The 72089-nt window shown below is 41.1% G+C and overlaps 3 protein-coding genes across 3 annotated transcripts; 1 reads left to right on the top strand and 2 right to left on the bottom strand.

Moving 5' to 3' along the window:
• The first annotated feature begins 46438 nt into the window (after nt 1–46438).
• Nucleotides 46439–56626, top strand: LOC110684812 (serine/threonine-protein phosphatase 5-like). The gene is made up of 8 exons (XM_021861243.1): nt 46439–46897; nt 49962–50055; nt 50130–50180; nt 50268–50441; nt 52150–52329; nt 52610–52729; nt 53622–53755; nt 55888–56626. The coding sequence occupies exons 1-8, from the start codon at nt 46749–46751 to the stop codon at nt 55946–55948; spliced, it is 963 nt and encodes a 320-aa protein (XP_021716935.1). The 5' UTR covers nt 46439–46748; the 3' UTR covers nt 55949–56626.
• Nucleotides 56627–57329: 703 nt separating this feature from the next.
• LOC110684891 (sulfate transporter 3.1-like) lies at nt 57330–65977 on the bottom strand. Its single transcript, XM_021861328.1, has 12 exons — nt 65656–65977; nt 63474–63681; nt 61705–61876; nt 61008–61073; nt 60110–60223; nt 59909–60025; nt 59356–59482; nt 58985–59271; nt 58650–58840; nt 58385–58470; nt 58144–58220; nt 57330–58067 (listed from the first exon to the last, which is right to left on the bottom strand). Exons 1-12 carry the CDS (start codon nt 65975–65977, stop codon nt 57879–57881), a joined length of 1956 nt encoding a protein of 651 aa, XP_021717020.1. The 3' UTR covers nt 57330–57878.
• Nucleotides 65978–70875: 4898 nt separating this feature from the next.
• Nucleotides 70876–71727, bottom strand: LOC110684889. Its single transcript, XM_021861327.1, has one exon. It carries the CDS (start codon nt 71725–71727, stop codon nt 70876–70878), a length of 852 nt encoding a protein of 283 aa, XP_021717019.1.
• Nucleotides 71728–72089: the final 362 nt, after the last annotated feature.

Genomic DNA, 72089 nt, shown 5'->3' with positions numbered 1-72089 from the left:
TTGACAACTGATATTCTTTATTATCAGGCGCAGGCTACTTCTGCTATCCGGACTCAGTTGGAGGCGGCCCAGAAGAGGAACAATGAGCTGGAGGCGACCATCAACAGCCTCAAGACCGAGCTGAGACCTCTTCGCCAAAAAATGAGCTCATACGACACCTTGGAGAAATCCTTGGCAAGCGTTAAGGAGCGCATGGCGAACCAAGAGAAGAGCCTTACTCAGGAGCTCTCGGCTAAGGCCAAGCAGGAAAAGAAGGAGCTAGTCCGAGAGATGATGGAAGACTCTGCTCAGATCCAACGCTTGATCTGGGGCCGCCTCTTCCCCAATGCCGACTTTTCCTCATGGGAGAAAACGTACCGCTAGTGTTCTGATAGATATAATCAAGAGATCCTGGCGGCTGCTGAGGACGAGGCGTTGGAGGAGGAGGATCTGGTAGTGGCGCTTGTGCCGCTTGGGGTGGATGCATCGAAGAAGGATGCAGCTGAAGCCGAGTCCAGCAAAAAGAATGCTGACCAGGCGGCAGCTGCTATTATTGAAGATCTGCCCCCTTCTTAAGATTTTTGTCTTCTTTCTACGGCCTGCGTGCCGTTTGTTTCTGTTTACACGGCCAGGGGGCCGGGGTTTTGAATATTTTGCCGGTCTTAATGACCGGCTTCTTTTTGTATCTTTTACCCGGCCAAGGGGCCGGGGGTATGAATATTTATGCCGGTCTTTATGGCCGGCTGTTAATATAACTCAGGCGACCATTATTTTAGGTCGCCTTTTTGCCGAAATGTTTCGAATTTGTGCTTTTATTTTACTAAGTATCAAAACTTCGATATCCAATTGCATACTATACCGACTGTTTTACTATACCGACTGTTTAGCATGGCCGATAGTTGCAAACAGGTACAAGGTAGTCACGCCGCCTATGCCCCTGGACGACTGGTTGTCTGTTTCCAGGCTAAGCGATCAGTCAGCCATTTTAAAGACTGGATCCCCTTTAGGCAGGCGGTCCTGTCATTTGTAAAATTAACCAAGTAGGAAGGTGGTTTCCTACCTGCCTTGTTTTTAGGCTAGAGACTCTAGGCGGTCTAGGCCGACTGGTCCCTGCTATATTTAACTTAGTGTGAACAGGTGCTATATGAACACTTTTTTAGTTTCATACCAAGTTTTAAGGAGTGACCAAGTAAACATGGTTGTTACTTAGTCGCCGAGTGACTGAGTAGTAGAGGTTTCAAGCGGTGGGTACCGGTTGTTACCCTTTATTCGCCAATGTTTGTTGGCTATTAACTCATAAGGTACCGACTGTTCTTATCCCAAGTAGTTTAGTCGGTTAATTGACACGGATGGTTACTGCAAACACTTGTTTGACCTGATTAGTCGGTTAAGTGAGAGGTATCCTTGCCTGAGAAACGGCTACGCGGTTGTCTTGGTTAGACAGTCGTATAGGTGCCGTGTAATGATTTTATAGAACAATGTTCCACCCAAAAGGGAGCTGCTCTCTGCGACGAATTTCATCCGGATGGATGCCGCCGGACGCCTGCTATAATGTTGGGACAAGTCGAATTAATTTAATATTTGGATCAATTGGCCTGGCGCCTGGTCTGATCATTTCGGCCATGAGCCTTTGATAGTTCTTGGTGAACTGTGTTATGGGAGAGTAGCCGGTTGTGTGGAACAAGCGGCGTGCCCCTCTTAAGTAAGAATGAAAATTAAACATGGAGAGTAGCCGACTGTTTGTCAGTAGGCATGCCCCTCTTAGTACAAAATTGAATGAAACAACAAACTTTTATTAAGTAGCCCTCGGCTATTTACATCATTCAAAAGTAATATTTCTTAAGATTATCTACATTCCCGGTTTGAGGCAACGGTTGGCCGTCTGGTGTTTCCAGATGGTAGGTACCGTCCCTGACCTCTTCATAGATTCGGTAGGGTCCTTCCCAGTTGGGAGTTAATTTGCCAGACTCATTAGCTCTACCGACTGCTTCCATTTTTCTAAGTACAAAGTCCCCCACTTTGAGTGGGCGCCTGTGTACTTTTTTGTTGTATGATCTGGTCATTCTCAGGCGGTAAATTTCATGGCGCAAGACAGCATTGCCCCTCCTTTCTGGGAGTGAGTCTAATTCCAGGCGCATGGACTCCCAGTTTGCCTCTTCGTCGTATAACATTACTCGAAGAGTCGGCTCGTAGTGTTCAATTGGAAGAACAACTTCTGCACCATAGGTTAGGAGGAATGAAGTTTCTCCAGTCGCCCCTTTTTCAGTCGCCCTAATGGCCCAGAGAACATGTGGTAGTTCATCCGCCCATAGGTCGCCTGCTCGTTCAATCTTTTTCTTGAGACCGTCTGAGATGATTTTATTAAAGGCTTCTACCTGGCCGTTTGCTTGTGGACGGCCGACTGATGCAAAGTGGTGTGCAATACCTTGGTCACCCAACCAGCTTTTGAGAACAGGCGTCTCAAATTGGGGACCATTATCAAAAACCATAGACATGGGAACCCCGAACCAAGTGATGACATTTTTCCAGATGAATGAAATTACATCCTTCGTCTTGATTCCCTTTACAGCCTCCGCCTCCACCCATTTAGTGAAGTAGTCGACTGCAACAAGTATGTACTTCCTACCGCCTGTAGCAGGCGTATAGGGACCCAGAATATCCATGCCCCACTTAGCAAACGGTAGTGGGCTATGAATGGTAGTGAGGTCAGTTGCCGGACGGTGAATTAGTTTGCCAAACCTTTGGCACTTGTCACATTTTTTCACCATCTCCATTGCATCTGCTTCTAAAGTAGGCCAAAAGTAGCCCTGCCGCCTTGTCCGTTGGGCAAGCGACCTGCCGCCTATATGGGAAGAGCAGTAACCAGAGTGAAGATCGTCCAGTATCTCTCGCCCCTTTTCTGGAGTAACACACTTTAAAAAGGGTTGAAGGTACCCTCTTTTGTGAAGTTCTCCCCTTATCATTTCAAAACTGGCTGCCCGTTTTTTCAACGCAGCCGCCTGGTGATGATCATCCGGCAAGATACCGTCTATCAGATATGCCTTGATTGGATCCATCCAGGTTGAGCTTCTGTCTAGGATTCCAACGGGGTCTTCCTCGATGCTTCTCTTCTCCATTACTTCCCAAAAAACAGTTCGAGGAGTATCACAAGAGGCGGATGATGCTAATTTTGAAAGTGCATCAGCCTGGTTGTTTTCTAATCTCGGCACTTGAGTCAGATGAAAATCTTCAAGGGATCCGACTGCTTGTCGTACCGCCTGTAAATACTTGATCATGGCCGGATGGGTTGCTTCGTATTCACCATTATACTGACTCACTATCAATTGTGAATCGGAACAGGCGTCTATCTTTCTTGCCCCTGCCGCCTTGCACATGCGGATTCCGGCTAGTAAAGCCTCATATTCTGCCTCATTGTTTGAGGCCTGAAAACTGAAGCGTAGAGCATACTCGTACCTGTCACCCTCTGGCAACTGACATATGACGCCTGCTCCACAACCATTTGAAGTAGAGCTTCCGTCCACATATACCTTCCAGACTTGGTCTGGAACTTGAGAGTCAGGGGGACGAGTCATCTCAACAATAAAGTCAGCAAAGGCTTGCCCCTTTACTGCTTTTCTAGGCTCAAAAGTAACTTCGAGGCTCTGAATTTCTATGGCCCATTTGATCATCCGGCCTGACGACTCCATGGTGGTCAGTGGCCGCTTGATAGGTTGATCTGTATACACGACAACTGCATGTGCCAAAAAGTAGGGCTTCAATTTTTTAACAGCCATGATGAGTGCAAGACCAAATTTCTCCACTAAGGGATACCTTAACTCGGCATTTTTCAGTACATGACTGACAAAGTAGACCGGGAGCTGACAACCGTCTCTTTCAGCAAGAAGAACATCGCTTAACGCATGATCAGAGATGGCCAGGTACATGTAGAGTACTTCTTTGGGCAAAGGGCTGACTAGCCTCGGCAAGTAATGCAGGTGAACTTTCAATTTCTGGAAGGCCGCCTCAGCATCCGGCCCCCATTCAAACCTTGCCTTTTTCTTAATGGCCTGGAAGAAGTATAAGCATTTGTCGCCTGATCGGCTTAGAAATCTTCCCAAGGCCGCCAGACAACCTGTTAACTTCTGAACCTCTCGGACGGTACGAGGCGACTGCATGTCTATGACCGCCTGCACCTTCTCAGGGTTCGCCTCTATTCCTCTCTGATTGATAAGGAATCCGAGAAATTTCCCAGACTCAACTCCAAATACACATTTCTTGGGATTGAGCATGACATGGTGCCGCCTGAGTGTGGCGAAAGTTTCTCGGAGGTCCGACAGATGATCCATCTGAAGCTTAGACTTAACAATCATATCATCAATATATGCCTCGACGTTCCTCCCAATCTGATCAAAGAACACAGTGTTTATCATTCGCTGGAAGGTGGCCGGGGCATTCTTCAGTCCAAACGGCATGACCGTGTAACAGTATAACCCTCGATTAGTGACGAAGGCCGTCTTCTCCTGATATTTCTTCCATAGAGGAATTTGATGGAAACCAGAGTAGGCGTCCATAAAGCTCATTAGAGCATGGCCGGCTGTTGAGTCGACCAGATTATCAATTTTAGGCAGGGGATAACTGTCTTTGGGGCACGCCTTGTTCAAGTCTGTGTAGTATACACACATTCGCTAGGTACCATTCGTCTTTTTAACAAGCACTACATTTGCAACCCAGTCTGGGAAGTAACATTGCCAAATGAACCCTGCATCAAGTAATTTCTTAACCTCGGCGGCTGCCGCCTGACTTCTCTCTTCGCCATTGTTCCGTTTCTTCTGCCTTACCGGCTTCTTTTTCGGATCCACAGCCAATTTATGTACCGCCAGGTCAGGACTAATGCCTGGCATTTCATGGACTTCGAATGCAAAGACGTCTTTGTATTCTCTCAAGAGTTGGTGAAAGTCGTCACCCAGGATTCTTAGAGCAGTCGTCCCAACCTTGACTGTTCGATCAGGACACGAGTCGTCTAGGATTAGGTCCGTATGCTCACCAGCCGGCTGAGGGCGGAATTCATCCGACCGCTCCTCTTCCAATGATTGCTATTTTCTCTCTTTTCTTGCGGCCCCCATCTGGGCTGCCTTTCTCTTCTTGCCCCTTGCTTCTTGAACAGGCGCACTCTCCTTGACATTGTCAAGGTCTGTTTTTCCACCACTTGACCCAGCGGCCATAACAGTGGGCTTGATATCCGAGAGATAGCACTCTCGGGCCATCTTCTGATCTCCCCTTAGGGACCCGACTGTTCCATCATCCTTCTCAAACTTGAGCAACATAAGAGATGGGATTATAACAGCCTTGGAATTATTCAGGGTTGGTCGTCCCAGAATCATGTTGTAGGCCGAGAGTTCTTCTACTACCAGGAACCGGACTACCATGTGTCGTCCTTCCCCTTTTTCACCCGGGCGGATGGGTAAATCCACTCATCCCACTGGGTGGACGACTCCTCCTCCAAACCCTACTAGAGGGTGGGATACCGGATGTATGCAATCAGTCTGATATTTGATTTTTGACAGACATTTGCTACTGATAAGATTTGAGGAGCTGCCGGTATCTATAAGGATTCGGCCAACTCTCTGGTTGGCCACTTTACATTCAATAACGATGGGGTCGTCATGCGACCCCCTTACCCCTCCTAAGTCTTCTTCAGTGATGACAATCTCAAGAAAAGAATATTTAGAGGACCGTTCTTGGTGAACGGAATTGACGTCTAGCCGCCTGATATTGTCCTTGTTGCCCCTGATAGTGGGGCCGCCTCCTGAGAAGCCGCCTGCTATGGTGTAGACGACTGCATCATCTGTATCAGAGATGTCGGCCTGTCGATTCTTTTGGGCCGACTGCTTCTTCGAGGAAGAGCTCCCCTTAGATTTCTTGACATAAGAGTCAAGATCGCCTTGTTCAGCCAGGCGGTCCAGATACCGCATGAGGCTGATGCATTCGTTGGTTTGATGACCAACATCTTCATGATAATCACAAAATTTTTCTTGGTTCCGGTTGCTCGCAGAACCCTTCATGGGGGCCGGTTTCTCAATTCAGATCCGTCCCTTGATTTCTTTTAGGATAGCTTGGCTATCCTTGTTAAACGCATACTTCGGGGAGTATGGTTTGAACTCTTTCTTCTTTTTCTAGGCCGGTTGTTTAGAGGAATCAGCGGCCCAGACCTCTTTTCTCTTTTTCTCATCTTTATTGGACGACTGTTTCTGTCGTCCTTCTTTTTTGTCGAACCTTTTCCCGTCCGACTGTTTTCCCGTACTGCAAAGATCAGTCGCCTGTATATAGGCTTCCGCTTCAATCAAGGCTTCTTGAAGAGTCGCCACCCTCTTTCGAACTAAATCAAACTTGAAGGTCGACCCGTCCTTGAGGCCTTTGAAAAAGTCAGTGTAGGCCACCTCATCCGGTAGCCCCTGAATCTGTATACGCATCAGGTTAAACCGCCTGATGTAAGAACGAAGCCCCTCCTTCTCACCCTGCTGAATCATCCCTAAATCAAGGGTCGTCTTCTTCGCGGGTATGTTGATGGCAAAGTTGGAGGTGAACAAGTAAGCAAGCGTCCTGAAGTTATTCACACAACTAGTTGGCAGGTTGCCGAACCATTGTTGGGCGATTCCTTTGAGAGTCGCTGGAAAACACTTGCACCAAGTGGGATCATCCAACCCTTGAAGATACATCAGGTTGGTGAATGCCATCAAATGGTCTTCTGGGTTAGTAGTGCCATCATAGGCGCCTACTAACACATTTTTCACTTTGGCCGGCTGAGCGGCTTCTGTAATTTCCTTGGAGAAAGACGGCTGTTCCCCAAGTCTAAGTAACCGTAGCTGCCAGTCCATAGGTTGGACATTCTTTGCCGCATGTCCTCCAAACAGAGGTTGCTGCAAAAAATATTGTTGTTGCGGTACGAATGGCAAGTTTGGTGTCGCCTGGTCACTATGAAAGCCGGACTGACGGGAGGTACCGCCTGAATGACTCTCATGATGTGACTGAGTATACCTCATAGAGGTATTGCGCAGACTGTCTTGGAAGTCTGAAGTAGAGGCCGACTCTGACAGACGGTCATTCTTCTTCTGCTCGAGCAGAAGCCGAGCGTCTGTGTATGTTTTCTTCGACCCGTCCGCCTGAATATGACGAACAGGTTTCCTCTTTCCTGGAGTAGGAAAACGGTACTTTGTGAAATCAAGGGCAGGCGGTTCCCACTTCCTAGAGTTGGGATGAGGGGTCGCCTCTCGCCCTTGAACAGGCTTCCTCTTCCCTGAAGAGGAAGGTTTTTTAGCCGACTGCTCCTTTGCCAGAGCAGGCGTCTTTCTGTTGAGCAACTCTTGAATCTCTCCCTTGAAGCCCCTCATGAAGTTCATGAGTTCGTTCCTTGTAATGGGAGCAGACCCATCAGCCGGCTGCTGCTGAACAGGCGGTGCGCCGACTGGATTACTGAGTCCAGTTTGAATATCTTCCCGTTCTCTCCTTTCGGTATGACGGGTGCGCCGGGCCCTTAGGGTCCCGTCTGAAGCTGTATGGGCTTCAACTTCCAACGCTTCTTCATTATCATGGTCCGACTGAACTTGAGGGTCGTCCAGGGGACGCCTCTCTTCAGGAGTCGGTACAGACGTGGATGCCATCTCAAAAGTACTCTCCCCACAGACGGCGCCAAAATGTTTCGGGGTTTTTTGATGTCCTACGGGAGAGTTAAAATTCCGAGATTGGAACCGGACGCCTGTACCTGCAAAACAAACGGATGCTCCGGATGATTGGAGATCCGCCTCCAACGGTCAAGTTAGTACTTGATTAAAGAGTAATTAATGCGGGATTAAATGTAGTTTGGTCTCTCTAGGCGAGAGTGTTAAATGTGCGTAATCCCCCTTAATGAGGATTAATGGGCATATTTATATGCCTTGGGATGCGTGCCAGTACTAGGTTTAGGTTAAACCTAAGGCTGACTGGGCCTCCCACAAGGATTGGGCCTTGTTGGCCGGTTTTCCCATTTGGCTGGGTGGACACGTGTCGCGTCGCAATTGGTCCAAGGAGGACGAATCTCTTGATGACACGTGGCAGGCTCCTATTGGCCTACGTGAAGGACACGTGGCGAAACCAAGCTGGTCCACGTGTCGGATGCTGATTGGTGGATAAAAATCCCCTAATCAACACCAACAAAGATACCCAACTAGAAATGTCATCAGGCCTAGAGATCACCTTTTCAAGGGCACCTTTCAGAACCCGAGAAAACCCCAAACGACACTTGGGAGGTATAAACTTCACAGTACGGAACCCCTTGGAGAAACAAACAATCAAGAAGAGCCACATCAAAACCACAATGTTGATCTTGCACCAAACCACCTATGCGCCCAAGCTGAGCCGGAGAAGAGGGAGCTTGCGGCTTGGAGAAACCATGAAGCACAAAACGAACAATACCATCTCCTTCATCTGGAGGTTACACAATCTCACTCGGACTATGACGACACTTAGTACAATGCGTATGCATTTTGCAGCAAACCCCACATAACAAAATCCCCATACGCAAAAAAGTAACTTCAGCCTCAGTATAAATAGCCAAATTAGAAGTATGAGAATGCCTCGTGATATCCCGCGCAACAATACAAAAATGACGATCACAAAGATGCTTGATAAGAGAACTTTTAGTAAGACCATTGCCACTTCCATCTTGACAACCATGAAGATCCACAAAGGGGCAATGAAACTTCACCCAAGCAGCCGATATAGCTACACCCAACCAACCACAAAGCTGAATTAGTTTATAAAAGCAAATATTAATTTTACAAAAGGGTTAAATTTTTCATGCACAACTAGTTAGAATCGATATTGTGTGTCTTTAAGTTTTTTGTTGAAGAGTTCTTGAATAAGAGTTATTGGTTATTGTAGGAGGAATTTGAAGTTCGTAATTAGGAGTTCTGTACTTGTATGCAATGATCAAGGTACGTATTTGTGGCTAGATCTTTAACTATGTGATTTTATATACAAATGTGTTTTATGTTTTGAATGATGAACTATGTTTAAATGTTGAACAAAGATTTATGAAAGTTTATAAAATAAATTCTATAAGCATGTTTCAATAAAAATGATTGTTTGGGCTTAAATATTTAAACGCTTTATAAGCTTGTTTGTAAACTTACTTTTGTTTGGGGTAAAAATACCCTAAACACGTGGCCCAATGGCCTAGTGACACGTGGCATCCAGCCGTTGGTCAGCAGGGCTCCAATCCTCTGCTGACACGTGTCCTCTAAACCCTAAAAGGGAAACCATCCCTTCCCCACTATAAATAGTGGAAGGACCCTCATTAATGGGAGGCTGGAACATTTGTTGTACACATTGAATACTCCTCAAAAAGAAAAACACTTACCCCGAGCAATATTAATTGCAGAATTCTCCCATTACGCGAGAAGTAACTTCTACATTACGTGCATTCTACCTCCCGTATCTTTACTAACTTGATCGTCGGAGGCGGAGCTCCTACCCCCAGGAGTCTTCGTGATTTTGCAGGCACAGGCGTCGAAGGGCATTCTTGGAATTGTAACTCTCCCGCAGGACACATCAAAAAACCCCGAAACAACTTTGTTTAGCAAACTGTTTAAAAATGGAATGTTATCATTTTAATCATCACATACATGGGAATTGGAAGGTTGATTTATCAAAGATGTTTATCAGATTTTTCTTGACCCCCACTATGAAAAGATAAATGATAAGACTATGAACTTTGTATGATCTAGTCTTTCCTCAAGTATAGACTATGTAAAGGAGTTACTAGCTTAGGGGGTGTGCACACTTAGGTGGAAAAATGATTTACGAAAATATGGATTGATCCATCCTATTCGGAATTATCTTTTGAAAGTTGATTTCGGAAAGTTGATTCTTTAACATATTTTCGAAAGTGAGTGTCACCGAATCAGGGCAAACGGCCTGTGGTCGAGCCTGAGGTCCAGACGGACCATGAAAGTGGAGACGAAATTGAAACATATGTGGCCCCGGATGGGTGTTTCAGAACGAAGCACCCTCGTGCTAAAGATAGAAGAGAATGGGAAATCAGCCAAGCTGCTCCCAGCAACCCAGCCGGGCAACCGGCTGGAATTGCCCAAACGGTGGAGGGCTCAGCCCCCGTTACAAGAAACGAACTCATGTCTTTCATGAATAGTTTCAAGGGTGAGATCAAGAGCCTCATCCGGTCAGCTACTCCAAAGAAGGGTCAGCCGGCCAAGAAGCCTTCCGGAAAGAAGGCGGTCAAAGAACGAGTTCCTACCCCTCATCCCAAGCCAAAGGAGGGGGAGGGCTTAAGGTTTGATCCAAGCAGACTCCGTTTTCCTCAAGGGGAGCTGCGAAAGGCCATCCGACACGTACAGCCGGATGGCTCCAAGAAAACATTCTCAGACGCCCGCACATTTCTCAAAGAGAAGCGAGGTCAGGCGTCTGCGTCGGCCTCAACGTCGACCTTCCCGGACAGTTTCCATGACGTCTCACACAGGCGTACGGGAACGAACCTTGGGAGCCAGACGGGCGAAGCTTCTGCCCGGTCTGGACCCAAAGTGATCCAGCCTGGCCTATTCGGCACACCGAATGGGTTAGGTGGATCCCCTTTTATGTCAGCGGGTCTTTTCGGTGGGCAAGCGCAGCAGCCGTTCCAACCCACGGACTGGCAGCTGCGCCTGCTAAATTTGGGGGAACAGCCAACGTCGTTCTTACCAGAGATAACCCAGGCGGCACAGCCGCCTAAGATCAAGAATGTTTTGGTGGGGGCCTATGACGGCACCACCAACCCAGAAGACCATCTAATGGCCTACTCTAACCTCATGTACCTCCAGGGGTTAGATGATGCCGTCTGGTGTCGATGCTTCCCGGCTACCCTCAAGGGCATAGCCCAGCGGTGGTTTGGTAACCTACCAGCCGGTTGCATCAACAGCTTTCGAACTTTGGCGTACTTGTTTACGTCAAATTTCTCAATGAATATTCCTGCCAAAAAGAATAGCCTCGACCTAGGGGCAATACAGCAGGGCGACCGGGAGGGCCTCCGGTCATACGTCAGACGGTTCAATCTGATGAGAATTCAGATTCCAGGACTATCAGACGAAGTGGCCTATACAGACTTCTTTCGAGGTCTGAAGGATGGGTCGACCTTTAAGTTTGACCTCGTCCGGAAGAGGGTTGCTACCCTCCAAGAGGCGTTAATTGAAGCTGAAGCCTATATACAGGCGACGGAGCTTTGTGCTGTCAAGCAGCCGTCAGATTATAAAAAGTCTGACAAAAAAGAGAGCCGGCAACAGCATCAGCCGGCAAGAAAGGAAGAAAAGAGAAAAGGGGTCTGGGCAGCTGACCGATCAGGACAACCGGCCCAGAAGATCAGGCGGAAGTCAGAATCGTATGCTCCCAAATACGAGTTCGCAAAAGATTGCTCCACCATCCTCCTGGAAATCAAAGACCGGATGTCTCTCGACAAACCGGCTGAAATGAAAAGCCCCGTGAATAAACGGGACAAGAGAAAGTATTGCCAATACCACGAGGATGTCGGCCACGACACCGATGGCTGCTATAGCCTCAGGCGGCTATTGGACCGTCTGGCAGATGAGGGGGCCCTAAAATCCTACCTACCCAAGGCTAAGGGTAATACCCAGGCCAAGAAAGGGCAGGCGGCAAAAACCGGCCCAGCAAACTCCGAGACGGATGAAGAGACCATCTTCACAATAGCAGGCGGTTTTGCCGGAGGGGGTCCTACCATCCGGGGCACCAAAGAAAACATCAGGAAGCTGGTCAACTTAGTGGATGAGGGCCAGGCGTCGAAAGACATCTTTCCTGAGGTCCTTATTTCTGAAAAGGACCAGGGCAAGGTCAGGCGGCCTCATGATGACCCCATCGTCATCGAATGCAAGGTTGCCAACCAGAAGGTTGGCCGAATCCTAATAGACACCGGGAGCTCGTCTGACCTAATCAGTTATCAGTGCTTGACCAAGCTCAAGTACACATCCGGTAACATGCACCAGGCTCCTCACCCACTAGTCAGTTTTGGGGGTGGAGTAGTGCATCCGGTCGGAAGCATAGATCTTCCGATCCGGCTGGGTGAAAAGGGGCAAGGACGCCACATGATAGTCAAGTTTTTAGTTGTGGAGGAGATGTCCGCCTACAACATGATATTTGGCCGTCCTACCCTCAACGCATCTAAGGTTGTCATCATCCCGTCCCTCATGTTGGTCAAATTTCAAAAGGATGATGGTACAGTCGGTACCCTAAGCGGGGACCAGAAGACGGCAAGAGAGTGCTATCTCTCTGACGTCAAGACAACTATGGGTGCAGCCGGCCAGGGCGAGCCCATAGATATTGATAACTGCGACCCAGCAGTCCCGGCTCCAAGGGCAGCCGGTATGAAAAGAAAGGCGGACCAACTGGCACCCGTCAAAAAGGAGAAATAACAATCACTAGCCGGGGAAGGGTCAGATGACCAACGACCTCAGCCGGCTGGTGACTGCCTTGATGTCATCCTAGATGACAGCCGTCCTGAAAGAACAGTCAAGGTCAGGACGGTAGCCTTCGAACGGTTGGGAGAAGGCTTGCTCCAGCTGCTGAAGGAATTCAAAGACATCTTTGCCTTTGAAGTGGAAGAGATGCCAGGCGTCAGCCCGGATCTTGCTATCCACAAGCTAGCCGTAGATCCCAAAAAGCAGCCGGTTAGGCAGAAAAAGAGGGATCATGGTGGAGAAAGATCTCAAGCGGCAGCGGCTGAGGTCAAAAAGCTGTTGGATGCTGGGTTCATTAGGCAATGCTACTACCCGGATTGGGTGGCAAATGTCGTTCTAGTAAAGAAGCCGAACGGTACTTGGCGGATGTGTGTGGATTACACAGATCTGAACAAAGCATGCCCAAAAGATAGCTACCCGCTTCCAAAGATTGACAGCCTAGTCGACTCAACAGCCGGCCATGCGTTAATGAGCTTTATGGATGCTTATTCCGGCTTCCATCAAATACCTCTCTGGAAGAAAGATCAGGAGAAGACGGCTTTTGTCACTGATCAGGGGTTATTCTGCTATACGGTGATGCCGTTTGGGTTGAAGAATGCACCGGCTACATTCCAGCGCATGATAAACACCGTTTTTATCGACCAGATTGGCAGGAATGTAGAGGCGTATATCGATGACATGATAGTCAAATCCAAGCTACGGACGGATCACCTAGCAGACCTGCGAGAAACCTTCACCACACTCAGGCGGCACCGGGTCATGCTTAACCCAAAGAAATGCGTATTTGGTGTTGAGTCTGGGAAGTTTCTCGGATTCTTGATTGACCAAAGAGGCATCGAAGCTAATCCGGAAAAAATACAGGCGGTAATTGACATGAAGTCTCCCCGCACTGTAAAAGAGGTCCAGAAGTTGACCGGTTGTCTGGCGGCATTGGGGAGGTTCCTCAGCCGGTCAGGTGACAAGTGCCTCTATTTCTTCCAGGCAATCAGGAAGAGGTCAAGGTTTGAATGGGGTGAAGAAGCAGAGGCGGCATTCCAGAGGCTTAAGCAGCACTTGCATTCTTTGCCAAGGCTAGTGAGCCCCCTACCCCGGGAGGTTCTGTACATGTACCTAGCCGTCTCTGATCACGCCCTTAGTGTCGTTCTCCTCGCTGAGAGAGACGGCATTCAGCTGCCGGTGTACTTCATCAACCATGTCTTTAAAAATGCTGAGCTCCGGTACCCCATGATCGAAAAATTTAGGTTGGCCTTATTCGTAGCAGTCAAGCGGTTGAAGCCTTATTTTTTGGCACATCCGGTTGTGGTATACACAGATCAGCCGCTCAAGCGTACGATGACTGCTATAGAGTCATCCGGTAGAATGATCAAGTGGGCTGTTGAAATACAAGGCCTTGAGATAACTTTTGAACCCAGGCGGGCAGTGAAAGGTTAGGCGTTTGCCGACTTTATTGTCGAGATGACTAGGCCGGTGCACCCGGAAAACCCTGATCAGGTCTGGAAGTTATTTGTAGACGGCAGCTCTACGGTGAACGGCTGTGGTGCAGGTGTTATCTGTCATTCCCCGGAAGGGGATAAGTTTGAATATGCACTACGGTTTAAGTTCCAAGCCTCCAACAATGAGGCAGAGTATGAAGCCCTGCTAGCCGGATTGCGCATGTGTAAGGCAGCCGGTGCAAGAAAGGTCGACGCCTGCTCAGATTCACAGCTGATCGTTAGCCAATACCTTGGTGACTACGAAGCCACCCATCCGGCTATGATCAAATATTTGCAGGCAGTCAAAGAGGAGGCTGGGTCCTTCGATGAATTTCATCTGCGACAGGTGCCCCGGTCTGAAAACAATCAGGCGGATGCCCTCTCAAAGTTGGCATCATCAGCCTCCGGTGATGCTCCTAGGACGGTCTTTTGGGAAGTCATTGAAAAACGAAGTATTCAGAATGATCCCATTGGAGTCTTGGACAGAACTGCTACCTGGATGGATCCCATCCGGTCCTTTTTGACGGATGGTACCTTGCCGGATGACCCTTCAGAAGCATCAGCGCTTAAGAAGCGTGCTTCAAGTTTTGTTATGCATCAAGGGGAACTCCTCCGGAAGGGATACCTGCAGCCGTTTTTGAAATGTGTAACCCCGGATAGGGGGAGAGAAGTTTTGGAAGATCTTCACGCGGGGTTTTGTGCCTCGCATATTGGCGGCAGGTCCCTGGCCAGAAGAACCAGACGGCAAGGGTACTTCTGGCCCACTCTTGAAGCGGATGCCATGGATCTAGTAAAGAGATGCGACAAGTGCCAAAAATTCGCTAAGTTGATACATCAACCGGCAACAGAACTCACGACAATCCATAGTCCGGTTCCGTTTGCTAAATGGGGCATGGACATTTTGGGACCTTATACGCCTGCATCAGGCGGCCGCCCCTACATTCTTGTAGCAGTAGACTACTTCACCAAATGGGTTGAGGCAGAGGCGGTAAAAGGGATTAAAACGAAAGACGTGATTTCTTTCATCTGGAGAAACGTCATCACCCAGTTCGGGGTTCCAATGTCCATGGTTTTCTACAACGGACCGCAGTTCGAAACGCCTGTCCTGAAGACCTGGTTGGGAGACCAAGGAATTTCCCATTGTTTTGCATCCGTTGGCCGTCCTCAGGCAAACGGTCAAGTTGAGGCTTTTAACCAGTTGATCTCAGACGGGATAAAGAAGAAAGTAGAAAGAGCCGGTGGACTATGGGCAGAGGAATTACCTCATGTCCTTTGGGCTATCCGGACAACCGAAAAGGGGGCAACCGGTGAGACCCCATTTCTCATGACATACGGCACTGAAGCAGTTCTTCCCATTGAACATTATGAGCCTACTCTACGCATTATGTTATATGATGAGGAGGCTAACTGGGAAGCCATGCGGTTGGCATTAGACGCTCTTCCAGAGCGAAGGGGGAATGCTGCCTTGCGTCATGAGATCTACCGTCTGCGTATGACTAGAGCCTACAACAAGCGGGTTCGTAAAAGACCTTTGAAAGAAGGAGATTTTGTGCTTCGCAAAATGGAGGCAACCGGTAGGGCCAATGAACAAGGCAAATTAACCCCAAATTGGGAGGGACCTACCGGATCTTTGAAGAAGTACGAGACGGCACTTACCGCCTGGAAACTCCAGACGGAAGAAAGTTGCCAAGAACTTGGAATGTAGATAACCTCAAAAAATACTACTTCTAAGTATTGTACATCTTTTGAAAATTTTCAAATGATTAATGAGAATCATTCAATTTTGTATACAGCCGCCATGTCTTGTGCCTACCACAAGCGGCACCAGTAACTAATTTTTTCATCCGGTGACACCCATACGGGTGAATTCATCGAAGAGAACATCTCCCATTTGGGTGGTAAATTGTTCTAAGCGATGACACAGGCGGACAAATCCGCCTGACGATCCTTCGCACCAAAAAAGGGCAGGCTAGCAACCCCAAACTTGCAGCCGGCTCACTTTTTGGAAGGACAGCCGGTACTCAATACCGCCGCCTGACTCTCTAAGAGCAGGCCTAAAAACATTTGGTCTAGGCCATAATTCATTCAGGGGTATGCTTGCAAAAGCCCAACCGGTGAATGGACATCCTAATCTGGCGTGATTCTTTTGCGAAGTCCCGACCGGTAATTCAGTATAAACCGACTGGCTCCTGAATCTAATGTTGGCACTTAGTGTATATTCGAGCTATATCATATGCATAGTCGCCTTGCTTGCAAAGACCCAGAACGCTATCCAGGGGCAATTACCCAGACGCCATCCGGTTTGGGTTTGGGTCGAAATTTCTTCGCCTAGTTTGCGAAGACCCAGACGGCAGTGTTACCGGTGGGGTCTTCTTGGCAACCCTAGTAAATTTCTTCGCCTAGTTTGCGAAGACCCAGACGGCAGTGTTACCGGTGGGGTCTTCTTGGCAACCCTAGTAAATTTCTTCGCCTAGTTTGCGAAGACCCAGACGGCAGTGTTCCCGGTGGGGTCTTCTTGGCAACCCTAGTAAATTTCTTCGCCTAGTTTGCGAAGACCCAGACGGCAGTGTTACCGGTGGGGTCCTCTTGGCAACCTTTGCAAATTTCTTTGCTGTTTGCGAAGACCCAAGCGGTAGTGTTACCGGCGGGGTTCTTTTGGTTATCCTCGCAGAAATATGTATAAAAAAATAACAAGAATTCTAGTATTGAAGTGCAGAAACATAAAAAGCATTCAAAAGCCGGCTCAGCCGGTGAAAATGTTAATATTCAAAATAAAAATTATTACAGCTTAGCCCATCTCATCCGGTGCTATTACAAGATAATGCAAGGCGCGCAGGCCGGGAAGTAGTTGCTACTCCAGGCGAACAGTGAACCGGTCCTCTTCCGGTTGGTTCTGGGTTGGATCAGGGTGAGCGGCTGCGTCGGCTTCAGGAACAACTTCTTCCTCTTCAGCAGCCTCCGCCTGCCGTCGCGCAATCTCCTCCCTAACCCAAGCGTCATAGGGTCCGGGCCCCGGCTCATTCGCCTCCTCGGCCAGAATGGCAAGATCAGAATATTTGAAGGCGAGTTCCCAGACGGTGAAGTCCGCCTCCGGGTGGATGAGGGAAAACGCCCATTGCATCCGGTTTGCACAGTCATGCTCATTCTCTTCAATGAGTCTCTCCTGCTCCGACTCCAAGGTGGCCTTGAAGTTCTCATTGGCAGCAGCCGCCTCTTTGCGCAGGCGCTCATTCTCTTTGGCAAGGCGGCCATTTTCACTCTCCGCCTTGCTCAGCCGTTGGAGGGGCTCTTTCTGTTCCTCCAACTTTTTATTGGCATCATCCAGGGACGCCTACAGTTGGTCAACTTGGTTTTTCAGCTGATCAATCTGCTGTTGGAGGGCCTTGGTCTTCTCCGCCTGTTCCATGCGTATAGATTTAGATTCTAAGCCATGCATGTACAAAGAGTAGTCAGCAACATTATGGGCGTCATCAACAACCCGTTTGCTTCTCCTTACCTCTTCAGACTTGCGGGTATAAGCTCGTTTGAGCCCCTCTACGCGCAGCATAGCCTGCAAAAATACAGCCGGTTAATACTGCATATTTAAAAATGCACGTCAAGAAAATTACCGCATGGTTGTTGGAGCATACGTCGGCCAGGTCGACCAGCACCCGGTCAGCATTAAAGGAGTTGATCCCAGGGATCGCCTCCTTCTCGTCCCTGGGGACGGCTTTCAGCATGGCCCGGGCATATTGTGCCCCGTCCGGCCAGCGGGGAGAATTATCTGCACCAGAAACAGACGGTGAGAAACTCGCATATGCTCTGCCTATAGATTGCCGGCTGATTGGAGAATCCCCCAGCTGCGATCGAGACTGTGAATAAGACTTGACCCGCATGGGCAGGTCAAGCAGTGTAAGGTCGAAGTTACCTTGGCGGCCCGAACAGCCTTCAGAAGGACCGGTTGCAGCCCTCAATGGGATGGCAGAAAGCACATCCGCAGATCCAGGCCCGCCTGGGACCTTTATTGATTTGCCGCCGGTAGTTTGCCGGTTGGCTGTCTTCTGCACCTTGGATGCAGACTCTTGTTGGGTCGGCGGAGGCCTGACCTGTTTTTGAAGGGACCGGGGCATCTGCTTCCCGTCCTGTAAACGAGAAAAATATAAGTTATGGGATAAAAGGATTGAAATAAACGAGAAGGATAAGACGGTTATACCTTCCTCGCCGCCTGGGCAGCAAGTTTTTTCTCGAGATTGGCTTTCCGAATGTCGGCAGCCGACCTAGCCGGTGTCTTCTCGGTGGGCAGCATTTTTTTGGCTTCTTCTGCAGAGGAAGGCACACGGTTAGAATAATAAATAAGAAAGGAAATAAAAGCATCCGGTTCGAAAGAAACCGGCTGAGTTCCGAATACATACGTTTTTTAAACATGTTGCTTAGACCACAAGCAGACAAGAAGCATTCGTCCCTAAAAAATTCATATTTGGGCACCCAGTTTCTAGGTACCCTTACTATCTCTCCGGATGAGAGGGTGTCAGGAACTAACTCAAAAAACCCGGAGTCAAGGATGGTCTCTCTATCATCCTCCGGGACAGGGGGCAGGCAGCACTTGGTCCCCAAGAGTTTTGGTTTCCGGTTGTAGATCCGGAATTCTCTGTTCTCTGCCGTAGTTGGGGCCTTAACCAAGTAGAACCGGTGCTTCCAGTCCGACCATTTGGATGGCTTGTCCAAGGTCATAAGGTATTTGGGCTGGGTGGTCAAGGTATACCAGGCTCTCCAGCCGCCTGGGCTCCTACTCAAGTAATGCATGTGGGCAAACGCCTCCCAGCCGGGGTTGAGGCCCTGCATCTCGCAGGCGGCGATATACCCTAAAATATTTACCCATGAGTTGGGGGTTAATTGCCAGAGACCTAGGCCATACCCCCTAAGTATGGCTTTTATTGTGTCGTGGAGAGGGAAGCGGACTCCGGCCACGAAGGCCGCCTCGTAGCACCCGAACCAAGCGTTCGCGTTCTGTTGTCCATCCTCCCACCATATTGTTCCCAGAGCAGCCGGGATTTTTATTGTATAGTCACCCCCCAGCGGCCGCCGTTTGATAAAATCTGGCAGCGCAGCCCGCATGAGCTCGCGGTCCTTAGAGGAGACGGCGATCATGAGAGGATCGTTCCTATTATCCCAAGAAGGCCTCTCCGCCTCCTCGCTATCCTCAGATTCGGTTAAGTAGCTGCTACTGCTACTTTGAACGTGACCGGCATCAGAGCCGGCTGGGGAGTTGGAGACCTCCTTATCAGAGCCTACCTGCTCTCTGGTCTCCTGGAGGGGAGCAGTCTCTTCGTTTAAAATGCTATCACCCGGGGTGCTAGGAGCGCCCCCGGGTGAGCCTCTCTGCTCTACCTCTCCTTGCTCTACTTCACCGCCTGAAGCTGGGACCTCAGGCGGCTGCTCATCTGAGCTCCCACTTCTGTAGTTGGGATCTCTGGAAGTAGACCGGATTCTGGCCATTGTGTCCTGCACAGACACAGAGTCGGTCGATATGGGTGTTGAAAAAGGGTTGTCCCAAAGAACAGAGGCGGCAGACCCAGTTCTAGACTCAGCCGTACTAATAAACCGGCTGAGTTCACAGCTAGGTTCCGGGTATGGGTATAAGGGGTCCATCTACTTATGGGACCAATGAACAAAAATACGAGTAAAAGACTCAAACGGAAATACATGAAAAAGCTAGAAAGAATAGAGACGGTACCTAGAAGAAAATCTTGAAATTCTTTGGGATGCTTGCGAAGACGCAGGCGGTTCAAAATCCGGCTGGGTTTCTCTAATTACCCTCTCGAAAACCTTTGGCTAGCTTGCAACGACCCAGACGGTCTGTAGACCGGTTGCTCTCAACGAATCTCAACTCCGAATGCTCTCAACTCTCAAATTGCCGGCTGCTCTCAAATTTTCAGAAATTTGGCAAAGTTTGTAAATGAGAGCTCGGGGGACATCTTCTCCTATTTTTAGAATTTGTCCCAGAAGGTGAAAAGTCGTGACTCTTCGCCTTTTGCTTTTCCATCCTTCAAAAAGAATCTGAAGAGTTGTAAAAAAAAAAAAAAAAAAAAAAAAAAAAAAAAAACTTTCACCGGCGCCACGTGGCACCCTGCCACGTCAGCACCAGTGAGGGGCAAATGTTTGGGGTAAAAATACCCTAAACACGTGGCCCAATGGCCTAGTGACACGTGGCATCCAGCCGTTGGTCAGCAGGGCTCCAATCCTCTGCTGACACATGTCCTCTAAACCCTAAAAGGGAAACCATCCCTTCCCCACTATAAATAGTGGAAGGACCCTCATTAATGGGAGGCTGGAACATTTGTTGTACACATTGAATACTCCTCAAAAAGAAAAACACTTACCCCGAGCAATATTAATTGCAGAATTCTCCCATTACGCGAGAAGTAACTTCTACATTACGTGCATTCTACCTCCCGTATCTTTACTAACTTGATCGTCGGAGGCGGAGCTCCTACCCCCAGGAGTCTTCGTGATTTTGCAGGCACAGGCGTCGAAGGGCATTCTTGGAATTGTAACTCTCCCGCAGGACACATCAAAAAACCCCGAAACAACTTTGTTTAGCAAACTGTTTAAAAATGGAATGTTATCATTTTAATCATCACATACATGGGAATTGGAAGGTTGATTTATCAAAGATGTTTATCAGATTTTTCTTGACCCCCACTATGAAAAGATAAATGATAAGACTATGAACTTTGTATGATCTAGTCTTTCCTCAAGTATAGACTATGTAAAGGAGTTACTAGCTTAGGGGGTGTGCACACTTAGGTGGAAAAATGATTTACGAAAATATGGATTGATCCATCCTATTCGGAATTATCTTTTGAAAGTTGATTTCGGAAAGTTGATTCTTTAACATATTTTCGAAAGTGAGAATTTCTACTTATGAATGATCGAATAAATTATGATTTATGGAAGTTGGATATTTCGAAAGCATGTTTGATTAAATCAATAGATTTTACATGTTAGCATTTGTATGTACTTAGCATTTTGGCTAATACGTATTTGTTTTGTTTTGGCTTAGCCCTACTTATCATTAATGATGAGTAGTTAGGTGATGGTGACCGGACGACGTGAACTAAATGTTGCATTGCGGACGATGGGCGGTGATCACCTAGTTTATTTAATAATTGGAACTTAGTATAAGTAGTTTGTTATTCTGAAAATGTTTTGAACTACTATTATTATTAATAATAAATGATAAGTATTTGTCTTCCACTGTAAATATCTGTTAAGCCTTACGTAGTCACGTGACGGTAATACCCTCAAGTTACTCCCTAAAGTTGTATTATTATTATTAATAGTAGAGAGTAAGTTGGGGGTGTTTGGGGGGTAAAAATACCCCTGACAAATGGACCTATGCTAATGCGACCGTATCCCTAAGCTCAGCGCTCAATGAGCCAATTAGAGCATGACACGTGTCATCTCAAAGGGGAAAACGGGCTTAAAGCCCATAACCCTAGAAACCGTAAAACAGTAAAAGCCCATCAAATTAGGTTAAATAACCTAAGAGGCACCTCTCCCAAAATTTCTATAAATACTGATCATTTACATCAATTGAGGGGGGATTCATATTGAATACACATTCAATCCACACAAATCAGAGAGCGAAAGGCTCAAATATTGAGGCTGTCTCAGACAGCCGGAAATCACTCCTCTCCTAAGAGGAGCTTGATCCCCTTTACATTCCGCACTTTACTCCTCATACACGTTCTAACTTGATCGTCGGAGGCGAAACTCCCACCCTCGGGAGTCTCCGTTGTTTTGCAGGTACAGGCATCCGGAGGTCAATCTTGGTGTTGTAACTCTCCCGTAGGACAATAAAAAAAACCACGAAACATTTGGCGCCGTTTGTGGGAAGAGTACTACTAAGATGGCTTCACAGTACTCTGTACCACCTGCTACTAGGAAATGACCTACGGTCGAAGTCAAGGACCGAGTGCCTCCTCCCTATCCTAAATGTCTGAGTCGGCTTAAATGTCGACCTACCTAGACAACTTTCAAAATACCTCAATGGGGTATTCACATTCTAACCGAGAGGGTCAGTCAGGCGGCATGTCCGTCTAAACCGACTCTCAGATGATCCACTCGGCCCGTAGGTGCCTCAGCAGTCATACATGCCGTGTGGACAACCATGCATGCAGCCGGCCCCTTTTCAAGGGTCAGGCGGCAAAAATGTCCATTAGGACTAGCAGCTCCGCCTGCAAAAACCTTGGGGAACAACCTTTTGTGTTCTCAAAGAAATAACCTTCTGGTCAAAAGTGCTAGACCGCAAAGTAATACAGGCGTCATCAAGCCAACTGTCAAGCACGACAGGCACCATAAGGCCAAAGGTCAAGTGCTACAGGCATCATGAGGTCATACTTGTCCCATGCTTAGACAGGCGGCATCATGCCACGGAGCAGCCTCTTAATCAGCCGGCATGCTCAGGCATGTTGGCATACAAGCAGTAGCTAAGCCGACTAAAGGAAGTTCAAATACTTTTAAGCCTAGCTATATACAGGAGGCCTCAATGTTGAGTCTAATGGATCCGTCCATGTGTGTGAGTAGGAGCTGATTAATACACAATCGTCCACGAGCTCCCGTGTAAGCATACCATACAGCCGGCACTCCCCCTAACAAGAGCATGCAATTACACTCAGGAGAGACAGCCGGCATAGTCACGCATATAGTCATGCCCAAGTTTGAATGTCAGCTACAAGCAGCATAATGGAGGAAGCCCTGATCTGGTTGGCTTCTTATCTCGAGAGCACCCAGGCGGCACCTCTCTTGCTTCTTAAGCTAGCAAGCGGCTGTGTATATATGGGAAGGGCTACATGCAATTAGAATGACACTCAATGGGTACATCCGGTATCCAACTAATAAACCCAAATGAGCATCCAGCCGGCATAGGCGCATGAGCCTTGAATGCAAGAGCTAAATGGCTTACTTCGAACACATACAAGCGGCCTTGCTAAGTACTGCCTGGGGTAGATCACGACATGAGTGTTGTTAAAAAATGTACGCTTGTATAAATGTAAGTTATGGAATGCATGTAACAACCCAATCACGAGCATGGGTCCCCTCAATAAGCACACAAGTGGCATTATTGTAAGCTGATAATCATTTTTATGATTTTAATATTTAATCATTATTATGATATTGATATTGTAAAAAAAAAAAAAGAAAATGGGAAAGGCGCCTAGCTACATGATTATTTTGGTGGAAAAAGAAAAGCATGCAGCACTTAAGTATATATTATACATGTGCAGCATACTATTAAATTACTAGCCACACGGCACTTTGACAGCAAACTTGTTGTCATATGGCAAGCTCCATTTGAGAGCATTAGGTGGCAATCCACTACTATAACAAGTTTCACATATGCTATTCTCATGCATGAGAACAATATAACATGCATTTTTGAAAACTTGCTTGAGCTCTCATGAGACGGCAGCCGTATGGATATAGCAGGCGGCAGTCGTAATCAAGAATAGCCACAACCAAGAAGCTGTTGTGAGGGGCAAGATATACAAACGACTCTCATGCGTGACCAGGGGCTGCCTGGTATTCTTGGGTGTCCGAGAGCTCTATTACAAGCATAGGACACAAGCGGCCTTGATTTGAAAGCATGCAGCCGGTCAAATATTTTGGCTGAATCAATGGACTCATAAGGCACCACCCTTGCCGAGAGGGGTTCCAGCAATTTAGGCTCAGTATTAAATGGCGGAGTCGCTACAAAAGCCAAGCAAGATGCGCCTCTTGCATGAATGAAGGTGCGCTTGTGTGTGTGTTAGCATAAGTGGCAGAATTAAACCAAGCGGTGTGAAATGGAAAATGATGTAAAAAGAAGCCGGCAGTGAAGTGCTTGAGTTATGTGATGCGTCTAACCCAACCACCGAGCATCCGGCCGGCAAATAACCCCGCATCCGGCATGAATAAGTCCGGCTGTGTACATAACAAGAAACCGGATGGCTATCGTTACCAAACAGTTGTGACCATAAGAAACAACAGGCCTTGTCATCCTTGAGTGAGGGTCTTTATGTTGTGGTTATCAAGGGGGGCAGCCGGTCTTATCATGCGGCGGCCTCCGTATGTGGGCAAGCAAGCTCACACGCAGCCGAGAGATAATTTGGCTTCGTATACAACCGGCATTATCCCTGCCGGAGCATGCTATGACACTTAATGGAGTCAGCCGGCTGTGAGTGTGAGCAATGTGATGTAACTAGCAAGCCACTCATCAAAACACCCTGCCAGCTAATAGCCAGACATCCGGGACGGCTGCTTATCAAGTAAGCCCGGCTGTACATACGTGAGTAAAGCCATGAATAAAAGGCTGTACATACATGAGTACAGCCATGAATAAACGGCTGTATATGCGTAAGCGAAGTCTCGTGATTATAATTCTCAACAAGCGTCATGAGTGTTCAAGTATTAGCATAGCAGCCGGCCAATCCTAACCACACCTCCGTCTATGTACACATGTTTCAAAACCATGGCCAGCTCTAACCATACATCCAGCATTATTGTCGGTTGTGTATGCGATTGAATGCAAGCTGTGGGTGCATCCTTGCTAAGCCGGCTGTGGCGCGGCGCTATCAAGCCAATTCTCGTGAGTTTAAAACACAAGCGACATCACCTTGATCAAACATTCATTACCTCTTGTATACGAAAAACAGCTTGGGAAATCGTTTACCTACTTTGAAAGATGAGTTGCAAACATAGAAGACCAAGTTGGTAAATGCCAAAACGACTTGAAGTGCGGTTGTAAGCCAACTGGATGCTTGGTAATGAGAGGTCGGTACGATCAATCCGTTTGGCCGCATTACCCAGCTGCTATAAAAGAAAGCCGGTTGTATACGAAAGAAGACGTGACCGGATGTCTAGCAATCAAGCAAAGCCTCATGATTGCACCAACAACAAGCGGCATCAACACAAGCGTGACTCCGAACCTAAACGGATTGGCCGTGTGTATAGCTTGAGTCTTGCCGCACGTATACGGTCGAATGTAACCTCATGAAATACCATGGGTAATGACCAAGTGTGTGGATGCCTTGCCGAATGAATAGAGTTCGAGATTGAGTATAATCATGAGTATGGTTTGAGGCCGAATGAAAGCAATCGACATGGTTACGAGCTGCGTTTATAGCTTGGTTATCATGAGTGTTTAAGAATACTCATTAATATGATATCGTATTAAAATTATGGTTGGTGAAACTCATTATTATGATATCACATTGATTAAAATAATGGTCGGTGAAACTCATTATTGTGATTATTTTAATCGTTGATCAATCATTATTTAAAAAATGGCTAGTCATTATTATAATTATTTTAATCATTCATAAAAAAAATTAAAAAAAAAAAAATCGAGCAGCCAACCAGCTCTAACCACCATTGAAGCCGGTTGTGGGTGCATCCTTGCTAAGCTGGCTATATGTATGTGGTTTGAGCCATGAGCTGTCCGGTTGGGTGATACTTTTGCTACACTATTGAAGCCGGTCTTGGGTGCAATGATCAACGAGCAGCCGGCACTTAAAGGCATTATCAAGTCTTTGAAGCGAAACATTTGAAACACCCGGCCTTATCATGAGGCGGCCTCCGTGTGTTAGCACAAGCGTGGCTTCGAAGCTAATAGGTTGCCTTGCCAGATAAATACAGTTCGAGGTCGAGCTTGAAAGCAAGCGGTATGAATTGAAAAACGCATATTTTACTCCATTAAAGCCGGCTGTATGTATATGGGTTGGAGCCTAGCCAAATTGGATTAAGGCCTTGCCGCTTGAATCAACTGTCTAGGGTATCATCAAGCAAGGCTTCAAAGAAACGATTGGGTACCTAACAAGCAACTGATTGACTTCCGCCTGCTGTTTCGGCTAGCCAACCTCTTTCATTTCTAAAGCATCTTCAAGAAAAAGGTCCAGAGATGGTGTCGCCTGGGTACCTTAGCAATTTCTTGTTTTCTTTCCGTGTGTATGTTGTTTGAAGTCTTGCTGCATGTATACGGGTTGACAACCCCCCAACACTTGAATTTGAATCTGAATCCAAGCGGCATGGTAGAATCATCCGCCTGGTGTAGTTCGGTTGGCATGAGTATTGTTCAAGGCAGGAGGCATCTGAAAGGAATGGTGTCCTTCCAACAAGTGTATTATTCCGATAGAGGGTTCAGAATTATTACAGAGGTAATTCTTCAATAAGGTCAAGTGATCGGAATGCCTAGGTGGAGGCCGCTTCCGATCAGTAATATTGAGGTACAATTGATATTACAGCTTAATCTTAACCGAACCCTTCGGGTCGAACCCAATCGAATCTCCGATCCGAGACGTCGAATTAATCCGAAAGGATTTTATGAGTCGACAGAGTTTTACGAATACAGACGTCGGAAATCGAGCCTAGGGCGTCGATACCGAGCGTCGCAAAATCACAAGCAACAAGTATGAGCGTAGCCGTAGCTAGGCTAGGCTAGCTCGTAGCATGCCTAGGTGCACCATGTGTGTGCTAGGCGCACCATGGTGTGCTAGGCACCATCGCAGCCTAGGCGCACCCTAGCAGCCCATCGCAAGCTAGCATGGGTGCCTAGGTGTGCGGGGCAGCCATCGCAAGCCACACAAGCACCAGGCAGTCCATCGCAGCTAGCAGCGTGCTAGCGAGGGTGCCTGGGTGCTCATGGGTGCTATCGCTAGCCCATCGCACCATGCACAACCATCGCAGTGCTAGGCACTGGCGCATGGGCTTGTGCATGCATGCCTCGCACAATCGCAGCCCTATCGCACCAAGCACAGCATCCTCTTGTGCGTGTATGTGCATAGGCGCTCTCGCAACACCAAAGCATCACGCACAGCACCATCGCAGTGTTAGGCACATGCGTGTGTGCGTGTGCGTGTGCACCGTTGCCCAGCAGCCTCGCAATAAGGCACCTAGCTGTGTGCTTGCGTGCGTGCCTTCGCATGGCAGCACCAAGCGCAACATGCTAGCAAGGAGCACCAAGCCCAGCATGCGTGGCTCGCTAGCAGCACACATGCTAGGCCTTGCGTGCGTAGTGCGCTGGCTGGGTGTGCGCATGCTGACCTAGCTGGCTGGCAGTGCGAGAGGCCCTGTGTGAGGGGCCATGTGCGAGAGTGTGTGCGAGGGAGTGCTAGGCAGCAGCACTAGGCTAGCAGCACCAGCGCCCAGCAGCTCGCAGCGTGCTAGGGCTGTTGCGTGCTAAGCTAGTGTGTGTCAGCACAGCTTGCTAGCACAACAAGCTGGCTGGCTGCCCAGCCTTGGTGCTAGGCGCCAGCTGGCAGCCTTGGCAGCCAAGGCAGGCTGCCAGCCCAGCTGTGCATAGGGTGTCGGTTTTGGTGAGGGGTGGGGACCAAGCTTGGGCAAGGCCTCGAGGAACAAGGCAATGGTCCCCCCCACCCATTCATGGTCCTCACCTAACCTTCTCTCTCTATTTGACACTTGTTGCATTGTGATTAGTTTTGTTTAATAATTTATTTTAGAAATAAATTAATTAGCAAAAATACATTCTCCCACATTGGTGGAGGATGAAAGATCAAGGGATCATTTCCCTATAAATACCAAGCTTGGTATTGGGATTTGATACAACCTTGAGTGGAATTAAAAAGGCAACTCTAGAAAAGAGTAAACCTTTGATTCGTAAAACTCATAGTTATTTTGTCCGGGTCTTGACTAACCTTCAAGACTTAGGACGCTCGGGTCGGGTCGAGGGTACGATCCGTCGGAGATCTCGTCTTTTCGGGGTTTTGAAGTAAGAGCTCTTTGGGAGCGAAGCACGCGTCAAAGGTATAATTCTTGTGCTTAATCTTGTTTGATTAAATTTATTATGCTTGTTTAATTGCTTTAATTTAGGGGCGGGTCTTGGTGGGTTTCCTTCCGCGTAGTGTCGGGTCACTACGAAACCCTACAGCATCTCAATAGAGAGCCGCCTGTATAAGCCGAGAGCAAATTCGTTTCTCGAGCTCAGTTACTCGATGTCCCATGGCCACCTGTCTCCACTTGAAGAGCTCATGAATCAAGCAGGAGGCATCATGTCGTCTAGCATGTTGAGAAAATCCTCCATTGAAAAGTACCGTTCTAAATAACTCGGTATAAACATTATATTGTTATCATATTATTATTCTTATCATTATTGATTCAATACTAAAGTTTAATATTGGTTTAATTCTCCCTCAAGGGCAGCATACCGACCGAAGAAGGTCTTAAAGTATGCTGAACTAGCTTAAGTAGAACCACCGCCTGTACAATGTGCAGGCGGCAAAATTAAAAATCAACCATCTGCTCCAACATGAGTAGATATAAGCTAAGTCTAAACAACTTAGCGGCTGTGTTATTTCTTTTAGAAAAACCAAATTGAGGCCTATGGCCGGAATGATCAAATCAAGGCCAATGGCCGGATGATCAAAATTGAGGCCAATGGCCGGATGATCAAAATTGAGGCCAATGGCCGGAATGATCAAATCAAGGCCAATGGCCGGATGATCTTATTAAATTGAACAATTCGTCTGCTCCAACATGAGAAGGCGTCCGGCGACGCCCATTTGGGTGAATTCGTCGCAGAGAGCATCTCCCATTCGGGTGGCACATTGCTCTATAAACTTAAAACAAATAGCCCTACCGACAGTCAAAAAAGGCAAGTTCGCAGCCGTTTGAATTGATCAAATGAGACTAAGATAACAAAACTGTCGGCTGTTAAATACCAGCGGTACCCAGTTACTATCTTGGTCAGATGCCGCCTGCTGTTGCTCAAAAGCAATACCGTCGGTTAAATTTGAGGATATAAGCTAAGTCCAAAAACTTAGCGGCTAAGTGTTGTTCCCTTTAGAACAACTCTATGAGGCCAATGGCCGGATTATATTTAAAACCATCTGCTCCAAACATGAGCAGACATAAGCTAAGTGCAATAACTTAGCAGCTAAGTGTTGATTCCATTATGAACAACCTAAAGAAGCCAATGGCTGGATAATATTGAGCGCTTACCCCCTTCTCGATGGTCCACAGTCCGCCTGGTCTAGGGCTATCAGCATAGTGGGGCTAAAAGCAATAAGAGTCGACATCTGTCTAGTTCAGCGGGAATCATTATTATGATTTGATTAACTTTGAAAATGTCATACCGTTCAAGGTATCAAAATTTTCCAAGTTAATCAAATCCCTCTTTCATTGAACTAGACAAATGCCGACCAAAAAGGCTTAAGGGGTCTCATATTCGAAAGGAACAATCCCTCTTTAAAGAGAGATTACTCCTTCCGAGGGGCTAATGTTTGGGGGTAAAAATACCCCTGACAAATGGACCTATGCTAATACGACACGTGTCCTTAAGCTCAGCGCTCAATGAGCCAATAAGAGCATGATACGTGTCATCTCAAAGGGGAAAAAGGGCTTAAAGCCCATAACCCTAGAAACCGTAAAACGGTAGAAGCCCATCAAATTAGGTTAAATAACCTAAGAGGCACCTCTCCCAAAAATTCTATAAATACTGATCATTTACATCAGTTAAGGGGGATTTATATTGTATACACATTCAATCCACACAAATCAGAGAGCGAAAGGCTCAGATATTGAGGTTGTCTCAGACAACCGGAAGATCACTCATCTCCTAAGAGGAACCTGATTCCCTTTACATTCCGCACTTTACTCCTCACACACGTTCTAACTTGATCGTCAGAGGCGGAACTCCCACCCTCGGGATTCTCCGTTGTTTTGCAGGTACATGCACCCGGAGGTCAATCTTGGTGTTGTAACTCTCCCACAGGACACTAAAAAAAACCCCGAAACAGGGGGTGTTATAGAATTGATTAAATTTTAATTTCCGTATAATTGATTATTAAAATTTTAGTTTAATATAATTTCCTATTGTTTGTTCAAAAGATTTGTCGGGATTTTGCTCAAGGTAATTGATTTCCTTGTAAATTTATCCTTCATATTATTAATTTGTCTTTAATTTGAGCCTTTTGGATGTTTCCTCATAAAGGTAATTTATGGATTGTTTAGTTCGTTGTGTCCTAATGGTTACTAAATACTGTATATGGGAATCAATATCATTTTGGAACCTTATTTTCTTTTTCTTTAAGACATTTTTCTTATTATAGGTTACCATTGATTTGCTTTCAATACACCCACAGCCGGTCAATCGTCTGGGGCATCATCAACCAAAACTCTAGAGGAACGTCTTGGTTTTTTTAACAATTTTCAATTACTCTTCAAGTAGGTACATCCGGGCAACCGTTTGGGTATCTAGCAAGCAACCAAGAGATTTCCGGCTGCTGATCCAGATAGCCAACCTCCCCCACACTCAAAACATCTTCGAGGTACCGTCTTTACCCCTTGCAACTTTTTTGAGTTTTTCTGGTTGTATAGCCTGTAAAGAATAATGGAATCACCTAACACACACACATCACGGCCTAGGACAGTTGTCAGCCGGTCACCAGATACGGCTAAGTCTAGGACTGGGGATGCCATTTGGGGGTGTTTGGACCACCCTTACTCTTCTATGAATCCGACCGTCTCTGTTCATGTGCAGGACAGAATGGCTCGGACGAGACGGACGGCTGTAGATTACGACTACCGATCAACGGCTCAACCGAAGCTCCGGCTGACCTTGTACATCATGACCATCCAGGTGTACCTAGCACACCTAGTGATGACATTTTAGAGGAGTCCGAGGATATAGGCGGTGAGGAGACCGTCCAACAGTCAGACTCTGAAGAGTCTTCCTTAGAACCGGATGCCCCCCAAGGGGATGAGGAGGCGTATATATGGCCCTCAATCAATAATCCAACAGAGGCGCACATGTCCGCTAGGGATGTTGTCATTCTGAACGCCACCTTCCCCGGATTTATAAAGAAGTGCCAGTTGGGGATGGATGGGAGGTTGTAGTACCGCCTATGGAGGCAACTGTCGTCTGGGATACAACCTTGATCATGGCGATGACTATTTCGGCTGCTATGAGGCGACATTTAAAGCCGGCCTTTGGTTCCTCCTCCACAATGCGATAAAAGCCATTCTAAGAGGCTACGAGCTTGGCGTTTGGCAGTTAACACCCAATTCCTGGGTGAATATATTAGGATACATAGCCGCCTGCGAGATGCAGGACATCATGCCAAGCTGGGAGGCTTTTGTGCAAATGCACTTCCTTAGCCGTGCCCCAGGCGGCTGGAATGTGTGGTATACATTAACCACGCACCTGGAGTTCATGATGACGCTGGGCAAGCCGTCAAAGTGGAGCAGTTGGAAAAGCAAGTTTTACTTGGTTTCTTCTCCATCTTTGCATCTGAACCACCGGCTGCGTCGATACAATAGGCACTCGGCTCTCCTTGGGAAGAAATGCCCCCTTCCCCGCATCCCGGAAGAGTCCTGGATGCAAATAATGGAGACGGGGTTTTTCAAGAGAACCTCCATGCCTTTTAATGATGGGACTGAAATCATTGTCCCCAATCCCTCATCCGGATTGGCTAAAGGACGAGGTGTTCCTTTCCGCTTGTGGCCTTAGCACAATGTTTAGCAGACGTATATTGACTGATAACCAGCACTTTATGCCGTCTATATAATTCTTGAAAGGCATTTGACTTTTTGATTCTTTTTTGCAGAGAAAGGATTAAAGATGGTGCCTCCAGAGATGACGCCTGCTAAATCTGTTGCTCAGATCTGAAAGGATTAATTGGAGAAAAAGAGGGCCAAACTGGCGGCCTAGGATGATGGGGTAAGCTCCTGCTGGGCTCTTTTTACTGTCTGTATAGTTTGATGTCAATTCTAATATTAACCGGTTGTATTGTTTCTTTATCAGACGGGGAGCAAGAATGTTCCTCGCTTCCTTGCTAAAATTCTAAAAAGGCCGGTTGAGGAGCCTTCTCAACCTCCTTCCAAGACAAGGAGGGTTACGGCTGCCCCTACCTCTTCTAGAAGGCCGCCTGTGCCTGACAGGCCAACCTCAGCAGGCAAGAGCCTGAAGGACCTCAGTCTAAACACCAGGCCGGCTGAGGTTGAGACGAGGGAGCCTGAGACGCCCTCGAGCCGGCATCTTGCTGTAGCAACCAGCTCCAATGCGGCTGGGGGTGAGGTGACCCCTCAGCCTGAAAATCAAGGTATGGCCTTCACCTGTAATCCCCCCTGGCCGCTTGGGCCTATGCGAGTCAAGTCCCAAGCTACCCAATCAAGGGATTCTTTAGGCAGTCGGCAGAATATAGGTGCTGCCTATGCTCAATACTTAACAAATGAATCTCTTGGTGCAGATGCCTCTTCCCGTTGGCCTGACCTCCAACAATATGCAAAGAGGATGCTGAGGACCCTCACCCGGTCCGATAAGGAGGCGGTGCCGGGTGTGCATCAGGTCAACATTGACCGCATCAACTCGCTGCTTGCTAAGGTAATTTGCCGGTTGGGAAACTTTTGCATAATCTACTCTTTTTGCCGGGTGTACCATTATTAAGAGACTAACCCTTTTCCGGCTGATTTTGCAGGTGATGCTAAGGGTAGACGGCCTCAAGGTTCCCTTGAGAAATAAGTAAGAGGAGGTAAGAGACGCAAATAGGCGGGCGGCTGATCTCATTAATGTTACTCAATACAACACCTTAATGTATGTAATTAAAACTAAAAGCCGGGAGATGAAATAGGAGGAGCTTATCAAGGAGCTCACTGCGGTTGCAGACACGGCCAACAAGAAGGCGGCTGACTTTGAGCTGCAAGTGAAAAACCTTCAGGCCGATGTCAAGGCGCTGGGGGATGCCAACAAGGAGAACACCCAACTAAGGGCAGACGTCTCCCGGCTGAAGAACGAGCTGGCCCAGGCGCAGGCAGACCACAAGGCCGAGTTGGCGGCTAAGCAAGACCGGCTGATCACCGAGAACGAGCGTGACTGCGAGGAACGCATGAAGATGGCCTGGTCCCTTGTTCGCCCGGACACCGACTAGGCATTCTTTAACCTGCGGTACAAGTACGCCACAGAGGTGTTTGATGCCCAGGTGCTCGGTACTGAAAAGCCGGCTCCCTTCGAGGAGTCGGTCGATCTCCCACGCTGGGAGGAAGAGCAGGAGGAGCATGCGGAAGAAGAAGCGTCGGTTGATGCTAATTAGGCTCAACCCCAGCAAGTTCAAGACGCTCCCCTATCCAGCCAAGGCCAAACGTCTCTGCCTCCCCAGCAGCAGCAGTGATCTTAGCATTTTTATTTCCGGCCTGCATGCCGTATACTTTTTAATGTATCTGTTTTCCCCGAACGTAGGTCCGGATGACAATCATTTTTCTATTAACCACTTTTTATGAAATTTGTCAGCTGGGCCTGTTTAGCTTCTATTTGATATTTGTTTCAATTTTTGCAATATTCTAGTAGGCTCATACAAATCTTTTTCTTTTTGCCAAGTGACTTAGTACATGCGGTATGCCCCTAGATGGTTGTTTGATTGGTAGTTGCCCCACCCTAAGCGGGCAGCCGTCCAATCAAGCATCCGGAAAGGTAACAAACGATTATTGACCATATTTAAAGAAGTAGAATTATTTTCTAAGTTAGATTAGCATACGATGCCGGCTAGGGCCAACCTAGGTTATTCGTTTAACCGACTGTGAGTTACCCTTTGGGTAAGTTGTCGTCGCCGTTTGTTAGGAAGCAGGCGGCCATTGGCCAGGCGTAGGCACCATAACCAGGTTATGAGTTAGCTGCTAAGGTTTTGACCTTTCTTAATTTGGATTTGTAACCGACTGTAGTGCCTTTGGGCAAAGACCGGTTATATTTGACCAAGATATCAGTTACCGTTTGTGTTGCTTTGAAGCAACGACCGGTTGTATCTAGGTTTTGAATTAGTCAAACGGCCGTGAGTTATCTTTTACCTAGAAAGTCGGTTAAAGCCGCTTGAGTTATGATTTATAGAACAATGTACCACCCGAATGGGAGATGCTCTCTTCGATGAATTCACCCAAATGGGCGTCGCCGGTTGCCTGCTCATGTTGGAGCAGGCGGTTTTAAGGCTATCCGACCATTGGCCTTGTAAATAGCTTCTGAGTTTGGGACTCAGCTTATATCTACTCAAGTTAGAGTAGACGTATGCCCAGTTGTTCATTGCACAAATGGGACTTTGTACAAGAAAACATAAATAAAGCATCTTTTCATTAACATACTCTATTTACAAAGATTTACAAGTCTTTAGAAGTAGTACATTTTCAAGTTGTCTACATTCCAAGTTTTGGCTAGCAGTCTGCCGTCTGGAGTTTTCAGGCGGTAGGTGCTGCCTTTAACTTATTCAAAAATCCAATATGGGCCTTCCCAATTAGGGTTCAGCTTTCCTTGCTCATTGGCCCTACCGGTGGCCTCCATTTTTGTAACACAAAGTCCCCCACTTTTAAGGGTCGTTTGTGCACTCTACTGTTGTAGGCTCTCATCATTCTAAGACAGTATATCTCATGACGCAACGCGGCATTGCCCCTGCGCTCCGGGAGTGAATCCAATGCTAGACGCATGGCCTCCCAATTAGCCTCTTCATTATAGAGCATGATTTGAAGTGTTGGCTCGTAATGTTCAATAGGCAGGACGGCTTCAGTGCCATATGTCATGAGAAACGGGGTTTCACCGATTGCCCCCTTTTCAGTTGTTCTGATGGCCCAAAGGACATGAGGCAACTCATCTGCCCACAGACTGCCAGCCCTCTCAATTATATTTTTGATGCCGACTGAGATGAGCTTGTTGAAGGCTTCAACTTGGCCGTTTGCTTGGGGACGGTCGACTGATGCAAAACAATGTGAGATCCCTTAATCTCCCTACCAGCTCTTGAGGGTAGGCATTTCAAACTGAGGGCCATTGTCAAAGACCATTGACATAGGTATCCCAAACCGGCTGATGATGTTCCTCCAAATGAAGGAGATGTCATCCTTTGTCTTAATGCCCTTGACCGCCTCTGCCTCAACCCATTTGGTGAAGTAATCTACAGCAACTAGGATGTACCTCCGTCCGCCTATATCAGGCGTATATGGACCCAAGATGTCCATGCCCTATTTTGCAAATGGAACCGGGTTGTAGATAGCCGTTAGATCAGTAGCCGGACGGTGTATGAGTTTGCAAAAAATTTTAACACTTATCACACTTCTTCACCATTTCCATGGCGTCTGCCTCAAGAGTGGGCCAAAAGTAGCCTTGCCGCCTAGCCCTTTTTGCTTGAGTCCTGCCGCCTATATGTGATACATAAAAGCTCGAGTGCAGATCCTCTAGAACTTCTTTCGCCCTTTCAAAGATAACACATTTCAGCAGCGGCTGGAGGTAACCCTTCCTGAAGATTTCTCCATTATGGATCTCAAAACTTGTGGCCCGCTTCTTCAGTGTAACCGCTTCTGAAGGGGCATCCGGCAGAGTATCGTCTACCAGATAAGCCCGGATGGCATCCATCTAGATTGAGATTTGGTCAAGAACTCTAATGGGATCATGTTCAATACTTCTTTTTTCCATGACTTCCCAAAAGACTGACCTAGGCGTGTCACAGGAGGCGGATGATGCCAGCTTAGAGAGTGCATCCGCCTGATTGTTTTCTGACCTGGGCACCTGACTTAGATGAGTCTCGGCCTCGTCTTTGACCGCCTGATGTTATTTGATCATAGCTGGATGGGTGGCCTCGTAGTCACCATGGTATTGGCTAACGATAACTGAGAGTCATAACAGGCGTCAACCTTTCTTGCCCCTGCCGATTTACACATGCGGATACCAGCTAGCAGGGCCTCATACTCTGCCTCATTATTCGAGACCTGAAACTTGAACCGTAGTGCATATTCATATTTGTCCCCTTCCGGGGATTGGTATACTACCCCTGCACCACAGCCGTTCATAGTAGAGCTCCCGTCTACATACACCTTCCAAACCTGATCAAGATTTTTTGGTTGAGCCGGCCTTGTCATTTCGACAATGAAGTCGGCAGACGCCTGACCCTTCACTGCCTTTCAAGGCTCGAAAGTTATTTCCAGGCTTTGCATTTCAACAGCCCGTTTGAAAATTCTACTGGTTGACTCCAAGGTTGTCATTGGCCGCTTCAGGGGTTGGTCTGTGTAGACCACCACCGGATGAGCCAAGAAGTAGGGTTTCAACTTCTTGATTTCCATATAAAGGGCAAGGACAAATTTTTCAACCAAGGGGTACCGTAGCTCAGCATTATGAAGAACATGGCTAATGAAATAGACCGGGAGCTGAATGTCGTCCCTCTCAGCTAGAAGAACGACACTGAGGGCATGATTTGAGACGGCCAAGTACATATACAGGACCTCCTCGGCTAGGGGGCTAACCAACCTTGGCAACGAGTGCAAGTGCTCTTTTAATTTTTGAAATGCCGCCTTAGCATTTTCCTCCCATTCGAATCTAGTCTTCTTTTTGATTGCTTGGAAGAAGTAGAGACACTTGTCTCCTGATCGGCTGAGGAATCTCCCCAATGCCGCCAGACAACCGGTTAATTTTTGAACTTCTTTAACAGTGCGGGGTGACTTCATGTCAATTACCGCCTGTACCTTTTTCCGGATTGGCCTCTATCCCCCTTTAATCAATCAAAAATCCGAGAAACTTCCTAGACTCAACACCAAAGACACACTTCTTGGGATTAAGCATGATCTTGTGCCGCCTGAGGGTGGTGAATGTTTCTCGGAGGTCAGCAAGGTGATCCGTCTGTAGTTTAGATTTGACTATCATGTCATCAATGTACGCTTCTACGTTCTTCCCAATTTGATTGATGAAGACTGTATTAATAATTTGCTGGAAAGTAGCAGGCGCATCCTTTAGCCCAAACAGCATCACCGTATAACAGAATAACCCTTGATTAGTGACGAATGTCGTCTTCTCTTGATCTTTTTTCCACAAGGGTATCTGATGGAAGCCTAAGTAGGCGTCCATGAAGCTCATCAGGGTATGACCGGCTGTAGAGTCGACCAGACTGTCGATCTTTGGAAGTGGATAGCTATCCTTCGGACATGCCTTGTTCAGATCTGTGTAATCAACACACATCCGCCAGATACCATTCGGCTTTTTGACAAGGACAACGTTTGCTACCCAATCCGGGTAGTAACATTGCCGAATGAACCCGGCATCCATCAGCTTATTGACCTCGCCGGCAGCCACCTGAGATCTTTCCTCGCCGTTATTTCTCTTCTTTTGCCTAACCGGCTTTTTTTTTTGGATCCACGACGAGTTTGTAAACAGCAAGATCCGGGCTGACGCCTCGCATCTCTTCCACTACAAAGGCAAAAATGTCTTTGAATTCTTTCAGCAGTTGGTGCAAATCTGCACCCAACTTGGCAAAAGCAACCGCCCCTACCTTAACGGTTCGTTCCGGATGGCTGTCGTCAAGAACAATGTCGATATTATAACTAGCCGACTGGGGACGGAGATCATTTGACCGTTCCTCGATCAGTGATTGCTATTGCTTTTCTTTTTTTACGGCCACCAAGTGATCCACCTTTCTCTTTTTTCCGTCTGCTTTAGGAGCAGGCGCAACTTCCTTGAAGTCATCAAGGTCAATGGGTTCTTCGCCTTGGCCGGCTACGACCACAATAGGCTTGACGTCTGAGTGATAGCACTCCTTTGCCGTCTTCTGATCCCCATTCAAGGAACCCACTGTCCCATCATCTATCTCAAATTTCAGCAGCATGAGGGGTGGGATGATGACTGCCTTGGACTCATTGAGGGTTGGACGACCCAAAATCAGATTGTAGGCGGTTAATTCCTAACCACCAAGAACTTGACGACCATGTGCCGTCCCTCCCCCTTTTCTCCCAGCCGGATGGGTAGGTCAATCCTCCCCACCGGATTCACTACTCCTCCCTCAAAACCAACTAAAGTGTGAGAGACTTTGTGCATGCTGCTAGGCTTGTACTTTGAGCTCCGCCAAGCACTGATGGCTGATAAGGTCAGACAAACTCCCGGTATCAATAAGGATCTCGCCCACTCGTTGGTTGGCAACCTTGCATTCGATGACTATTGGGTCATCATGAGGCCGCCTGACCTTGCCCCGGTCCTTCTCAGAGATGATGACCTCAGGGAAGGTGTCTTTCGACGCCTGGCCCTCATCCACTGAGTTGACCTCCAGCTTTTGGATGTTGTCCTTGGTACCCCGGATGGTAGGAACCCCTCCCGTGAAACCGCCTGCTATAGTAAAGATTTACTCTTCATCAGTGTCAGAGCTTATAGCAAGGTTGTCGGGCTTCTTAGACGGTTGTCCACTGTTTGTTCTGGGGTTACCCTTGGACTTCAGAATGTAGGACTTCAAAGCCCCCTCGCCATCCAGACGATCCAGTAACCGCCTGAGGCTATAGTAGCCATTGGTGTCATGGCCTATATCCTCATGGAATGGCGGTACTTGCTCTTGTCCCAGCTTTTGATGGGACTTTTCATTGCAGCCAGTTTCTCAATGGTCAACCGGTCTTTAATCTCCATTAGGATGGAGGAGCAGTCCTTGTTGAACTCCTTCTTGGGGACGTACGACTTCAATTCTTTCTTTTTCTTTTGGGGCGGTTGACCAGAATTGTCCGCCACCCAGGCTTCTTTTCTTTTCTTGTTTTCCTCTTTTTTAACCGGCTGAGCTGACCGGTTTTCTTTTTTGTCGGACTTTTTAGGGTCCGACGGCTGCTTGATGGCACAGAGTTCCGTCGCCTGTATGTAGGCTTCGGCTTCCATCAAAGCTTCTTGGAGGGTTGCAACCCTCTTTCTGACCAAGTCGAATTTGAAAGTCGACCCGTCTTTCAGACCCTTGAAGAAATCTGTGTAGGCGACTTCGTCAGACAACCCTTGAATCTGAATTCTCATCAGCTTGAACCACCTGACATAGGACTGTAGCCCTTCTCTATCTCCCTGCTGAATAGCCCCCAAATCAAGACTTGTCTTTTTGGCTAGGATGTTCATAGAGAAGTTGGACACGAACAAGTATGCAAGCGGCTTGAAGTTGTTGATGCATCCGGCTGGCAGATTTCCAAACCATCGTTGGGCTATACCCTTCAATGTCGCTGGGAAGCATCAACAGCGGCGTCATCCAACCCCTGTAAGTACATGAGGTTGGTGTAAGCCATTAGGTGGTCTTCTAGGTTGGTGGTACCGTCATAGGTTCCAACCAACACATTCTTAACCCTGGCCGGCTGAGCCGCCTTGGTTATCTCCCTGGAGAACGTCGACGGTTGTTCCCCAAGGTTTAGCAACCGGAGCTGCCAGTCCATTGGCTGGACACTTTGTGCCGCCTGACCCCTAAAGAGGGCCGGCTGCATGTAGGGTGATCCATACGGCATGTATGGATGTTAGGGCATATACGGAGCTGGTTGGATGATCTTAGGGCCAGTATGTGCGAATAAGCCGCGTGACTGACTCTCTCGGTTTGTTTCCCAATACCTTATTGTCTGTTGATTTGTACAAAAGAAATCCAATCGTGTGTTCTCCACCTTTACATACATATCAACTATATATTGCTGAAAACATCTACCAGATTTAAGTAATAAATTATTAGGCCGACATTGAAGCTTATATGCGTAGTATTCCCGTGCTAGAATATTTTTATCAGTCTTAGGTGATCTGCCATTTGCACCTACAAAATCATATTTGTAAAAAAGCCATTATAATTGTATCGAGTAGTAATAATAAAACTCTTAACTTGATACGTAATAAAACATAATCGAATTTTATGAGAACATGTTCTTTAAACCCAAAATACAGAAACGACATACGTCTGGCCTCTTCTTCTAATAAGTCTTCACTAGTGTGCACACTGCATGAAGCAACAGGATCTAGTTGAGACTATATCTACTGTTTTCCACCCTTGGACATTTTTTTAAGGCCCTGAGTCCACCCACAATCACCATATGGAAAAAGTAGTGGGTATTTCAAAGGATCATAACAACCATAATAATGCATGATCCTATGAGAAGAATCATTTTGACTAGTAACCAATATGTGTGGACTTTCAGATTCACTGGAAGATGTGCTCTCCGGCCAAATTACTGCAACCTCATTTGTTGTAGGAGCATTATAAACACGCTGATCCGAAACTGTAGTCTTATTTATCATAATCTGTGTTGATTCAGTAACTGGAAGTTCTCGTAAAGATCGAAAGAATATAGCATAAGGATTTAATTAGAAACCACCATAAGTATTGCTAAGACATCTTTTCTTAATTCTGGAAAACATCCTAGCTGATTAGCCATCTCATGTTGTCCATCATAAAATTAGAGCTGCATATACTTTGGCCCTACATCTCCTGGAACTAAACTTGAAATATAATGATAGAACTTTCCATGTAACTTGAAGACATAGTTGCCTTTTTTCGTCTTAGCATCAAAATTCCCACCTAATGAAGTAAAAGCAAACAAATTGTTGTATAATCCCACATATTGTCTGAAATGCTTTGCATCTTCATCCATAGAAGTAAACAGCCTCACAAGCTGTGAACAAGCTGTGAAGGATACTCATTGGTACCAACTTTGATTTCACCATCACCACAGCAAAAGTGAAGAGATTCAAATGCAAATTTTTTAGCCATACATTTATGACAATAAGTAGTTGCAGGAAGCTGATAGGCTTCAGAAGGTAATTTCTTCCCAATTACTGCATCGGGAACTTCTGCTTAAAGCATAACAAACGCAAATTTCAATTCTGAAATTTCAGGATTGCAAAATCTAAGATAAAGAAGTAATAGAAAATCAAAGTGTCCAGTAATTACTTATCACTGGATGTCAGGTTTTAGGTATCTTAGGAGGGGTTGCTAGATTTTCCAAGTGATATACAAGATAATAATTACAGGTAAATCCTAATCAGCTGCATCTTCAGATAAATTAAGTGTATAAAAAGATTAAATTATGTATGTTAGTTTACTTTAATCAAAGTTTGACTGTGAATACCTCTGCATATCAGCATTGTACCCAACTTGCAAACCTCTTATACGTTTACTCTTGGTTTCTTTTGATGTTAAGGGTGATTGTAATAATCAATCTACATTATGATAAAAAGAAGTTGAATTTATAAGCCATAATCCTCAAACCATGTAAATATAAATTTAACAGCTTAAACTTCAAATTTAAGAATGCATTGGATAAGACTCACCCTATTCCTGCAACACTTGCTAATTCCAACAATCTCTCTTTAAACTTCTTATGTTTATTCGGTTAATATTAAAGTTTTTCAACTCACAAGCTATGCTTTATAATACCTGAATTTCCATAACATAATATATAATAAATTAGAATGCCAAAAAATTATAAACTAAATGTAACTAAGTTTCAAACTGTAAATATAAAAGATCTTGACAAAGGATAAACTAATAGTAAATATTCATTATCAAAAAATACATCAAACTCATTACAACTGATACAAAAAAAACAAATCAACACCTAGTCAATATACCTCTTTTCATAAAAGAGTCCAATACGAAAGCATAACTAAGCAACCATCTACATCATATACATTCCAAAAGTAACTGCATTCTGCTGTCTATGCATAAACTAACCTAGCTCTTTAAAAAAAAAAAAAAAAAAAAAGAACTAAGCAATACAGAGATGTTTCTACTACAATCCAAGTTCTAATAAAAGACATCTAGTCCTTTGAAAACCTTATACGCTTAAAGCTAGCATCTAAACCTTCTCCAACTACAGACCATAAAGAGCGCTTGTTAGAAGGTATATCAGGTGACACAGACACAGGAACTTGAAACTCCTTTCCAACTGAAGTTATACAATCTTGCTCAACAAGAAGTGCAGAAGGTTCAAGCTCTTCTTTAATTCCCAACACACGTTCCTTGGCTCTTAAATAACTCTCCCTATCCAAAGTACACAATATAGCATCAAACCTACATGTTGTTTCCCTATAATTAGCATCCACAATCTGAAGATTGAACACATCAATAAGATAATCAACAACCTTTCTAGCTAAATTTTGCTTAGCTGCAGCTGGACCTGGACAGTAGTCACTAAATAGACAACGAAAGCTTGAACTATTCTTATGATGAATAACAGTAAACCAAGAAATATACTGATCAGAAAGATGTTCAATAGTCTCAATCGGAGTACACCTCAAATCAACCGACCTTAAAATAATCCTTAACACATCAAAGAAATCAATAACAATCTTCTTGCGATTGTTTTCAGATTCAACAGAGACAACTTCATGCACACAGACCTTAGGCTCTCCTTTCTCAATATGTTATAGTTCCTCTTTCTTAAAGCAATACAATTGCCCACAACGATCATACATTTCCTTTCGTAGGGCCGTTACATCCTCAATAACTATTTCATACTTCTTCACAAGATCACACACAGCTTTCCCAGCAGCAACTTCACATGATTTTGCATTATCAGTATCCCAACCAACATAAACACAGGGAATGCAATCACTATCTGCCCTGACAATCACACAAGCAGTGCTCCCACGGTCATGGAGAATTTGATAATCCGGATCAAGATAATTCAGTAAACTGGTAACTTGCTTCAATAAAGGGAAAAATGGCATCACTACCTGTGTGGGCAGTGCATCCATAACCTGTCATGAATTTTAAAACCTTAATATAAGTCCATAAAATCACCTTATATAATTCAGAACACAATTTACAGTACACTAAAATATTTTATCACACTATGATAGTAACTTAAACTAAACCAATCTAGAGATCTACTCCACAACAAATCAATAACCAGAAACAAATTCACATAAAACCCAAAAAAAGATACATGCATACACTCCAAACCCACATATGAATAACATACAACCACATTCTAAAAATAGGACACACTTATTACAAACAAATTACACACTAATTGCACACTATTGACAGTCCATAAATGAATATAAAGCCAATAACATACAAAGAAGAAAATAGACGGTGTTCACCAAAATACCTCCAAATTATTGAATTGTGAATAATTAATAAGTAAATAAATATACCTAAATCAATAACATTATATGGTTGCATGTAACTCATAAAAAGCATGCATCCATTGATCACGAAATAAAGAAAATTTTGACTTTCTTAAAACTAACAAGTTTTATCCAAAACAATATCATTTATGTCCAATTTAACAAAGAAGAAAATAGATGATGTTCACCAAAATACCTCCTCCAAATTATTGAATTGTGAATAATTAACAAGTAAATAAATATACTTAAATCAATAACATTATATGGATGCATGTCACTCAAAAAGATCATGCATCAATTGATCACTTGAAATAAATAAATTTTTGACTTTTTCTAAACACACAAGCTTTAATCCAAAACAATATCATATATGTCCATCCAATAATTTGTTCATCTTAGTAAATGGCAATGTTCATAGTCATTACGTATAATATTGGTCCATTTGATAAGGTAAGTTCTTTGCACAAAAGCAATGCATGCTTATACAATGTAGTAATTGCAAATTATCTGAATATTGGTTGATCAATTTCACTGATTGAGCTTCAACAAAGAGAACAACAAAAGTATAGTAGAATTGAAAGAGCAAATATACTTCTTCTAAATTAATTCAGACCTTATATATAGAATGACATTCCACCCATAAAAAATAAATAAAAAAATAATTAAAAAAAAAAAGAAAGAAAGAAAACACCTAAACTATAACCGCTTAAAACACATGCAAACAATTTCATGCCATAAATCAAGGAACATGGTCTCACCTCTTCTCTGTCGTTCTCTTTCTTCTGTAATTTCAATTTGTTTTTTTTTTAAAAAAAAAGAAATAATAAAAGGACTGCAGATTCGCAAATAAATTGAGAGAATAAGGACAATGGAGCCAATTTACTATTCACGATAACAGTAACACATATTCTCTCTTTTAAAGGGTTGATGAAATAAGTGTAACTACACTTTAGAAAACGACTGTATTAAGGGTTGTTCACCGATCTAAGACCGGACAAGATCGGACCAAAGACCAGAATTTTAAAATTCGAGAACCAGACACTAGACTAGACCTAATTTTGAACTTTGTCTATATTTTATAATACAGAGTAGGTTTTTATTATTTTATGAAAAAATTAAAATAAGCAAAATGATTATTTAATGCATATTTTGAATGTCTGAAATTAAATTACTTATAATATAAAAATCTAATAGCATATTAACTTATTAATTAAATGTAAATTAAAATTAAACATTTAATAGGTTTTAGTCATAATTTTAAGGAAAAATACACTTTAATAATCCCAACAACTATTGTCGATTTATTTCTAATAATCCCAACTAAGGTTTTTTTTAATAATCCTAACTATGCCCTAAGTTCACCTTCAATAGACCCAAAAACCGGTTACCTGCTGAAAGGGTAAACTTTTGTTTTTTTGTTTTTAAATGCTACATGTTAACACATGATTGGCCTAATATTAAAATAAAAAAAAGGAAAGAAAAAAAAAAACAAAAACCAACCCAGCCACCCCCTCTTCTCTTCACCCACCGTCAAACCCTAAGCCAACCCCCGAAACCACCAGCCATTGATTGACCACCTCCCTAACCCCCCGAAATGGCCGGCCGGCCCTCCCAACCCCCAAATAACACACAATTGATCCACCTCAACCCCCTAAACTACTCTCCTCCCTTCGCCCCCCTTCGCCGGCAAACAAACAAAAAAAATAATCAATGTCGTTCCTCTTCCCTTCCTACACCCTCGAAACTGCCTAGGGGGCCGAATTCGGTGGTTGGAGAAGGGAGGAGGGTTGTTTTTGATGGTGGGAAGGTTGTTTTTGATGGCCGAATTCGGTGGTTTGGGAGTGGGAGTTTTCGACGGTCGAATTCGGTGGTTTGGGGGTGGGAATGGGCCGGCTAAGGTGGTTTTTGTGGTTGGGAAGGGTCGGCCGACCATTTTCGAGGGTTACGGGAGACGACCGACCATTTCTCGATGGGCTGGGGGTTGGCCCTAGTGTTTTGCGCTGGCGTAAGGGGAGGGGGTGGTGGCTGTGAGGGTTTTTTGTTTTTTTATTTTTTATTTTTTTAATTTAGACCAATCACGTGCTGACACGTGTATTGGTTACCTGTGACAACAAGTCATTGGCTTGGTGTTGATCGGATGGGTCTATTGGAGGCAAACTCAGGGCATAGTTAGGATTATTAAAAAATAAACCTTAGTTGAGATTATTAGAAGTAAATTGGCAATAGTTGGAATTATTAAAGTGTATTTTTTCTAATTTTAAACAACTAAGACTGATTTTAAGGGATTTCGGGTAGAACCAAAGACTGATTTTTAACATTTCTTGACTCGGATACCAGATTGGTCCATTTTGCAAGTCCGGACTGATTGTTGAACAACCCTAGCTGCAATAAAATCGCGACATACTTTGTATTTTGTTTTTTTTTTTTTTTTTGTTGATTTGTTTGCGAAATTAGAATAAACTTTTGCCTCCTCAATAGCCATAGTCAATGGATGATTCTATGGTAGTCATCCTTAAAATGACTATCATTATACTAATCTTTTTATTGGCTGATTTTAATTAAATTTTTTTTCTCTTTAATTATAAATTATTTATCTAATTTTAAAAATTCATTTATTAATTTTGAAATAATTTTTGATTTTTTTTTATAAATTTATAATAAATTTACAAAATTCATAATAAATTTACAAAATTCATTTTTATTACTATTGAAATTAAAAAAATTCATAAATTAATTATGAAATTATAAAAAATTAAAAAAATAAATTTTAAAAATAAGAAAAAAAAAATCAATTATTAATTTTGACATAAAAATTAAATAAAAACTGAGTTAATAAAAAGTTAGTACTGTATAATTATAGTCATTTTAAGGATAGAATTAACATAGTCAATAGTTAGGAAATTTTGTATTTTACCACCAAAAAATAACCCACTTTTTGAAATTACCAGCCAATTTTTTTTATTTTTTTGTTTTAAATTATCACCCAGACTAAATAGTTAGATTTCACCACCAAAACCTTTAAATCTAACATTTTATAAAAAAAATTCTTCGATTTTCGTGCCAAAAACATGCTCTTTAGAGGTTTTAGGGGTTATTTTTGTTCAAAGGGTCCAATTTGAAGTCAAAATTGACAAATAATTAGCGAAAATGACTCATTTTACGTGTGTCACGAAAACTGAAATATCTTTTAGCACGCAAAATAAGTTATCTTTTAGCACGCAAAACAAGTTATCTTTTAGCACGCAAAACAAGTTATTTCCAATCATTTCTAAAGAGCATGTTTTTAGCTCGAAAATTGAAAAAAGGATTTAAAACGTGGTGGTCCATGCTCACGCCGCCGACGATGATTTACCTCGTTTTGCTGCGACGACGACGGGCTCTTTGGCGTCCCTCGGCTCTCCGGTCTCCCGCGGGGACCCAATATGGCTCCACATTTTTCGATGTCAGAATTTTTTGTTTTTGGTAAGATTTCACAAATGGCCAAAAGTGTCAAACCAAGTGTCTTTTTCAATTCGATTTTTCGATGTCAGAATTTTCCGTTTTTGGTAAGATTCACAAATGGCCACAAGTGTCAAACCAAGTGTCTTTTTTAATTTGATTTTTTTTGATGTCATAATTTTCCGTTTTTGGTAACATTTCACAAATGGGCAAAATTGTCAAACCAAGTATATTTTGTAGGCTTTATGTAGTAATTTGTGGGCGATGTTTAACAAATCCCTAAATTTAACGGGTTTTTAACGAAAAGTAGTAAGATTTTTTTTTTTTTTTTTGGGTGATAATTTAAAATTATTTATTTTAGATGTTAATTTTAAAAAGTAAGTTATTTGTAGATGGTAAAATACAAAATTTCACAATAGTCATAAACTCATAACTAAAAGCTAAAAAACACAGTAAAATATTTTGATCCATCATTTGGTAAGAAGACTAAGAACCCTAAACCCCTAATCAAACACTTACAGAAGTAATCCACCAACAGAGGATTCTTGAAGGACAACAATGGCGGGATCAGAAGCAGCAGCAGGAGTTGGGGAAATCTCTCTCAAAGATCAAGGCAATGAGTTTTTCAAAGCTGGTAATTACCTTAAAGCCGCTGCTTTATATACTCAAGCCATCAAGAAGGACCCTAATAACGCTACTCTTTATAGGTTTACTTCTCTTGTTCTCTTTGTTTAATTTTTTTTTTTTTTTTTTTCTTTTTTTTTCTTTTTTTTGCTATTGTTCATTTTTGGGTAAGTTGTTGATATAGATTTTGAATTTGTACAGAATTATGTTTTTGGCTAGCCTTTTATTAATAAAATGTTGTTGGAGTAACAATTACTGTTTGCTGATTGCTTCGTTTGTTCCGTTGTTGATCTGGCTGGCGATTGTCGAGCTCGGATGATGTTGTCTTTGGACTAGATTTTCTGTTAATTAAAGTATGAAATGGCCTGGAAAGTTTACTGTTTGAGGATTGTTTCATTTAGTTGAGCTGGCTAGTATGTGTCGAATTCAGACTATGATGTTTTTTTGGCTGATTGAGTAGTAATCTGAATGGTGTTGATGAATTTTTCACCATGTTATGAATGCTTCATTTGGTTAAGGTGGTTTACACACTGTCAAACTTTTACAATGATGTCTTTTCCTCTTTGATTGATTGAATAATGTTTTATTGGCTCGTTACTTTTTCTGTTAAACTGAGAAATGGCTGTGTGAAATTTACCTTTTGCTAATTGCTTCCGTCCGTTGAGCTGATTGGCAATTGCTGTATTTAGACGATGATTTCTTTGATCAATTGGATTGTATAATACGAAGTATTATCTTACATTGTTTTATTTTTGTCTATGTGGGTGAAATGGTGAACCTGCAAGTGCATGTACCAGCATTGGGACCTTTACCGATCAAATGGGGATTTTTTCTTTTTTTTTTTTTTTTTTTTTGGGCAGTGAATTGTGCTATTATTGTTTTGACCTGGAGAGATAATTGATTATGACATGGAGTAATTTTCCCTTTGATCCCTAACACGCTTTGGAGCTTGTTGAAATGATTATTAGAAGAAAGAAAACTACCAAGTTTGAATTATGATGCAAAATTTGGCTATTCACTAGAGAAGGGTTCACAGTCTTCACACTTAGTTAAAAATCATGAAATTCTGTATTCTAAGTCCTAAGCACAAATACTTTTTCTCTGTGTTCATGTTAGCTTTTCATTTCTACAGGAGGACAAGGCTTAGCTTTTCTTGATTAAATAGAGAATGAGGTTTGCTCTTTTGTTTTTTGACATGTAGTTGTGAAGCCTTGTAATCCATGTTATACCTTTTCTATAGTAGGTTTCATTAACATATTGGCCTAATCCTACGGAAGCCTCTTAATTGTTTAAAGATGGAATCTATGGGTTTGACTCTGGGCCGAATAAAAGCAGTCGGAAAGTCACTCTAATTCTAGCCATGGGGTTTGATAAAACAAGGCACATACACAGTTCAGTCATTATTGATGAATTTTGAAGGTATGATGAAGAGAAGTCAAAGTTAGAAATTGATTTCCTTTTGAGGAGTGTAAGGTGGCTATGACATCTTGTTATCCTTCTGAAGTTCTGATACACTAATTTACATAGGTTTCCTAGAGGAGGTTTTTTCTTTGGTTTGTGGGGAGATAATCAATTTTCCAACTTTTAAATAATATATTGCATCTTCTGCAATCTGCATGTCCATGTTTTGGACCAAGTGGGGAGGGGGGAGGGGTGCAGTGGATTCTAGTTTTGGCTTCTTGCCCATTTATAGATTAGCTGTTGTAAGTTATAAGGATAATCATTATGAGATTGGTCAACCTTAGTATTTAAAGCATGCTTAGGAATGATGCATTGATGCAATGACCTCATTGTATCGAACTGTCCTAGCTACAGTGAAAATAAGGAACCGCCTGGAAGTACACAAGAAGAATTTGAACCGTAATATTCATTTTATAAGAAAGTCTTTAAGGGAAATTGGAGCTTCTTACCGGCAATAGAAATCTTAACTCTTGAGGTAGGTTCTTCTTGTGTCTTAATCACTGTTCCTCTTGATGAACCACCACCACCTGCTGATTTTTGATCTGCTTTCCGTGCTTGAGATTTTTCCTGTTCCCTACTATGGTTCTTCTAGTTAAAATCTTACCGCTTTCCTTCTCGGTTTTTCAATGATTCTAATCTCTATCATTGATTTTCCCACTGGTTCATCTCCTTTTTTTCTCTCTCCCTCTTTTTTTTTTTTTTTTTTTTTTTTTTTTTTTTGGTTCTGGTGCACAGTCAACTTCCTAATAATCAATCAAGACATTTTCTTGGGAAGTCATTGCCCTTAGGAAATTCAAAAGTCCTCAGCTGCTTAGCCTAAGGAGTTGCAATGGATGAAGGCATTGTGAGGTGTACTTTCCAGATAAATTAAAAAAAAAACATGGCAATGTACAATTTTTTTTTTTTGTCAAAATTGTTTGTAAAAATGCTACTATGCTTGCAGGGAATCTAATTTATACCATTCACTTATCTTTTTATATTGTAGTTCAAGACATGCCAACCTCTTGTATGATGATTAGCATAATGTATATTTGATGAACTAATACCCTCAATTACCATTTGAGATTCACTGATTTTTAAAACCTGAAATATCTAGAGGTAGATTCAAATATTTTAAGCGAGTTGAGGTTTGAGGAAGTAGGTATACTCTGTTTGTTGCTGTTGAAGTATACTTTGCATGTGCTAGGATTTTTTTGGCAATGTCTATGGATTACGGCCATTACGCTTGAGGTATGATGGAACCTAAAGGGTACCTAGGTCTTTAGTTTTGTGCATCAGATGATCCTGAGTTTTTTCTTCCGTCATTCTGTACAGCAAACTCGAATAGGCCTTGTACCCTTTGTAGTTGTTTTGATGTTGGGTGGACTTTGCAACATTGATAAGCCACATATTTTTTTGTGTAAAAGGCGCACAAAGTTAATTAAGTTTAACTCCTAACTTCAATTATAAGAATGTAATTTACTGTACCAAAACAAAATTTCCGTCTAATTTACTAAATTTAAAGAGGTGGGTTTCCTGTGAACTCTGTCAAACCTCTGGTACCCTTTGAATTGTTCCAAACAAATGTAGTGCCATTCAAGGTTCTTGGCTGAAATTCCAGTGCTTTCTTAAGTTGGTGCCTTGCCTTGTGATGTTTGTATATTTATACTTCTCTCCTTTATTTTTTTTTATCCTACTATGCATCAGCAATCGTGCTGCAGCTTTTCTTAACCTTGTCAAACTCACCAAAGCACTGGCTGATGCTGAGATGACAATTAGTCTTCGTCCAGACTGGGAGAAGGTATATGTTGATTCACATATATTAATGACATATTTCTTTTACTTAATTCTAAAATTCCGTTTTGTTCCATATAGGGTTATTTTAGAAAAGGATGCATCTTGGAAGCTATGGAGAAATATGATCAGGTATTCCCTTTTGATGGATGGCTCATCTGCTCATATCTTAAGTGCGCTAGTTTTCTCTGTATATGACCATTTTTCTATTCCTTGTAGGCTTTAGAGGCATTTGAAGTTGCATTGCAATATAATCCACAAAGTACTGAAGTGTCAAAAAAAATAAAGAAAATATCACAATTGGCCAGAGATAAGAAGCAAGCTGAAGAAGTAGAAAGGATGAGATCCAATGTTGATGTGGCCAAGCACTTGAGTACAGTGAAATCTGAAATGGTAAGTCAGTAGTGCTTCTAAATATTGTATCTTTGTACATTTAAATTGCCTACATTGGAGGCATGTAACTAGGGTTCTTTTGATGCCTTGGAAGTAAAATAACTTTAGTTTAATTCATTTGGATATTTACTTTTATGCCGAAGACTTACTATTTGTCGATTATTGGAGCTTATGAAATAAAGGGACTTCTTTTGAGTCCCTAGACTGCATGCGGGTTGGCCTGTGAACTGTGTGAAGTTTGGAAATTTGAATTGTCTTCTCCACATTCAACAACGGATAACTAATTCTTATATGGGCATTTTCATATTGCCAAGGACATTTCATGGTCACCAACCATTGTCACTGCCTGTCACCCTGTCACATCTTCCATAAGAACTTGTCACCGTGTCTGTGTTCCCTTTAGCAACTTAAATTATTAGAAGTTGATTAAAGTTAAACAGCATTTTTGATGCTGCTGCTGGCTAGTTGGCTATCTGTTATAAGCTGTGATTTCTACATTAAAATTTAATGTGAGGTTTACTTTAGATGGATAATTTTGGACTTACAGCAAAATAGAGGATCTAATATCAAGCTATTTAACGTCCTAACTCACTCCCAAAAGCTTAACATGAAAGGTTAATGGCAGATGAATGAAACATGAAAGGTTATATGTTGGCAGGTTATATGTTGGCAGATGAAACATGACAGGTCATCTGTACAAGGATATGTAAGCCATCTGTACAATGATGAATCACCAAAAGGCTTGACTGATGCATGTTACGTGGACACAATAAGAGACAGGTTATATGTTGGCAGATGAAATTTAGAGTGTTCAGACTCTTCAAAGTTTAGAGCCTTTAGGTTTAACTTTCCAACCTTAAAGGCTGTGATAGAATTTTTCTTTAGGTTTCATTCATCATTGTACAGATGGCTTACATATCCTTGGATTCTTTATGGTTTGGTGATTCTGGATTTCTAGATACTGAAGTAGAATGAGCCTTTTGGAGCATTTTGTTGCTCGGATGGCAGCTTCAGGCAGATCCGTGCTACCAACTGACTTATAATGTATATGATGTTACTTAATATATCGGTTCCCTGTTCAATGCTAGGAAGACATATTGGTTGCTGCACTGAGGTGCTTCTAGGTTCCTCCTTATTTTATCATTCTTTTGATGTAAATCTCTTATCTAATTTGATATTTCTTCTACCATCACCAGGAAAGCTTACAATTGCACTGTGTCAAAATTGAAAGCTTTGAAAGTTTATAAGCTGTAAGGTTTTGAAACTGAATTTGACAAGTCATTAATGATACAGTTGCTGTGTCCTTTCATTCCAAATAGTTCGTCATGATCTGACTTTTAGAGTCAAACCAATACATGCTTCACTATGTTTTCCTCATATAATGTGGTGAATTATTAACAATGTTGCAAATCTGATTGCCAAAGTCGCTTTTCTAATGCATATAATAAGACCATTAACAAGTGAATTTATTTGACTACACATGGATTGATGCATCTTGGATATTACATGAAGTTAATGTGAAGAACCTTTTGGAAAGATGGGAGTATTTTTGAAGTTTCTTGGTTTTCAATTTCAGGTCTCATCCAGCTTATAGTATATAGTAACTTTACATATCAATACTTCTATGCCTAGATGTTCTCTGCTTCCTTTTGACATTAAGTTGACTGATAAATTGGGCTTGATTTCAACTAATTCTCTATATTTGCAGGCTGAGAAGTATGGAGGTGAAGAGTTGGGTAGTGTATTGTTCTCATTTCTTGTTGAAACTATGGAAAAAGCTGTAAAAACATGGCATGGAGCTTCAAAAGTGGATCCTCAAGTCTTCTTCCTTCTTGACAAAGAAAAGACAGATACAGAGAAATATGCCCCTGCTGTGAACATAGATAAGGTTTTGACAGTTTCCATTTACTCACAGTCTCACACCTTATCTTCTTGCGACTTCAAATGATTTCACAAGTATTTACTTTGAGAAAATAGTCTGTTTAATGATGTTGATTGTATTTCTGAACAATCTGAAGTGACTCACTCTAAGTGATATTATTGTCAACTTATTGTATCTGGTTTGAAATTGCATTTTTAAAAATTGAGGATCATGACTCTCCGGGCTCTTTTATTTTATGTATATTTCTTCTTTTAACCGATTGTTTCGTTATTGTTTCATATTTCAGGCATTTGAATCGCCTCATACACACAGCAACTGCTTCTCATTTCTTAGGCAATATGCTGTGGATTCATTCTCCAAAGCTGCTTGCTTAATCACACCTAAAAGCAGCATATCTTACCCTCAGGTACCTTGGCGTTGACATTAGATTTGCCTGTTAATACCGCAATAACCTTGTTTGTGAGTTCTTTTTACAAGGGTCTTTTGATACTCTGTTCATTTCCAGTGAAATTGAAAGACATAGTGGTCTTTGGGATGCTTAAATTGATTTGTATAGCTCCTTCAAGATTATTTGGAGTGATTGATAATCATTATGTTTCCAGGAGGGCCTAATGGAGGGATCCTCTAGAGTCTAGCCTCTGCTTAATCCTTGCAGGAGTCTCTCCTGTTGGTTTTTGATGATGCTGATGTCATTTTAATGCTAATCTTAATCTAACTATCTTTTTTTTTTTAATTATAATTTTTGCTTATCGGTAATTAAAGATATTAATGGTTGAATATACGTGACTAAAGAAACGTGTCAACTTAAAAGAAACGGAGGTATATTTGTAAATAATAAAAATTTGCTATTCCAAAAATACAGAGACGAATTTTATTAGGCCTCACATGAATATCTTTTTACTTATATATAAATTACAATTGATGGGCAAAGACTCAAAAGCGGATTTTGTGATTAGTGCCAAAAGTAAAATGTGTTAAGAACTTTCAAAAACAAAGGTAGTAATATTTACACAAATTTATGGATTTCACAATATACAATTTTGACAATACACTACGGGTGAAATTTGAATGAAGCATTTCACAATATAGTTACTCAACATTGCTGCTTTTATACAATGAGACAATTTACTTTGATTGAGGTAAGATTTAAGATATGACCTTGCTGTTCAGCGAGTGATATGGTTGGGAAGAAAGGATTGGAGTTCAAGATAGGACTAATTTGGACTTCTTGTCCTATATTGAAATATACTTTTAAAAACTGTGTAGCATTCTGATGGTAGAAGTTTCTTTATTTGCAGGTCTGGAAAGGTCAAGGTTTTAGGAAATGGAAGCATGGGCAGAGTGATGGATTCTTTATCCAATTCGAGTCTCCTTTTCTACGAAATTTATGGTTCATCCCTTGTAGCAACGAGAAAGGAAAGGCCTTGTGCAGGTGATGTCTTTTGAATTTTTACTATCTTTGTTAGTCTATTCTTCAGTCAGTTACAGCATCTGTGCCATTGTTCTTTTAACTATTTTAAGGTTTGAATTTTTGGAACACTGTGAAATGCATTTGTACTGTCAGTGATGTCATCCCTTCTTTTTGTGTGATGTATTCTACTATTACAAAAGTATGACACAAGGTGGCAAATTATTATTATTTTTTTTTTTAAAAAAAAAAACACCCTCTTGTCAGTTTGTTATATGGAAAAACTGATATTTTGGAATAAAATAATCAAACAGTGACATCTTCGCCAATTTTCTTGTTCGTTTTCACCGAGTGTGTGATTTTTTATTTTTTGATCTTATTTTTGCAAGTATATATATTTTCTCACAACTATAATTGCGAACTTTATATTTTGGTGACCATTTGGTAGGCAGTTATGATTTGGCACACTTTATCTCCAATAAACTACTACTTCGTATGGTTTCTAGAATCCAAATTGGAGAGAACATTTGTTCATATTATTTTTTCGAATGGGTTGATTTGTAGTTGAAAGCTCCCGAAGAGGAAGAATATATTTGGCCTTTCCTCTTCATGCAATGTTTTTCCTCAATTTTTTCTTTTACAGTTTGTTTGGGTAGTGTTAAGGAAAGGAAAAGAAAGGGAGGGAGGTGAAGGAGAGGGAAGGGGAAGGAAGAATGATGAGTTTTCCTTCTGAATCTCTCCATTGTTGGAGGGATCATTTTCTTGAAATTTAATCCCTCCATTTCTTTCCCCTCCAATTCCCTTCATCCCTAATTTGTTATCCAAATGAAAGATACTCCCTCCCTCCATTTCCCTTCCCTTCCTTTCCCTCCATTTCCTTCAATCCAAACACACTCTTAATCAATTTAAAGTTCTTTGCAATGAGGGACTATATATACTTCCTCCGTTTGGAAATAGTTGTAACATAGGTGTGGGTATATGGAGATTATGGGAAATGGAGTTAATGGATTTTGGTCCCCTCATGGGGCATGAGATTAGACAAAGAAGCCCTTGTATAAAGAAAAGAGAGTTGGTGGGTGTTAGTCCCCACATAGGGTACTTTTGGTATTTAAATAGGGAAAACTTGCTAAAATTAGTAACGTTGTAACTAAAAAGAACATTCATTTTAGGGAAAGTGTTGCAACTTTACGTAAAAATTAATTAAAAAAATTAATAATATTTTCTTAAATAAATTATCATGTAAAATGGTATTTAATTTGTCTTAGTGCATATATTTAATCAAAAATCAAATAATATGATCAAAGTAAGTTTGTGGATAGTATCAAAAGTCAAAATGGGGCAACTAATACTTTCTCCATTTCTCATTTGATACATTCTCGAAAATTAACAAACAAATCAACAGAAAGATAGTGGAGAAATATTCATAATTGTTCATGTAAATCCTAATAAGAACCTTTTGAATTTCCAAAGAGGAATACAAGAAGAACAAACAAGAGGAGTATCAAATTGGCAAGAGAATTTTATTTTCCTACTTTATAAAAAGTACAAGAATACTCTTTAATAGTGTGTTGCCATAACCAGTGATATTGTTCTTTGCCAACAAGTCAAATATCATATCTTGTTCTAGAGTATTAGGGGGCTGCCCCTCAAGTTACCGGGTTTCAAAAGATTGATAACCTTACTAACGTAACAAAAATGAACAATAAGGAAGCTTTCCCAAGAAATTAAACAAGTTAGATTGCTTAAAGTGATACTTAAAGGAGTATCAAAAGGATTTTTTTTTTATATTTTTTCCTAAATTGCTAATTGGCTCTAGATAGGTTGAGGATTTTTTTTGATGGCACAAGTCGTTTGCTCTTTTTATTAGAGCTATATGTAGTTGCTTGAATTTGGATTGCGATTGCCTAGAAATTCTCTTGTTCCCATTTATGTATGATATAAAATGCGGATCCCGGAACTATACAAAGTTGTAATTTACAGGAGATTAAGGAAGTGTGCCAAATCATTGGACATATAAGAAAAGTCTAATTCTCTTTTACATGGATCTCATATTCCAACTATGATTATATCAACCTTGATATTCTAAATGATGTTATTTTTATGATATATGCCAATGTGCTGCAATCTCATGGTGCTTTATGCTAATCATCTTTTAGGGATCCTGAGGCTTTGGACATTGGTGCCCATGAACTACTTCCGCGTCTATTTAAAGAATGATTGAGACATTGGTGCCCATGAACTACATCCGCATCTATTCAAAGAATGACTGAGGAAATCCTGACAGTTTGATGTGACTAACTGTGGTTTATTTCATGACCTGGATTCAGATGAGAATGCAAAATCTGCTTGAATGTCATAATTCCATGTCGACTGTTTGTTCTGTCATGCCATGTGTGGCCGATCTTGCTGGATTGCGAATGAAGAAGATCTTCATTTATGAGCAATTGCTCGGAAATTCATAGTTTGTTTCATTGATCTTCTGCCTCATGGTTCATATTTTCTGCTGATATAGTTTTTGGGTAATTGGGTGAAGGGGTAGCTTGCAGATTTAGTTTGTCCATTCAATTTAGTTAGCAGGGTGTATTGTGTATGAACTCACATTGACGTAAGAGGTATCTGATTGGCTGGCAAAGGATATGATCAAGTTTCCATCTGATCAGTTTTTGTGGCTCTTTGCTTGTGCTAGCTAAGTGGGTTGAAGAGCTAAATTTTTTGTTACATGCGTTTTCATTGTGGTTTAGTTGTCAAATTCATAATAAGTTGCTTTTTTGTCACAGGTCATAATGAGAGATGCTGTAGTTGTGAAGGGTTTTGTTTGTCTGTTCAAAAATTAATTGTCAAAATGCCCCAACGAATGAGGATATGAAAAATAAAATACTTTGTAGTTTGTACTGATGCTCTTATGTTTCTAATACAAGTAGTTTAGTTTTAATACAAAATTTAAGCAGAAGTATATTCAATTTCTTACACAAAATATGTATTTCTTATTAACAATTGAGTAAATAGTACTTAGGAAGCTATAAAGATTCTAAATAGAATTGTCAGCTAGACGGAGGGAGAATGATAGATGAACTCTTGTACTGCTTCACACTACTGAACATTAACATGTACTAAGGGGTGTTAATGAGTCAATCCGAGATTGAGCTTAGGTTAGTCTCGGCTTGAGCTTGAAGCTCGTGAGCTTGGGCTCAAATCGAGCTCGAAGCTCGTTGAGCCTGAACTCCTTTTGAGCTTGGCTCGAAGCTCGTTGAGCTCAAAACTCCTTTTGGTGGGCTTGGTACGGCTAAAGGCTTGAGGCTTGATCAAGGCTTGTCAAGCCCAAAATCAGCAAGGCTTAAATTTTACTTTTATAACTCTTATATTTTATCACTTGATCTATCTTTCGATATGAGATTATTTTCTTTCTCTATCTTTTGTTGGTTTTTAAACAACAACAATAAATCAATAACTATGAATGAAAGTTCAAATTAGTGACTTAGTGAGAACACAAATTAGATCTTTGAAAATTCAATTTAATTTCTAAGTCCTAAATTTGAAACAAAGTTTACGCGTTATTAATTGATTTATAATGAAAAAAATTAATAATATGCAAAAAAAATTGAGCTTGTCATGAGCTCTCAAGCTGAGCCAAGGATAGCTAAGGCTTGGCTTGTTAAAGTTCGAGTCGAGTCTATTTGAGCTGAGCCTATACTGAGCTTTGATCGAGCTGTTTATGAGCAAACACGACTCGTTAACACCCCCCTACCCGTACTAATATAAGAAACAAAAAAACACTTACTTTGTACTCGTATATGAATAGACTTGATAGTTGAACTCTCTTGCTCCTCATTATTCATCTTTACCATTACTAATTTAGGAATTACAAACTTTTCCTACTAGACATTAAAAAACAACGCATGTGATATTGGTCCTAACCAAGAAGAATCAGATCTTTCAAAATGCCATTCCATTCGCATTGCATAGTATGAAACAAGAACGCCCTACTCTTTTACTCTCTAGGATCACACATAGTTTCATTTACAAAGACTTTCTAGCTTCGTTACATATCTTGCAAGATCGATTACCATCGTTGATAGTCTTGAACTCTTGATACTCAGTGCTCTTCCAAGAAAAAGCATTGTGGCGGTTAAGAAATGATTCCCTTGAACTAAACCTGATCTGCTGGATCATCATTTTCAGACTGTGTGGACACAGATTCGCTCGCTTGCATCATGAATGTGCATGCTTCGACTGCTTCATCCACTGTGGGATGTATGTGCTCCTCGCCGAAGATTTCAATAGACTTGGAAAGATGCATTTTCTTGAATACCTCACTTCCTGGGTTAGCTAATATCAGCTGCAGCAGCAGAAGCAAAACTAAGTAAATATAGTCTAGAGAAAGAAAAGTATGAATTTTAAGACTAAATTTGTACCTTTAAACTCTTTCTTTCAATTAGTTTTGCTACTTCTTCTAACAAGCTTATCCCACCAGTGTCGATGCTACCTACGGCTGCAAGGAAATGTCTAGTTGTTATACATATGTTTACTTTGTAAACTTTGTTAGAGTAATTTGTATGGATTTGGTTGAATTTGATTTCGATTACAAACGAAATCATTTAGACATTCAAAAAATTAAAACAGCTGATTGAAGTAATGTACTTCGTGTAACTTTACCTCCTAGATCAAGTATAACATACTGCAGACTTTGTCCTCTGCAAATTTTTATTCTATCTTCTTCTTCATCAACCCATCTAATGATTCTGCAATAATTTAGAATGTGATTGAATTAATTTTGAGCACTAGAAACATAATTATGGAAACAGAGCTTACAGTAAGGTTAATACTACCTTCGTCCAGATTTAACTGTCACGTTTTATTTTAAGATATCACAATTAATTTTGGACAAAGGGAGCTAGTACTAGCTACTTAATACACGTACCTTTCTCTCAAGTAATTAGTGCAAGCGAAGTTGATCGGACCATCAATCTGTAGAATGAGAATTCCAGCAACTCTATGGGCAAAATCATAGTGTCGGATGTTTCTGTAGGACGCGGTGTCTGGTATGTTTCCTAGCATCACGGTCTTAGGCCTTGCCGCTACTAGCAGAAGTCTCACCACAGATAGGCAAATCTGCACATAAACAATATAAGATTTTTTAGAGCTGTTGGAAAACCAGAATACGGAGTTGCTATTTTATACACCATTGGTCTGCAATACATGTCACATTAGCCTAGTTTTTCAAAGGGGATTCAAATTTGTTCTTGCATAACATACCGCGGTAATCAAGCCATTCTCCACACTGCCAAAGACGACACCAAGGTAGGAACTTATGCAGATGATAAAGTCGAATTTGTCAACCTTCCATAGATGATAGGCTTCTTCGTATTTGATGAGGCCAAGCATGGCATTGATTATTATAGACGAAAGAACCACAAGCGGGGTGAAACTAAAAAAAGGTATTAGGAACAACAATGTTATGATCATTGCTATTGACATTATTATGTTTGACACCACTGTTTGACATCCTGCATTAAAATTCACTGCTGTTCTTGAAAATATTCCTGTAAAATACAATGATTAAATTTTAGGGACGACATGTAAGGAAAGTTATAAAATCCAATAGTAAAAACGTAGGCATATAATACCTGTAGTGAGATAGCAAGAAGTACATGAGCCAACAATGTTCATTAGCCCAAACGCGAGCATCTCTTTGTTTCCATCAATGTGATAGTTCTTAACCAATGCAAAGCTTCGTCCGACTGCTACACCTTCCTATATTGTTACAATTGTTAGGGTCCATTCGAATAGAGAAACATACCAAAAGTATATATATACTGATTCACTGGTATATTTGACATATATATCTGTTTTTTTACTTAGATTTATTTCATTAGGCTGAAAAAACAGGGCTTGCAGACAGTAAAAAGTGTTTAAATTTACTGAAGTTGTACTTATTGGTTATGAAACGATAATGATCAATGTAATGCACGAATAGGATTAAGAACGTTTGATCGATTCATAAATAGCTTCATGTAATTATACAAATGAAGCATCAAATAAATCTAGTGTTTCTCATTTTATAGCCAGGCACATATAATATAAATAGCGAGTAATTAGAATTTTACTGCATCATGCATTTATACCTGCATACTAATCATATTATTCCTAGTGTTAAGATGACTAGTTAATCAAACTTACAGCCAATGCTATGATTCCAGTAATGGCTCCTGTCTTAATTGCACTGCCAAGGAAGGGTGATCCGAATGCCAAATACTTAAAAGATGGCGGGTTCAGTCCTTTCTTCAAATGTCCGATCTAATATTACATCAAAAAAATTTTTGTAAAGTTGTTGAAACACCATATGAGCATGTATTATGTAAAACATATATGATTACTTACCACTTGGACACCATGATTGTCGGCATGGGTGAGGTAGACAAGCAAGCTTCCTAGAATAACAGATGTGAGGGGAGCCATTGCACTTATCCAAAAGAAAATCGGTTTTCTCTTACTCTGCATACGGATTAAAGGATTGATACCGATAACTTCAGTTTAGCACTTTAGCATATTACACATACGAGTGTATCTTAGAAAGCTCAAATGTAGCTATAGGTATCTCGAAGTTTAAGTTTTGGTCAATCATTCTCTCAATTCAAATAATTTTACATATCTAAAAAACTGCAAATAAACAAATGACATTATCATTTTGAAATTGGTATAACATACTCCCTCTGTCCCCATTTTATTGCACCATGTGACTCACAAAATTCTAACATAAAGTTGGTCCATGGTGCAAAAATAGGGAATAGAGGGAGTACATAATTATATTTTTTATGATCAAAATGACCCTGTCACACATAATAATTGTAAGAAGGTACATATTTCTTGAAAATTGGAAGTCTAATTGGGTCAATATAAGTTTGATCAAAGTATTATATTGATGACTTTAATTTCTTATGTTTTTTAAGCACTCTCCCTCCCATGAAACTGTGAATCTGACTTAGCTCTATACTGTTAGTAAGAGAGTCCACTTTATAAGACCCATGAAGGCATGGAGGTTTGATCCCAAAACTATAAGGCAATAGGTCAGCCAAGAGTAATACGAGCCTTGTAAAGTTTTTAATTCTCTTCTTTTATCATTGTGGTGTGTTATCTAGAAAGACTATGCTTCAACATATTTACGAATATAATTTTGTGGGAGCATATTAGCTACTTATTAACAAATTATAAACCTGAAACTTTAATAAACTGAATTTATAATTACAAATGTTTATACTTAGAGGACATGAATACTCACGTAGAACTTTGCCAACAGCATGTAAAACAGAAAGCTACAACCCAGAATCGCCGATTGCCATCTCCACTGTAACAACAAATAAAAGATCAAACTTAGTACCATTATGAATTAGCTACTTGATTAAACAAATTAAATATGTCAAATATTTGCTTAACTCTTGAGTTAAGTTGTTAATCATCAGTCATGCAAGTGATAAATGGGATTAATCTCGTTATAACAATACTTCCTTATCATTATCAATCAATCAATCGACATATATACTAATTTGATCAATTTGAGCGATATATAACATGTTACTTTTTAATGTAAAACAAATTTTTTTTCTAGTTTTAAATTGTCTACTAAATAAAAAATTTCAAGTACTTACAATACTTTCTACTATTAATATGTTTGCAAATCTTATTTTTTGAAAGACATATACTATGTTACTTGAACTACTCAGCTCAACATGAGTACGTGTCCAAGTGTCTAACTAGACTATTTTGTGAAAAAATTCCATGTTTTTGAATTATCAGAATGAAGTGTTTAAGTATCCAGAATTTGATACGGGTATTTGAGATGAAATGAAGAGTTCAAATACATAGCACAAATGTGAAATTGTATACAGAGTACTCTGTATTTCTTTTTACTAATTTAACAACCGTTACACAGAAATTTATTGTACATGAAAGTTTGATATTTGTGCTAAAAAAGTTACCTCATGAGTTTGGGAAAAAATAGCTTTTAGAACTGAAATAATATTGGATTTATGAGTGAAATGTCGTAATCCCAAAATTCCTTTAAGCTGTTGAAAAGAAACACTTGTTGCGACTCCTCCCATGAACCCTAATATGGTGGCGTGCGACAGTAGGTCCACAATAAATCCCAGTCTGTACATACAAAATTTTGTCAATGACTTCATTTTTGTTTTTATACTATGATATTACTACATTTTTATAGCTTTATTAATAATATAATGTAGTCGCCTAAAAAATCATGAAGGACACTACTAATTATAAAAGATACAAAAATCATCTTTCAAAAAAAAAAAAATACAAAAATCAAAGTATCATGACGTTATACTCCGTACTATTCACTTCATTTCACATCTTTAAACCATTAATAATTGCATAGCACTAAAGTGATTAAGTTTAGTGTTACAACTCCATTCAAAAAAAAAAAAAAAAATTGTTTTAAAGTATCTCTTTGTTTCTTCTTAAGCCTCTCTTCTCTCTCGAAAAACTCTAACCTCTATTATTGAATTTTGGAGGGACTACCATCGTTTTTTACTGGTGGAAAGCCCCAATCTTTGTTTTGTGTGTGCTTTTTCTCTTTATTTTTGTTTGTTCTAGGTTTATAATAACTCTTCCTCTTTTAGGAGGAACGTTTCTCCCTCGAAAGAAAGGGCTTTTCTTCTTCTTTAGGAGGATATTCTCCTTTGAAAGAAAAGGTTTTTCTTTTTGAGGGAGGATTTGATTTTTGTTTGATGGATTGCTGCAAAGTTGTTTCATGGGTAAAGATTTGTGCGGGAACGAAAAAGAGGTTAATCTTTCGATTACAACCAGACGAAAATTTTCTTCACTGCTATCAATAGACCCCCTCGACGATAAAGACGATAAATCACAGCGATGTGAAAGAGGGTATAAAGAATCTATAATTTGCAACAAAGATCGTAGCTTTGTTGAAAGCATGTTTTTATTTGATTCAATTGTTATGTATTTATTTGATATAAATCTCTTTGTAAATGTAGTATGACTTTTTATTTATGAATCAATCTTTGTTCAAAAAAAAAACTTCCATTCAAAATAATTAATACGCGTGTATAGAATAATTTTAAATTTTTTGACAAAGAGAGTAAAGAATAAATACGAAATTTTATATTCTTGAAAATGAATATATTGCAATTATACAATTAAAATAATAAAAACTTAAATTTATACATCCCCATTCTTTAAAGTTTTTATTTGAACGTGAGTGTCTCACAAAAATGTTCAAACAATGAATAAATTTTACAAAAAGGATGGAGTACTATATCAAGATATGTTAATAAATGTGCTATGTTAAATGGAGTCTTCTTATAAGCTCATATGGTATTATGGTGTCCCTCCGGGCTCCGGTTCTATACATTGTGATAAATCTTCCTTACATAATGAGTGCAAAGTGGACTTGTGAAATTGCGAGTGCTTAAATTTTCAATGTTAACATCAATTTCGAACAAAGGTAGTAATAATGAACATACTTAGTATTATAGTATATAGGAAGGAGTTTCCATCTCACTTGTAGAGCTAAGCTAATTTAAAATACTCTCTTTGCTTTTAATTGTTTTTCACATTTGATATCTACACGGTTTTAAATGCAATTTTGTAATAAAAATATTTCAAATTACGCATAATAAAAAATTATTATAAAAATTGCATATTTGAAAACTAAAATTCATGACGAATTTAACAAAATTTCACATAACTGTGTCTTTAATAAATTAATTACCTGAGGAGGCCAAGAGAAGCTTGAATAACACCAGTAAAGAAAGTAGCTGTAAATGCCAAATGTAAATATTCTCTAGGATTATCGGTGGGACTGACGACCTTACCCAAGATATCAGTATACAAAAGAGATGCAACTGCAACTGTGCCTATTGCCAAATCTCTTGAACTCCCCATCATTGCGTATACCAATGGTGGTACCAAACTTGAGTCTACATTCCCAATATAAATACCTTATCAACTCAAAAATATATAAAGATTATCTATTTCATTTTCAGCTAAAATAAATATGAATTAGGTGAATATAATATGTACACCCTTTACCCCTTATGTTGTTTTTCAAATAAATAAAAAATGGAATAATTTGTTATTATTGGTTTGTATAGTATGAATCTAGTAGGTACTTTTTATATTAGTATTTCAAATCAGTTAGTAATGGTAATAACTAATAAGCACGATACTATTGTATGAAAATATACTCATGAACTTCGGTTTTTTAAAGTGTTACATTTTTCTTTTACGGTCGTTTTTTTTTTCAAGTGTTGTTGATAATGTGTCAAGTAAGGATGATGAGGTGGTGGATAAGAAAATGAAATAAAAGGAAGAATATAAACAATATTATACCATTAGGAAATAAAGATTTTTAACATAAAAAAAATATTAATAAAATAAAAAAGTAAGAATATATTAATATATATCCTAAATTGCATACGTAATATTCTGAAATAGTAATTATGAGCACTAAAAATTCTTAATTTGATGGTCCTAAATTTGAAAATAGACGATATTATATATGCATGCAATACTTGTTCAGTTCACCTTAAAAAATAATATTCAGTAAAACTAAGTTCATGAAATAAATTTTATATCAATAAAAATAATCTCAGTTTGGTAAAAATCAGCTACTCTAAATAAGAAATATAATAGAGAATTAGTAGAATACTTTCAGCTCTATAAAAATAATTTAAATTAAGCAAAAATAAGATAAAGTGAACAAGGTTATACAATAAAATGACAATAAAATTATTAGATATATTTCCAAAATTTTAGTGATTGATATAAAAATATATACCATAATTTTAATAAAGGGTAATGTTATATGCAGTCCTTAATATGCTTAATTTTTTTAGTATTAAGTTGGAAATTTATCGACAATTTACGAGTAAATCAGTGTAATAAATGTTTATTTATTGTCAATTCTTTTCACTTTTAATTTCTTATATGCAGCCCTTAAGGATGCATATATCTTTTTCCTTTAATAATATATTATTTTTCTTGAATTTCATTCCCCCATTTATTACCATTTCTATGATCATAGTCATAGTAAAACTATTGAAAAGATGGTAAAAATAGATACGATGAGTCATATCTTATGTGGAACCAATAAATGAGTGTTAGATAAGGTTGTGTACAAAGTATAATTTTGACTCCATTGGCTTTGAACAATACGATGCATATATTAATTGTTATCAAATAAGACTTGGTGTAATTGGTTATAGATTCACTAATTATGAGATCATAAGGTTAAATTCTCCTAACTATAGCACTTGAGGGTGAGGGTATTTTAACATTCTTTCTCACCTCCAAGTATCATATCGGTAAATACTGAACCATAAAAATTAACAAGGATTGAAATAAGATCCTTCTCTTAAACATTTATAATAAAGATATGTACATTAGACCTTTTTATCTCATTAACATGTCATCTCTATGACTCTGTGGACAATGAAATTTGCTATAAACACCCTTAAGAAAATTACTTTACGCAAATATATTTTTTTTTCTAACATAGTCATATAAATGCATTACGGAGTATTCATAATTCTTTTGAAATGCAAGCTCAATTCTCTAACTATAAATCACATGAACTGATAAGCTAACCACATAAACTCACCACAAATCCAATTCACTAATTAATAACCAATCACCTTTAAATTCGTCACTAATTTGATAAAAATTCACCTTAATTATTCTATCAATAGCACATTCACTAATTAACCACCAATGACCTTAAAATTCGTCACTAATTTAATCAAAAATTCACTTTAATTTTATCAATTTGCTATGTAAATTATGAACTCTGCTACTCAAAAAAAGTACTACGTATACGTTATTGTAAGACATCTGGTGACATTATGTAACGCGTCTATAGAAAAATGAAAGTTTTGGTGTATAAAACAACTTACATAGGCCGACAAGAGGAGGTAAAGTAGCCAAATTAGCATAACTAATCCCTTGAGGAATAGCAAGACTAGCAATGGTTATCCCGGCGATCAAATCCGCTTTAAACAACTTGAATTGGTAACGAGGCGCCCATTCAAAAATCGGTACAAAATATTGTAATCCTAGAAGTAATCTCCTTTGAAATGGCTGGTTTTTCCATTTCCTAAAAGGATCATCAGGGAAAAACGTCTCCTTGAGGTTAGACGTCAAGGTTGTAGCGAAAGACTTTTGGCTAGGAATTGGCACTCGACGACTACCGCGTTCGAATTTGCTTTTGTTAACCATTGCATAGATGTTGGTTGAAGGAATATCTAATAGTGGATTGTTATGCTAGGAATAATGGAGGATCAATTCATACCTAAAATTTATTTGTAAAATTTTGGTGTGTATATTGTTTAAAGAGGGCAAAAGGAAATTGGTAGGGTTACAAAATATGGCTTTTGCTAATATTTGAGGGATTAATAACAATTTAAAGATGGTGCTAGGCTTGCAAATTTCTGTATGAATGTGTGTGTATATATAGGCAAAGGTCTAGTTTGTTTACAAAAATGAATGTATCTTTTTATTAATAGTAATGAAATTATAAAGTGAATATTTTTGGTATGAAATATTCCGTATAATGTGAATTCATTAAGGAGATTTTAGGTATAATAATGTGAATATAATTTAAAAAAATTTTATTGTGACTAACATAATTGGTTGATTGTTTAGGAATGAATCGATAATTGATTATGCCACATAATATAATTTTATCCATTGTTCTCTGGAAATGAGAAATGCTTATCTAAAAAAAAGAAAAAAAAAAGAAATGCTTATCTAAAAATATCCAGTAATTATGTAACAGAATTAGGAAATTTAAGATAATAATAGAGGAATTTGTTTTAATTAAGGCTGACTATGTTTCAATGGGCTATAAATTCTTAATTGACCAACGAATTTTTTATTTATGTAATTTTCGCGCGTATTAAATTGCAATCCAGTCTAGCGCAGGCCATATCTTTTACTTTAGCCCATCTCAAATAATGAAGCCTTCTAATTCCATAAAATAAAAGACCCAAACCCAAATGAAGCTCCATGACTAAGATGAAAAAACCGAGGAAAAAATTTAGAGGTGTTAGAAAAATAAGGAGAAAATATGAGAGATGGAGAGAGAATTGATCAGTTTATTATTCCATAGAGTGGGAATATATATACATGTATATTATCTGGGGTTCCATCATCGGATAAAATCAAATACCCAACTCTAGAATATTCTAGATAATACATGGGATAATAGTCATCCACATTTAATATTTCATAACACCCCCTTGGATGACTATAAAACGATAACTAAAATTTACAAAAAAAACTCGTACAAAATAATTTGTAATGCGCATAAGATGCTGCCTCGTTAAAAACCTTATCAGGAAAACCCAGTGGGAAAAAAACCATGGTTAAGGAAAAAAGAGTGCAGCGCGCATTAACTCCCCCTCATGACTACATCACTTGAGATCTTTAAGACGACGCAATCCAATGCCGTAAGCTAACTTTTTGAATGTGGCGGTTGGGAGTGCATTAGTAAACAAATCTGCCAAGTTTTCACTCGAGCAAATCTTAAGGACTTTTATATCACCATTCTTCTGTAGATCATGAGTGTAGAAGAATTTTGGTAAAATGTGCTTTGTTCGATCACCTTTGATATACCCTTCCTTAAGTTGGGCGATGCATGTTGCATTATCTCATATAAAGTTGTTGGAACTTCTTTCTCGGAGTTTATGCCACAATCTGTCTGTATATTTTGAATTACATACCTTAACCATACACATTCACGACTAGCCTCATGGATTGCCAAAATTTCTGCATGGTTAGAAGAAGTAGCTGCAATTGTTTGTTTCATAGAACGCCAAGAAATAGAAGTACCTCCACACATAAACACATTTCCAGTTTGTGATCTAGCATTATGAGGATCAGACATATACCCTGCATCTGCAAAACCAATCAAACCTTCTTTGGATAGGTTAGAGAAAAATAAACCCATATCTTTCGTAGCTTGAAGGTAACGAAGTACATGTTTAACCCCATTCCAATGCCTTCGGGTGGGACATGAGCTAAATCTTGCTAACAAATTTACTGAAAATGATATGTCGGGTCGTGTATGACTAGCAAGATACATTAATGCCCCTATTGCACTTAAATATGGTACTTCAGGACCAAGAATTTCTTCGTCATTCTCCCGAGGTCGGAAGGGATCTTTTTCTACATCAAGTGCTCTAACAACCATAGGGCTACTCAGTGGATGTGTTGTATCCATAGAAAATCTTTTAAGAACCTTTTCTATGTATGTTGACTGGTGCACAAGGATTCCATTCTTTAGATGTTCAATTTGTAACCCTAAGCAAAATTTAGTTTTTCCAAGATCTTTCATTTCAAATTCTTTCTTTAAGCACTCCATTGTTATTGAAATCTCTTCAGGAGTTCCAATAATATTTAAATCATCAACATATATTGCAATTATGACATATCCTGATACAAATCTCTTTATAAAAATGCATGGGCATATAGGGTCATTCTTATACCCTTCTTTCAACAAGTACTCACTTAGTCGATTATACCACATGCGCCCTGATTGTTTCAATCCATATAGAGATCTATTCAATTTTATTGAGTACTGTTCTCGAGAACTTCCATTTGCTGCTTTTGGCAGTTCAAATCCTTCTGGGAGTTTCATGTATATGTCATTATCCAGTGGGCCATATAAGTAAGCTGTGACTACATCCATCAAGCGTAAATCAAGTCCTTCTCTTATTGCTAGACTAATTAGAAATCTAAAAGTAGTTGCATCCACCATGGGAGAGTATGTCTCCTCATAATCAATACCGGGTCTTTGTGAGAATCCTTGTGCAACTAATCGGGCCTTGTATCTTACAATATCACCATTTTCATTTCTTTTTCGTACAAAGACCCATTTATATCCCACTGGTATTACATCTTCAGGTGTACGGACTACAGGTCCGAATACTACTCTTTTTGCGAGAGATTTCAATTCAATTTCAATTGCTTCTTTCCATTTTTTCCAATCACTTCTTTGTCTACATTCATTAATGGATTTTGGCTCATGATCCTCATCATCATTTATGACATCTAATGCTACATTGCCTGCAAAAACATCATCGACGTCGATTTGGTTTCGGTTCCATGTAATTCCAGACATGATAAAATTTGTTGAAATTTCTACATTGTCAGGTACCTGAATATCCTTTTCCATCATGTCTAAGGTCTCTTCTGGAGATCCTTCAAAATTTATAGCTTCCTCGGTCTGGCCAATGTCAATGGTTGCTCCTTTTCTCTTCCGAGGGTTTTTATCTTTGGAACCGATGGGTCTACCACGCTTCAGGCGTGTTTTAAATCCATTTGCAACTTGGACTTGTCCTTCTGGGACATCAATTTTAATCGGAGCATTTTCAGCTGGTATATGTGACTTTGTCACTTTCTTTGGGTCAGCAAATGAGTCTGGCAATTGATTTGCTAAGTTTTGTAAATGAATTATCTTTTGGACTTCCAATTCACATTGTTTGGTACGAGGATCTAGATGAGATAACGATAATTCATTCCAACTAATCTCCTTTTGCAGCTGTTTATTTCTCCCCCTAATGTTGGAAAAACTGATTCATCAAAACGACAATCTGCAAAACGAGCCGTAAATAAATCTCCTATCGTTGGCTCTAGGTACTTAATTATCGATGGAGATTCATATCCAACATATATCCCTAGTCTTCTCTGAGGGCCCATTTTAGTGCGTTGTGGTGGAGCAATTGGAACATATACTGCACATCCAAATATTCTCAAATGGGATACATTTGGTTCCTGACCAAAAACCAGTTGTGATGGGGAGAACTTATGATAACTTGTCGGCCTGATGCGAATTAGTGCTGCTGCATGTAATATAGCATGCCCCCAAGCAGAGATTGGGAGTTTAGATTTCATAAGTAATGGTCGAGCAATCAATTGTAAACGTTTAATTAACGATTCCGCAAGACCATTTTGTGTGTGAACATGTGCTACAGGATGTTCAACACTAATCTCGATTGACATGCAATATTCATCAAAGGCCTGGGATGTGAATTCACAAGCGTTATCAAGACGAATAGCTTTAATAGGAAAGTCTGGAAAATGTGCTCGTAATTTGATCAACTGAGCAAGTAGTCTCGCAAACGCCAGGTTGCGAGTTGATAACAATGATACGTGTGACCATCTAGTTGATGCATCTATTAAAACCATGAAATATCTAAATGGCCCACACGGGGGATGAATTGGTCCACATATATCCCCTTGTATACGTTCTAGAAAAGTAATTGATTCGGAATTTATTTTAGCTGGTGATGGCCGGAGTATTAACTTGCCTATTGAGCAAGCAGCACATGAAAAATTATTATGAAGAATCTGCTGGCTCTTCAATGAGTGTCCACATGAATTTTCGATTATTTTTCACATCATTATTGAACCGGGATGGCCTAACCGGTCATGCCAAACTTTGAAGTCATCAGTAAACTTCTGGTTTACTATAGCATGTGATTCAATTGTATCGATTTTTGTATATTACAAACCAGTAGAGAATGTAGGTAATTTCTCCATAATAAGTTTATTGCCTTGAGTTATACTTGTGATTTGAAGGAATTCATTATTTCCTTCACTAATTGTCTCAATATGATATCCATTTTTTCGAATATCCTTAAAACTTAGTAAATTTCTTTGAGACTTAGGGGAGTATAATGCATCAATAATTTCCAATTTTGTTCCCCCTGGCAATAATACATTTGCTCTTCCGGAGCCTTCTATAATTCTTGTACTACCTGATATAGTACTCACACTAATCTCTTTCATCACCAATTGTGAAAAATATTTCTTTTCTTTAAGTATGGTGTGAGTGGTAGCACTATCAACTAGACATAAATCTTCACCAATGGTCGATGATTGAGCTCCAAAGGGATTCACATTCTAATAGAATTAAAGGAACTAAAATAAGATTCACTAAATCAAATATCTTAAATTAAATAATGAAATATGCGAAACATAAAATGTCCAAAAACATAAAATTGTCCAAAAACAAATGTTCCATAAACCATAAAGTCATAGTACTACGATAAAATTCTATAATAAATGCAAGCTAATTAACAGAGTTTATTCGCCAATGGGACATAATTTATTCAATTATTTTCTTCAGGATTAGGAAAGAAATCAGCCGCTTCCAGGTGAGTTGTATCACCGTAATCAAAATCACCTTCGCCATCCTCGTACACCAAATTTGTTTCCACTTTCTTTCCTTTCTGTTTGATTGATTGTTGATAAAGGTCTACTAGATGTTTTGGTGTACGACACACACGAGACCAATGGCCTTTTCCTCCACAACGGTAGCATATATTTTCATATTTATCCTTCTCATTCTTATTTCCATTTTTATTGTCCCACTTCTGGTGAGAGTATGAGTTCTTAAAATGACCACCTCGACCACGATCATGTCCACGTTCGCGGCCGCGACCACAACCTCGACCACGGCCTCGACCACGACTGCTGGCATGATCTCTAGCCTTTTGCCCTTTCCCACTATGGGATGTCGCATTCGCTTCAGGGAATGGAGTAGAGCCAGTTGGGCGTGATTCATGATTTTTCATTAATAGTTCATTATTTTGCTCAGCCACAAGGAGACAAGATATCAAATCAGAATATTTTGTAAAACCCTTTTCACGGTATTGTGTCTGCAGGACAACATTGTTTGCATGAAAAGTAGAATATGTTTTTTCTAACATTTCTGCATCCGTGATTTTCTCTCCACATAATTTCAATTGTGATGTAATTCTAAACATGGCTGAGTTGTATTCACTCACAGACTTAAAGTCTTGTAATCTTAAATGTAACCAGTCATAACGAGCCTTTGGTAATATCACAGTTTTCTGGTGGTCATACCTTTCCTTTAGATTACTCCAAAGGACTTGTGGGTCTTTAACAGTCAAGTACTCAGTCTTAAGGCCTTCATGAAGGTGATGGCGAAGGAATATCATAGCTTTAGCCTTATCTTGGCTTGTTGCAGTATTGTTTTCTTTAATAGTATCACCAAGTCCCTTTGCATCTAAGTGTATTTCAGCATCTAACACCCAAGACAGATAATTATTTCCAGTAATATCAAGAGCAACAAATTCGAGTTTTGCAAGGTTTGACATGATTCACTGATATATAAAACAATATTATAAATTAGGAACTAAGATGAAATTATAACATATATAAATATTGGCAGTCCATATTATTAAAAACAAAAAGAGAAAGAATCAAGCAACACTAGTTGCTGCCTTGCTCGGTGTGTCAGTCTATACACACTACTAAAGCACCTCTTTTGTCTTTCTTCCCTTCTCACTTCTCTTTTCTC

Source organism: Chenopodium quinoa, unplaced genomic scaffold, assembly GCF_001683475.1.
Source record: "Chenopodium quinoa cultivar QQ74 unplaced genomic scaffold, ASM168347v1, whole genome shotgun sequence".
NCBI classification, from domain to species: domain Eukaryota; kingdom Viridiplantae; phylum Streptophyta; class Magnoliopsida; order Caryophyllales; family Amaranthaceae; genus Chenopodium; species Chenopodium quinoa.
Note: the sequence above shows the minus strand (reverse complement) of the source record. Positions and strands in the feature narration are given on the sequence as shown.

What these genes read in the sequence shown, in the direction of transcription:
- LOC110684891 (XM_021861328.1), bottom strand. Translation starts at nt 65,977, where the DNA reads ATGGTTAACAAAAGCAAATTCGAACGCGGTAGTCGTCGAGTGCCAATT. An exon ending in GCTTCTCTTGGCCTCCTCAG is followed by an intron (nt 61,877 to 63,473) that starts GTAATTAATTTA and finishes TTGTATGTACAG; the next exon opens with ACTGGGATTTATTGTGGACC. An exon ending in TGCTGTTGGCAAAGTTCTAC is followed by an intron (nt 60,224 to 61,007) that starts GTGAGTATTCAT and finishes ATCCGTATGCAG; the next exon opens with AGTAAGAGAAAACCGATTTT.
- LOC110684889 (XM_021861327.1), bottom strand. Translation starts at nt 71,727, where the DNA reads ATGATATTCCTTCGCCATCACCTTCATGAAGGCCTTAAGACTGAGTAC.
- LOC110684812 (XM_021861243.1), top strand. Translation starts at nt 46,749, where the DNA reads ATGGCGGGATCAGAAGCAGCAGCAGGAGTTGGGGAAATCTCTCTCAAA. An exon ending in CTATGGAGAAATATGATCAG is followed by an intron (nt 50,181 to 50,267) that starts GTATTCCCTTTT and finishes TATTCCTTGTAG; the next exon opens with GCTTTAGAGGCATTTGAAGT. An exon ending in GCAGCATATCTTACCCTCAG is followed by an intron (nt 52,730 to 53,621) that starts GTACCTTGGCGT and finishes CTTTATTTGCAG; the next exon opens with GTCTGGAAAGGTCAAGGTTT.